This window comes from Tachypleus tridentatus, chromosome 13 (genome assembly GCF_004210375.1).
Source record: "Tachypleus tridentatus isolate NWPU-2018 chromosome 13, ASM421037v1, whole genome shotgun sequence".
In the NCBI taxonomy this organism is placed as follows: Eukaryota; Metazoa; Arthropoda; class Merostomata; order Xiphosura; family Limulidae; genus Tachypleus; species Tachypleus tridentatus.
The window spans coordinates 61,080,859-61,147,415 of NC_134837.1; the positions used below are offsets into that span (position 1 = coordinate 61,080,859).

At 34.2% G+C, this 66,557-nt stretch overlaps 1 protein-coding gene across 2 annotated transcripts; it reads left to right on the forward strand.

Annotated features, from left to right (window-relative positions):
- Positions 1-6,391: 6,391 nt before the first annotated feature.
- On the forward strand, positions 6,392-54,504 carry LOC143240409 (uncharacterized). 2 transcript variants are annotated; one of them, XM_076482800.1, is made up of 20 exons: positions 6,392-6,859; positions 11,446-11,517; positions 30,044-30,115; positions 32,092-32,163; positions 34,643-34,780; positions 37,898-38,041; positions 38,395-38,538; positions 39,231-39,302; positions 40,238-40,309; positions 40,660-40,803; positions 41,250-41,474; positions 41,814-41,977; positions 42,473-42,609; positions 43,272-43,449; positions 44,042-44,326; positions 45,169-45,444; positions 46,678-46,947; positions 48,233-48,361; positions 48,757-49,227; positions 49,436-54,504. In XM_076482800.1, the coding sequence occupies exons 1-20, from the start codon at positions 6,645-6,647 to the stop codon at positions 49,618-49,620; spliced, it is 3,465 nt and encodes a 1,154-aa protein (XP_076338915.1). In that variant the 5' UTR covers positions 6,392-6,644; the 3' UTR covers positions 49,621-54,504. The 2 variants fall into 2 exon arrangements, with proteins under 2 accessions (XP_076338915.1, XP_076338917.1); XM_076482802.1 differs by lacking the exons at positions 6,392-6,859; positions 11,446-11,517 and adding an exon at positions 23,169-23,272.
- The last annotated feature ends 12,053 nt before the right edge of the window (positions 54,505-66,557 follow it).

Consider the following 66,557-nt stretch of genomic DNA (forward strand, 5'->3'; position numbering starts at 1 on the left):
AGTCCTCGTGTAGCTTTGCGTGAAATGTCTAAAAACAAACAAACAAATAATAGCCAAATGGAGCACTTACAACCACGAATTAGCCTGCACAAAGTATTTAAATATTATTAAGAATGTTTGGGCATACATTGAAACTAGAATATCACACTGCAACCAAATAACCAAAACAAACTGAGGAAGGTAGTACAAAACATTAAAAAATCACATTCATTTATGTTAACATAAAAAACAAAGTGTACTGCTCTATTTTAAACAAATACAAAACACCAGGTAATTTACTCATTCTTATATTGTTTTTTTCTGTAATAATTTGTTGTACTAATGCTTGATTGTCCGTTTAGTTGGAGTTTCTCATTGTTTGTGGTTCATGTATGTGTATCACTTGTGTGTTTCTATAATTGTTTCCAATACTATATAATAAGCACAGTTGTCTATTTGTGCGGTGTCATTACAGTACAAATTCTTGTGAGGAAGTGACTGAACTAATTTCATTGTAATGTGGTACAAGAAACTAGGTGGAGCTGCAAAAACGGAGTCTGCATGGAAAAGCAATGAAATCAAATTTGAACAGGTTCATATATATGTTAAACCTGTGAAACTGACGCCGAATGAAAGCGACATTTAATCCATGCGTAGAAAAAGGTGCCTATTATGATGAAGAACACAACTGGTTGCATTATGTTTCTGATTTGGAATTAAACGAAAGACTAGCCAAGATAGACCAAGATGAAGATTTGGGAAGTTGTGAGATATAAAAGATGTAATAAGCAAATTCTCTTCATAACATATCATTGCAGTTTAATATTAAACCTAGCCTTGAATTAAGTTACTTTCAACCTATTTGTCACACGCGCAACAATTGACCTTAGACCTGTCAAGTGTTATATCTGGCTGACTTAGTTTTTAATCGTTTAAGCAGGTGTAAATGTGTTGTTGGCTAGTTAATTAAGTGCGGAGAAACAGATATGGAAAGGCTATTTTATCTGGTTTTTGTTGTAGGTTTTATAGGTAGGTAAGTTTGTTTGTTTTGAATTGGGCGCAAAGCTAGACGAGGGCTATTGCGCTAGCCGTCCCTAATTTAGCAGTGTAAGATAAGAGGGAAGGCAGCTAGTCATCACCACCCACCGTCAACTCTTGATCAACTTTATTACCAACGAATAGTGGGATTGACCGCCATGTTATAATGTCCCCACGGCTGAAAGGGCGAGCATGTTTGGTGTGATGGGGATTCGAACTTGCGACCCTCAGATTGTGAGTCAAGCGCCCGAAGGTATAAGAACGTGAATGACAAGGTGTTACTACGAGTACTATAGTAATCTTTAATATTTTGTGATATAACCTTAAGCAAAACTATAACGTTAGGGCATATTGATTTTGGTATTCATGCGACATTGCAACATTTGCTTTTGTGCTCTGTTTGAAGATACCTTGCGTGGTGTCTTCACTTATTATTAGATTCAATCATAACTACAGTTCCATCAAACAAATATCTCGTAAATATGGCTTAAAGGCTTGTTTATTGGTTATATTTATAAGTTATTTAAGTAATTAAAAAGTCCGATGCATTGCTGGACTTTTGACAACACAGTTTAATACTGACACAATGTTGATTGAAACCTATGCAGACTACCATCTATTACCATGCCTAAGAATCTTCCAGTCCGTGTTATCACTTAACAGAACACAGCTCAAGGTGAACATAAACTGTAAACATTTTAAACATCAACAAACTTGAAGCGTCCACAAAATATTTATTATTAGCTTCTAGCTATTTAGATTAGATCAATGAGTACATACACGTGCCATAGTAGCTATTTGGATTAGACCAATAAGTACATACACGTGCCATAGTAGCTATTTAGATTAGACCAATAAGTACATACACGTGCCATAGTTTTTCAAAATGAAACTGTTAAACTTGTTCACATATGTTACTATAAACATGTTTAATATACATATTCATTTTCAACTGAGAAGAGACTTTTACCATATGTTACTTGTTCGACAACATTATTTAAGTATTTATAAACGTTTAAAAGCTCAGTTATACTAGTTTCAAATTCAAAACTGTAAATGTCATTTAGTCGATCTTTTACAACAACAAAGTTTTAACTGACAACCTAGATGTTAGAAAACATCGACTGCATAAGTATTAGGCGTTTTGAGGGAAGTAAAGGACTTGATAGAATACTCTTTCGAATCAATCTTTCGTACAATTTCTCAGAGATGAAAAGTACAGTTCTCACCACTTTTCTTTACAACGGTTTCATCCTGTGAGTAGTTTACCTCTGCAACATCCTTGATCAGCAAAACTTAACGTAAAGCGCAAGACAGTGACTTCTGAAATCCACTTATTACTTTATTTTCCATTCAGAATGTTTAAAGTAATAATGAACGTGTATATCTCAATATAAGTTGAACACATAAAACTATGTAATTGCGAGTAATATTGCTTAACCTTCATTCTCTGGAGCAGTAGTGGTCCCCAGTGGCACAGCGGCATGTCTGCGGACTTGCAACGCTAGAAGCCAGGTTTAGATACCTATGGTGGCCAAAGCACAGACAGCACATTATGTAGCTTTGTGCTTAACTTCCAAACAAACTAGAGCAGTAGTTTTCAGTTGTGTTCTATAGAACATCTGGGGTCACGCGAACAATCATCGGAGGGAGGCTACTCACAAAGGTAACGGTGGTTTTTGTTAGTCATTGAGTGTTAACCTATCAGGGACAAAACTTGTTTTAAAAATCACGAATCAGGGTTTGGTTTGTTTTGAATTTCGCGCAAAGTTACACGAGGGCTATCTGCGCTAGCCGTCCTTAATTTAGCAGTGTAAGACTAGAAGGAAGGCAGCTAGTTATCACCACCCACCGTCAACTGTTGGGCTACTCTTTTACCAATGAATAGTGGGATTGATAGTAACATTATAACGCCCCCACGACTGAAAAGACGAGTATGTTTGGTGCGACCGGGACTAGAATCCGCGACCCACAGATTACGAGTCGCACGCCTTAACACGCTTGGCCATGCCGGGCCTTAAAGGTAGGGTTTCGTGACGGAAAAATTAAGCGTTGTAAAGCTTGAAAACCACCGATCCTAAAGTCTCAGTGGTGTAATTCACGTAACTAATACTTTGTTATAGCACCGAAAGGTTGAAAACAAATTACTCAAGTAATTTGTTCTTTAGCTCCCGTTTTTTTTCCTTCGGTGACACTGTTTATTTTTTTTTGTGGTCAGCATCGTATTATTTACTGAACCTTAGCTTGACGTAGGCAACTTTACAATGCAAAAATCAAAACCTTTGTATTTTTTCAGAAACTCAATGGGTAATAAATTATGTTTAAATTTTATATATATTACATACGCATTCCTATATACGAACATGGTACTTCAAAATAATTGGCTCAGCGACTGTTGAATGGATGTTAAGGAAAAAGGAAGCGCTCTAATCTGAAGTATGATACCAAGGCTAAACAACCAGCTAACAGTACCATTGCATCACAGACTGTGCTTACCCTATCACGGCTGAAAAAAGCAAAGAATGAAAACTTTGTAACCTTCGTGGAACAATCGAACGTCGCTCTCTCCAGTAGCATAGCGGTATGCCCACGGACTTACAATGCTGGAAACCGGGGTTCAATACCTGTGATGGGCAGAGCATAGATAGCCCTTTGTGTTGCTTTGTTTTTAATTACAACCAACCACTCAAACGTCAATAATTATCTCAAATACATCTAAGTCTGTGATTCATGTGTCAATGTCTGAAGGTGATCAACGTGATATAAGGCTTGAAGGTTATGACCTATGCTGGACTTTCGAGGTTTGAGGTCTATAGTTTTTGTTTTCAAGGGGTACTGTAAGTGAATTATTTGTTATGTGTAGCCATTTACATCGTCGTTTATATTACATACTAGTAAAAGTCACTTTTAAATTCAGAGTTTGAGTCCCCTCGGTAGACTCAGCAGATAGCCCGATGTGGCTTTGCGATAAGGAAAACACGCACACTTTTAAATTCTGTATTAAACTCACTTTACTACAATTTTAGAAGTTATTAAAATGTTCATTGCTAATAATAAATGTACAAATTAATGTACATTACTAAAAACAAAAGAAATATCGTTTACCCGATAAGGAAGAAGAAAAATTAATAAAGTCCTATTTTTTTTTAAATTTTAGCGACGGTCTATCTTATTACATTTTTCTTCATTTTGGTGCGTTATAAATTTTTTATTAATTTATTTGTTAAATAAAATGGGCATATACATTACATATATGTGTTTTTAAATAAGAGATCTAATTGTAGTGAATTTTTGTTCCGAAGAAGCACGCGAATCGTCGTTGAAATCTGGTTTTTTGTTTTAAATTTCGCGCAAAGCTACTCGAGGGCTATCTGCTCTAGCCGTCCCTAATTTTACACTGTAAGACTTCAGGGAAGACAGTTAGTCATCACCACTCACCGTCAACTGTTGGGCTACATTTTTACCAACGAATAGTGGGATTGACCGTTACATTATAATGCCCTCACGACTTAAAGGGCGAGCGTGTTTGGTGTGACAGGGATTCGAACCCGCGACCCTCAGATTACGAGTCGAATGTTTAACCACCTGGCCATGCCGGGCTCGTTTAAATATGACCTAAACTATGGAAGGAGATTTACAGGCGACGGACATTAGCTTCTGATATATATATTAATGTGTATTATTTTGATTAACATATAGCTTTATTTACGTGTTACATATCATATCGTTTTATGTTTCTTGTCAATCTTTAATTTTTGATATACAAAAATATCACTAAATCGTTGAAAACCGAAATACTTTGAATATATGTGTAAATTATAGCTGAAATATCGAATATTCTTAAAACTTATATTTATCACTGACGTCACGGTAAATTGTTTTGGTATCTACATATTAAAATTATATAGGTATGCTGGAAAAGCATATATAGAATAAAAATAATTTATTACACATCGAGTTTCTGAAAGAATAGAAAGCTTTTGATTTATGTTCAAACTTTTTGGCATTTTAAAATTTCTAATAGAACTCAGCGTTCAGTGAACCTGGAAAAACAAAAACAAACAAAGAGTTACTTGTCAAGAGGTTAGAACTTGTCACTCGAAAACCTAGGTAACCGTCAGATTGTTAATTATCTGACCCAATACGGGCCTCTTTCTAGTAGTTGGTTATCAAATATTAATTTGAAAATATAAAGAAACTGTAATAGTGCAGTTGTAAAACTGGGTCTCTTGCCGCTGTGATGATGACAATGTTACGCAAAGAGCCTACATAAGTCTACAGACCAGTAAAAGGAAATGTACGTGTACTACATACAGTATCTAACTATGTGTTATGCACTTAAATATATATATATATTTGGGATCAATTTAATAAGAGCTGTTGTTTTCTAATATGTGTACATGACGTGGGTTTGCGGGTATTTTTCGCAGCGTGTGCTGGACTCCATTTTCTCTATGTTTGAAAACGTATACACACATACATATTTACGTACAAGCGCATATCCAATAATATTGTTGATGAGCCTCTCACACCTTAACGCTGTTTTCCTTTTTTATAACTATGTGACACATTTTACGCGTTTTCTAAACAGGAAGGAAACACATTGACATGTATCTCTATTAACAAAGAATGATTAAATTACATCACATCAATCCTAAACTAATGTGTCTTGCTATGGCATTTCGTGAACCCATAAGTTTTTTATACACCCAACTCGTTTTGTGTGAGGGTTTGATACAACGGGATTACCCAGTAGGTATAATTAGCTCATTGCTCTTGTACCATTACGGACTTTCGATTGCGCTTTTAACCAAGATTTTGAAATAATAGTTTTGCATTACCGTTTAAAAGTTTCAAATCTGACCAGTGATTCCCAAGAAAACGAAGGTTATTAAAATACCTATTGAACAGTTAATAGAAAACTGGGACAAGCTAATGCCTTAAGAAAATTACTTTTAGATTTATATAGCCTAGTGATGGTGTGTAATGACTGGAGTACTACGTCTTGTAAGAAACTCCGCCTAGCGTAAAAAAAAAATATTGTAACAAGATAATAATTCGCAAATATTCGAGGCCTGATAAACACGTTTAAATGATATCGAAGTACTTATGTTATATATACTGAGATGATTTCGAAAAACCGTCCCAAAACTTTCACTTTTATTTGTTAGGATTATTTTTCTATACATTTGTGATATTCCTAATTTCCAAACTAACGGGTGATAGGTAAATGATTGGAATTTGCCCAGTTTTCGCGGTTTACGCCTGCAACGTGATGATCTTAAGAGGAAATGCTTCCTGAGAAACAAACAAATCTGCTTGGCCTGAAAGTTATCTACGTAGCAATCACGTGAACCAATCGAAAAACAGTGTAAGGGCAACCATGTAGACGTATATAATGTGGGTGTCAAACGCTTGGTTGCAGTAAATAGCATGAAGACTTCAGAAACGTTCAAGATAACAAATTGAAAGTTCATGTGTTTAGTTCTGGTCAACTGACGTATTTAAGCACATGATGCAGGTTATAAGTTGTATAGAATGGTAAAGGTTATGCACGTTCGAAAAGACTTCGAAGAAGGTAGGCCTACGAAGGTGAACGAGGTGTAGCAGCTTCTTTGCTAACCATCATGGCGGTCTACAGACCTGAGTTGCTCTCGAATGCATCTCGGACGGTTTCGTATAACCTCCTGACTGCTTTAAGCCTAATTTTACTCATCAGAGTAAGTGGAGCACAAAATAACATGTGTCCTTCCAGTTGTTCATGCTTGGGAAATTTTGTGGACTGCAGCAGACGTGGTCTTATTGAAATACCTAAAGATCTACCCGTTTGGGTGGAATACTTGTAAGTTTATGTGAATGTATGCTAGACATAGCTTATCAATGCACTTTGCAGATTTTGTAATTTCTAAACATCCATTATATTGGTACTTTGTCATTTTTTGTGTTAACATGTCGTTTTACTTTATAGCAGTAGTATTATTACTAAGTTCGACCTTTGTAATACTATAACTAACTATACGAGTGTTACACAGTTTTACTCTGTCACAGTTAGTGCCACTGTTAATGCCATTGTTACTGTTAATATTAATGATGCATAAATATTGTGCATCACTTTTTATTACATCTTTAAGTAAAAAATATGTTATTATTGTTGGTTATAAACATATCACGATAAATACCAAGTTAAAGTGTTCTAGCATTAACAATATTCATTGATTGTTTGTTTGTTTGTATTTGAATTTCGCACAAAGCTACTCGAGGGCTATCTGTGCTAGCCGTCCCTAATTTAGCAGTGTAAGACTAGAGGGAAGGCAGCTAGTCATCACCGCCAACTCTTGGGCTACTCTTTTACCAACGAATAGTGGGATTGATCGTTACATTATAACACCCCCACGGCTGAAAGGGCGAGCATGTTTGGCGCGACAGGGATGCGAACCCACGACCCTCAGATTACGATTCCCACGCCTTAACACGCTTGGCCATGCCGGGCCCAATATTCATTGAAAGCACAGTCTTTGTTGTTCATGTTTCCACGTTATGTTAATAGTATTTATGTTTGAACGGTTTTAAATCTTGCTATAAAAATATATTGCATTACAATTTGACGATTAAGAGCTTTATATTAGAATTTTCTGATTTTACTTTTCCAAATAAACTACACCTCCTTACGGATGGCTCAGAGATAAGCGTGAAGGCTTATACTGTTAAAATTCGAGGTTCAATTTCTGGAGTGAGAACAGTGCAGATAAGTTATTATGCACTTTGCACTACGTAAACCAGTAAATGTAAATAAAACCTATTTGATGTACACAGTAAACTAATATTTGAAGTAATATGAGTAAAGGACAAAAGTTGATTAGCACCGATATAAATACTTGTAAGTTGTATATAATTATTGCCATTAGTATGAAAGTGTAATTTGAGCTAGTGTACGATATAACTATTGTATTAAATCAGTATAGCTGTATACAAAACATTATGTATTTACATAGAAAAAAAAACATTTCATGGGGTAAAAGAAAATCAAACGTACTTGTAATCGGACAGTACAATACTTGACGAATTTTTGGGGAAAAAAACGGAACAGTCAGGCACAACATTAGTGAACTTAATTATGTGTGTTTCACGAAATATAAATTATTTTTAACAACTATAGATTAAGAGCGTTAATGTAAGCAAAGGTTAGTGAATATTCCTGATAGATTCCAACATTCATTTGTAATATATCAGAGATATGTTTTGATTATTAATTTCCGACTTTATATTCAGCGTTAGGATTTAGTTGTGGGATGCCATACTAGTAGGTATTTATCATAAATGTTTGTTCTGTTGTAATTTTATTTTATTTTCCAAATATTATACGAACAGCTCTTTAGTCTGTCATTCCACGACAAAAGGTTTCGGATTGTTCCTAGTTGAAGGTAGGAATGAGATATATTTTACTACAATCTGAGTGTGAATAGTTTGTATCGACTTTATCAGAAACTCACGTGGCTTATGTATGATAGTTTCCAAGCAGCAGTCGATACTTATTTAAGTAATCAAATTTCTATGCAGTATATCACGGATAATAAAGGATATTAAATGGAACCTTTGTTATTCATGTTTGAAAAAGAGACACAATATTTAATTTTAGGCGACCATCAATTTAACGTTACTTCTAAAATTCTCCAAGTTGTTTCTTTATTTTTTCAACAATACAACTTTCTTCAGGTTAGCCTTTCATACTTTCAATACCATGTATTGTGTTTTTCCAAAAACAAGGCCCGGCATGGCCAAGCGTGTTAAGGCGTGCGACTCGTAAACTGAGGGTCGCGGGTTCGCATTCCCGTCGCGCCAAACATGTTCGCCCTTTCAGCCATGGGGGCGTTATAATGTAACGGTCAATCCCACTATTCGTTGGTAAAAGAGTAACCCAAGCGTTGACGGTGGGTGGTGATGACTAGCTGCCTTCCCTCTAGTCTTACACCGCTAAATTAGGGACGGCTAGTGCAGATAGCCTTCGAGTAGCTTTGTGCGAAATTCAAAATAAACAAACATCCAAAAACAAGGAAATATTTGTATTTTAAATCTTTTTTGTTCTGATGACATTCCGAAAGAAACTTGTTCGATTCGGTCTGAAAAATCGTTCTTAAAGTCGTTTATCATATAACCAAACATGCTCGCCCTTTCAGCCGTGTGGCATTATAATTTTTCGGTCAATCCCATTAGTCGTTGGTAAAAGAGCAGCCAAGAGTTGGCGGTAGGTGATGATGACTAGCTGCCTTCCCTCAAGTCTTATACTGCAAACTTAGGAACGGCTAGCGCAGATAGCCTTCGTGTAGGTTTGCGTGAAATTCAGAACTAAACCAAATCATGTAGCTGTAGGAAATAGAAATAACGAGCATACAAAGTGTGTCCGTACGGTTAGAAAATCGTGAAATTCAGCTAAAAGAAAAGTTTTACTAAGCATTGGTCCTTGTCGGCATTTAAAATTCCATGTTGTGGTGTTAAACATCCGTGCTTATAAGGAGAAAGAACTTGATAAGCCTAAGAATGTTGAAGAAATCAAACTTGCCAGTTTATTTAAATCGTTTGTTATATTTGTTACAAAATGTTATTATGTTCTCAATTCCGACAATTTAATAAGGTGTTACTGGATTAACAGAAAAGTTTAATTTTTAATAATGGTTTGAAATATTGCACACGAGAAATGCACCTCTTATTAATAATCTGTGAACTTGTAAATAAATGCAGTAGAAGTCTATGTCGTTCCAAACTGTGGATTATTTGGGTGTCGGAAGAGAAAATCCTAGCTTGGATAGGGCTTTTTTAAAGAGCAGGTAATTAAACAGTTAAGTCTGAGAACGTTTTTGTCGAGACGAAGGATGGGCCTTCGTCCGTTCATCTGGTTTCTCAATTAGTCGAAAGGCTCCTTTTAGTAGCCGAAAAACAAATGTTACTTCCAGATGTTAACTGCTCACTAAAACAGACGTGATGTGGCATTTATCTTTACTACGTGACTAAAATGAATCGTTTTCTTCTACTATTTGCCTTGTGAATAGAATAAAACATTTTTCTTAAAACAAAACAAAAACAAACAGAATATACACCTTAGTTAAAACGTGCGGGTGTCTGTCATGTGCCATTTAGTTAAAAGCTGTACAACCTACTCTAAAGATATGAAGGTCACAGGTGTGGGAAGTCATTGCATCCGTGATGCACGTGCGAGTTACAGTAAGGCAACGATTTGTCACGTTTATGTTGTGTTTAAGATATATGAGGAGGTTGAGCTGAGGGCGACGCGACTGTCCCACACCTGCGTAGCTGCTGTTTTATACCACGTGAAGATTATGGTTTTCTCAGTATATTGGAAGTATATTTTCGCGAAATGACAAGAAAAAATGGAATATCAGTAACCGAACTGTATACAGCATATTTTTTCCATGTAACAAAAAAGAAAGTGCAGTTTCGCGTGAAATTACTTCACATGAAGAATTAAGATTTGAAGTTCTAATGTTTGTGATTATGTTGCTATCAAGTGTCAAATTTGTACTTTTTTGGTGACCAAGACATCAGTTTAACTGAGAAATTCTACGCACGACAACAGCTTACGAAACGTTTCTTCTGTGAACTGTGCTATTGAACTTTTTAAGTTCTTGTTGGGCTGTAAACAGCGCCCCCTCCTCTCTCGTCTGTAGCTGGAAACTGAGACAGAAGTAGAAGGGATCCCGTGGGGAGGAGTCCGTTTGAAAAGGCTTTGTTGAGTGAAATAGTTTTTCACTACAAGGATTCTAGCTTTTGTGTACGGAATTTTATTGTGAAGGTTTTCACAAAACTATAAGCGCTCGAGACGTATCGGCGTCTCCTGTCGCTTGGGCCCACTTGGCCTACATCCCAGATATTGTTGTGGACCTGAAAAAGCGTCAACACATAATTGGTGATGGCTTTAGGGAATATGTTTTGTTGGTGACTTTTTTTTTTTTAAGAAAACTTCCCCTTCCTGCGCTATTTATAAGGCGCTGTATTCACCAAACAATCCCATCCATCTGACTTGAAAAATCTTTGTATGTTTGTAACGCGAATTGTATTTCGTAAGCGTAACACCTGGCTATTATGTACGTGTCTAGAAATACGTTTATTTTATAATGTTTCGAGGTTTTGTGAAGCTAGTAACGTGAGATAAGTGAGCCTATTGAAAGTGAATTATCAGTAGCAGTTATACCTTTGCGGTCTTACCAGATAACGATAAGAGGTTAGACGATTTAATAATAATAAAAAGGTGTGATTTGATTTTACTGCAAAATCAATCTTTTTTACCGCACATCTGATAACACAGATACATTGAATAACACACATGAATATCGTTTATTTTCAATACATCTATTTAATATAAAGTAAACTAAATGAAATATTTTAGTGTTTTTAAAAGTGCTATGTTTTTTACAGGGAATTACAGTACAACGACTTGACAAATATTGAAGAAAATGCTTTTGAGGGAATACCAAAGCTTACAAGTTTGTAAGTATACTTTTTATGTGTATACGTTGATAAACTATACAATCCAATATTTTTATGCCATATTTTGTTTCCTTCCAAATGTAGAATGGAAACATTATTCAAGCTCAAAGCTACGTACTGGAGTATCTTGTGCTTTGATCACCAGGGGTATTGAAACGCAGTTTGTAGGGTGGGATCAGTAAGAGAATTCCATTTTGGCAAATGAGAAGGGTGTTTTGTTTGCTTTAATTAACACGTTTGTTTTTAGCCCTTACGATCTCCGAGCTTCAGTGTAGTTTCAACAAATGTATGAAAAGCCAAACACACGTTAAAGACCTTAATTTAATAAGATTATTTTTGACGCAAATATGAAGAATTATTTTAGAATAGACATTGAAACCTTTAGGGACCGACATTTATTCATGCTAAATTATATTTTGATTCAACAGTTATTCCACGCTACATTGGGTTTTACCAGGGGACGCTTATTTAGTTGGGGTTTTGGGTACGGGCTTCGTGAGTTAATCTACCCCTAATCATTCTACTTCAGAGGATGTGAGCACTATTGGTATGTAAAACTACGGTGATATATGCCGACCGAATATCAGGGAAACCGGGGGCCTAATGTTCGTGATGAAAATCACGCTAGATTGTGTGTAGATGTGAAAAGAACGTGTTTGGCTTAGCGCGATTTTGACTTACATTATGTAGTGTCTGCAGGCTCTATGGTGGCTCCACGGTAAGCCTAAGAGCTTACAACTTTAAGAAAATCGGGTTTCGATACCATTAGTGACTTGTACAGGTAACCTGTTGTGTGTTATTGTGCTTAAACTGACAGAATCTTGTGAAACGTAAAAAATGTTAATAGAAAAAAATAATTATTTTTTTTTGTTACTGTCAGAGTTGCAACTAAATCTTTGGATAATTGTATAATATGCATATATATTTGTATTTTAGGTTTCAAGTAGAACCTGCGAGTACATCATATTCTACAGTGATATATTTGCTTGTATAGCATTGTGCATGTGTGTTTGTATGTACATATAACATGAAATACACAGAAATATGTTTGGTTGAAATAAATTTGCAGTTTCCTGTCTGTCAATCAAGTCACAACTGTGAAGTTGGTATGAAAAGCCAGTGTTTTCATAAAGCAATTTTAGACTTATTGTGGCAAGCACATAACGTCCAATGTTTATGTATTCTTTCCATATCTTGTATGTAATTGGCCAATGTTTAGAATGATAATTAGTACGAGGTCAAGCCGATATATAAAGTATAAGCCTTTTTTACTTTAGAACCAAGAAATTGAACTGAACATTCAAATGTATAAAATGTACTAATTACTTACATTAAGTTAATTAATAACAAAATACATTATTTAACAGGTCCGTACGTATACTGTTTGAAAGAGGGTTTCTAATTTGTGAAATTAAAAGCCAACAAATATTGTGCTGAGCACAAATCAGCATGCAAAGTATACAGATGCTAAGGTGGGTCTGGGAGCATGCATGGCACCCAGAATATTAAAAAAAAAAACAGTACTGTGAGATTAAATCCGGAAGCAATTTCTCATGAAATGTAGTTTAAATAATTGCATGACTGTTCACATAAATCCACAAACCTTCATTCTGTTGTAACACTGAATGGGGATTGAGACAAATTAACATAAATATATATGTTTTATTATAGTACTGTACTATCTATATACAGTAGTTATTAATTGTTAAATTATATCACTAATGTAAACAACTTTGTACAGCAATAGTTTATTGGCTATTTCAATCACTAGCTGTAATAATATGTAAGTATATGTGCTAATGAAATAACGTTACAGTGCTTCATTTTTCTGAGATGCATTTTCATAAATAACTTGCATTAAGTTTCAGTGTTGATTACGTATTAAATCTAGAGAACTCAGTCTTTTTTCTGTTTGTGTACACTTCAGGTAAAGGTAATTAATTATTCAACCAGTGGAGAGCAGAAGGCTTAACGGCCTTGTGCACATTAACTTAGTAGCAATATTTTTTCGCATAATAAAAAATACGGATTTCAACGAACCAATCTCCACCCTACGTACGTGTGTGTAAAAGGAATGGGTTATTTATATTTCATAGTTATTACTATTTTTATTTGTTTTAAATTTTAAACCATTTTCATTGTCTTTATCATTTTATTAATTAAGTCAGTATTATTATATAAGTGTTGAATAAGAAGAGAAATTTTGGGCCACACCAATTTGTGTTTATCAAAGACCGTTCATTTCTCTGAACGGTTTTTCATAGTTTTTTCGTAGCTCATTACTTCAAAGATTTGAACCAGACTTGTGGTCTTACCGCTGGAACTTCTAATAGAAGCCGTACGATACGGGCTAGAGTCGCACTGGGAATTGAAACTTTTGGCACACCAGCGTGGAGGAGTGGGGGGTATTATGATAGATCAGAGGGGCTAAGCTGGGACTGCTTTTTCTTTTTACTTCTCCAGGCATCCCGACGACCGGCGCCTCTCGTCATAAATTTCGCAGACTTGACAGCATTTATGCCTTCATATTAGTAGAATACATAGAGTAGAAAAGTTATTTCATGTTTTTTTAAAGTTTTATATTTAGCAGTGGAAGTTGTAGGAATCGGTTCGTAGATTTTGGCTAAATGCTGTTAAGAATTTGCAATTTGTAAAAAAATTATTAGCTGAATCGATAACAGATGTGTACGGGTTGAAAGCACGTTTTTATAGTTTTAATATCCTTTTGCGTTTGAGAAGGTTTATGTTAAAGTGATTTATTAATATGAACTATGATTGTTACTAAAACTGCGTGGTCGGATCTGAAACACGTGCATTTGAAAAGTGTGGTTTAAAATAGTTAAGTGGTTTAGTCGCATCCATTGTAATTTTGAATTGTGAGGTCAGCCACTCTTATGTCTCTTTCTTTTTTTCCCTCATTAAATACCTTTAATTTATTATGCTTAATTATCGTTAATGGTCTGCATTCGTCATCAGGAACTCCCTAATTTACTTTACATTGCGCACCAGCGTTATTATAAGCTCCGGATGAAGATTATTTTAATCCGGTCTCTGCTGTTTTTAGATACCATCCTCAATGACGATAATATAAATTAGGAGTCTAGCCGAGTCGCACCAACGGCCCCAGGTCGTTTCGCTTGGGTACAAAACCACGCAGTATGATGTCTCTTCTAATAAGGAATACGTTTGAGTGTGGAACTGGCCCTGAAAATGCGTGCTCTTGTCAATTTAGACGCCTGCCTCTGCCTAGTTAAGAACTCTACTAACACGAAGAGGTTTAGCCTTCGATTTCTTGCTGGAGGGAACCGCGTGTTTGTGCCAGGGTTTACAAATTACCGTTTCATTGTTTATAAATTATTTCTACAATTTGTAATCTAATTTTCTCACTGTGGAAAATTTTCATTGCTTTTGTCTCTCGATTTGCTTGTCTGGATTTTTTTTTTTTAGCTCGTAGTACAGCCAATAGTAACTACGCTTATCATAATTCCAATTTGGCCATGGATAGTGATTGACATAACTTATTAACTTTACAAACATTAAAAGGTTTTCAGATGGGAGTATAGACACTTTTGTATGTTGTTTTTTCCCGCAAAATTTCGTTAGCTTGATCGTTGTAGAAACGAACTATGACAATATTTTATATTAAATCATCTAAACTTATAATTAACCGAAGAAGTAAGGATTTATACTTTGAGACGTTTCTTAGTGTGTAAGATTAGTATATAGTAACACTCACGTTTGTTATTCGAGTCTGAGGGTATGAATGTTGGTCAAATTATAAGTGAGAACTGTGTTTACAAACACTTAATACGGCAAGTTTACAAAGTCTGGTAAAATACTTCAGAAATATGTTAGTATAGTACGGTAAAATGGAGTTCGCATCTAACAAATATTGTACGTAGGTATTTTTTTGGCCCTGCATGGCCAGGTGGTTAACACTCCTACGAAAAGACGTTTCTAGTCCTGATTTCTTCAAGCCCGTTCCCCTGGCTGTGGTTTCGCTAGATAGTAGATAGGGACAGTGGAAATCTCGTTAATCCATTCATTAATGGATTTAAATGGCAATTTCATTTAAATACAAAATTATTAGCCTAATATTAATAACCTTTCAAGTTGCTCTGGGGCCTATTAGGCCCCACTATTCGTAGGAGTGTTAAGGCACTCGACTCGTAATGAAGACTCGTGGTGATGACTAGCTGCCTTCCGTCTAGTCTTACACTGCAAAATTAGGGACGGTTAGTGCAGATAGCCCTCGTGTAACTTTGCGCGAAGTTCAAAAACAAGCAACCTTTTTGTTTGTTGTAAAGTTATCCGATGGACTATCTGTGCTGTGCTAATCACAGCTATTGAAACCTGGTTTTTAGCGTTATAATAATTCAAACTTTTCGCTCAGCCACGTTTGTTCGGCACCGAGTTTTTAGATCGTTGATGACCTGGGAGGGTCAGGTACATTTTCGACCTCTTCTTCCTGTCGCTGATCCATTAGAGTTGGCCTGTGTACCTTCAAGAGTGGAAATTACGACGTAATTTTTACACATAACTAATAGTAACGCTTTCTTGGAGGACTTTTCACATTCTTAATTCGAAATACAAATGTATTTCAGAATTTTATACAGTTTTGTTTATTGGTGGTGTGAAGAGATTTAGTTGGTTCCAGAAACGAAAAAAAAAAAAAGGCAAAACAAATTATAGAACATTAGCAGTCACAGAACATAAAATTCAATAACCAGTAAAGGGGTTGTAGGTTAAGCATGACAATCGATGAGGGCTGGTTATGGTCTTGCGAACCCGTAGGTTCGATAGTAAAGATAATAGCATACTCGCACGCATCACGTGGAGGCACAGTTCACTTAATGTTCGAAGTGCCTCCACGTTATGTGTGCGAATATTATAAGAAAATGTAGAGCGTCGAAATTTCTTTATAAACCCAATAATAAAATATAGAGATATTTCTTTATTTGTTGGATTCACAGATGTTCTCAACTAAATGGATACTGACTATCATAAGTTATTACTAAATATGTATTTTTCTTATTACTTGTTTTGTGGTTGTTAGATTTTTGAATAAAACTGGTATTTGCATCGAGTCGTGATAATAAAATTCGTAAAACGTGGCTAGAATTTATACACTTTGCCACTGATAGATAACGCATTAATGTAAGCGATATTTTCAGTGTCTTAATTTAGATGTTAGCTGTAGCGCATGATGTTAATATAAAAAAATTATAAAAATAGGCCTAGAATACCTAGAAAGTTCAAATAACGTAGTAACTTTTAGACTTAAGTATTTAATATGTGGATGATAAAGTTATTCAACGGTATTTAGTGCTTCTGTTAGCTAATTAGTAAGTTGTATTTGTTATCAGTTAACGATAATTTATTTGTGTGTTAGGCCTACAATATCTTCTGAGTAAGCGTTGAAAAGTTTGTGGACTTAAGCCTATAGCTTTCATCCAAATGGGTGTATTCTGTATGTAACATTATATGAAGAAGTAAGTTAATTTATTATCGCTACGTGAACTGGACTTCGCATTAATTATTTAACCAGATAAACCAAAAAGAACGTACTCAACGTTAGAACATGTTATAACAGTAATGGCTTCTAATCAGATATTGTTAGGTAGGTTTCTTTGGATGATTAAGTACAGAAGAAAATAATGCAAAGTACAATGCAGTTAATTTTAACAAAGAACATTTTAAATTATTCATCTGACCACAAATTGTACAATTTTAATAGTTTTAAGTGGCTAACAATAGCCCTAGCTTCCTGAATAAGGGTAAATGTCCTGCTTTCTTTGTCTTGCTACGTATAATACTTGTATATCTGGTACTTTGTTGAAACAAAATGTACAGCTGTGAAGTGATTAAAAATTATATTACCTAATAAATACAATGGTTAATCTTTCATAACTGACATTAAAGCATCTTTGAGAAGTAACTTTGTTACTCATAAATAAAGACATTACAATCGCTGCTAAAATTTGTGACATAAAGTACAATGAAACATTTAACTAGCAAAAATATTTTCATTATTTACTCGTTTAGAGCCCTTAAATTGTTCAAGGCATTTTGATATTTTTTCTTTTCTGTGGCTTATGGTACGAGAATGTGATGATCTCTTATCTTTTATCATCATTGGCCAATTTGTCGCTAGGGGAGGTCTTTTCAGGTAGATGGTTTTGGGAATCTACTAGTGGTTCGTTCTTGATACACTGAAAGTAATCTCTGCTTTTTTATTGGATTGTCTTGCCTATCGTGATCTCCTACTTGAATCAACCAGTTAACTCTTTTCTTCCCGATATACTTCCAAAGATAATTATAGTGGACGAACTTGTACTGATTGTTGTCTTTAAATAATCTGTAAGCCATGCCAATGCCATTGGTTCTTTTTGCCACAACATATGTCCTTCCCAAATCTACTTAGATTTGTAGGTAGTTCTCTTTTGCGGCTTATACTGTATAATCATACCATGTCAACACATTGAAATGTAGTCTTATCAACATATGCATCTTAGAAAGTTTGCATCTTATCACTAGCTAATTAAAGTCTTTCTTGCATAAAGTGATATATGGTATCAGTAGTGTTCCTGAGTCTCTCTGCATACTGTATAAGACTGACGACTGATGGTCCCTAGGATGTGTTTGTTTGTTTGTTTGTTTTGGAATTTCGCACAAAGCTACTCGAGGCCTATCTGTGCTAGCCATCCCTAATTTAGCAGTGTAAGACTAGAGGGAAGGCAGCTAGTTATCACCACCCACCGCCAACTCTTGGGCTACTCTTTTACCAACGAATAGTGGGATTGACCGTAACATTATACGCCCCCACGTGGGAGGGCGAGCATGTTTAGCCGCGACCCTCGGATTACGAGTCGCACGCCTTACGCGCTTGGCCATGCCAGGCCCCCTAGGATGTGAGTACAGAAAGTACAATGGCACTTTCAGTATCCTATAAAACACCAGTGGCGCTAGTGTGTCTGCTGTATCTCCGTATGTTGTTGCTCGATAAGTTATTAATACGATTAGAAACGCTTGATCCTGTGTTCATTGATTTCATTCACGTAAATATCAAATTGACTTAAAAGTGTTTGTTGCTTTCACCTTGTCATTGCCTCAGGATGATTCGAATGTTGTTTTTTTAATTTCGCGCAAAGCTGCTGATTCAAATCAAGTTCCATAGTCCACACATCTGGAAATAAATTCACTAACAATTTCTTTGCTGGAGTTTCTGCTTCCTCATTAGGAACAGTGTAGGTTCCTCGCCATTCGCTGTAATAGTCTATCCTATTGCTATTGCTGTTCTGCAGTAAGTACGTGGTATATCAACAACAAATCCTTCTAGTGGTGTTCCAGTACTGCTGTAGTTGCCTGTGTTATTTCTTTCATGGACTTTTTTCGCCCACTGTACAGTTCACATGATTAACACCAGGCTTCTGGCGTACAGTCTTATCATTTCACAAGGATTGTCGGGAGAAGATAATTGAACGTCTTTCAACATCCTCAGTAAATTCAACTACGGTCTCATCCATCCTCTTAACCCTGTTCATGATTTGGTTTTAAATACTTCTTTCTGATATCACTCTTCAAACCTATGTGAAAATTGTGCGTTGTAGCTGTTATGGCTATGTTAGAAGATTACTTAATGCCTTTAAAGCTGGTCCTTTTCAATTTACAGCAGAACTAATAGCTTGTTGTCACCATTCCCTCCATCCACCTTCAGAAATTATTTCGGTTTCAAACTGTGTATGATATGCCTCCCATAGTACTTTCTACCACAATTTAGTTTTTCGAATGGGTGAAGTTCTTCAACTGAAAAGCTAAATTCCGTAACTTTGTGAAGTAGTGAAATAGCTGAAATTATCCAGGACGGTCCTACAACCATAGTTGACACAACAGCAGTAGTTCTTAAATGAGTGTTGTTCGCAAGACGTAAGAAGAAAGTCAGTGTAAACCAGAACGAATGCAGAGAGCAGTATGTCTGGTGTGGTCCGTCTAACATTTCCGTTTCAAAGTATATTATCTTCGAATTTCATTTGTATTTCGCCGATTTCTGTTATAATTCTCTTGTACATTACCTAGGATTTCTTAATCCTGTTTTACCTTTCTGTATTTCTTTGATAATCTTTTGTACTTTTTGAATTTTACTACCACTATTCTTATTTACAGTTCCTAAGGCTTTTCCAGTATTCGTATTTTCTATAAAGTTTTCCATCAAACTGCTTGGATTCGTAATTCTCTTGTAAACATATATTTTCGTATAATTGTTCTCTTTATTTCTGTTTCTTTCTATTAGTTATTTCTTTCGATTTATTTAACCCTTGATCTATTTTTCTTGATTTTTCTCTTTCTTCATGAATATTTTTAACTTTATATTTCTTCATCATGTTCATTTTAAAACTTTTATTGTAATGTTTAAAATCATTAATCTCTCCTCATCTTGAAGATCATTGTTGATATTTTATTGCACTTTTAATAAAAAAAATCTCACTCGTGACACTAGCATTGTTACGTCTCCAATTGTTTTATTTTTTAACTATTCTAATAATAACAAATAATTGTATTACTTTGACTGCCAGTTGTATAGTCTGCACTGTATATTTTAAGTATTTAACGATAAATAGTTACTCGTTAATTTTCTTGTATTTGCACACTTTTTACATTTTTTAGTTCTTTGATGAAACACAAACTCAAAATTTAAATAATTAAACTAATGATCAGTAACAGATTAAACACACAAACGTAATAATCAATCCAGCCTTTGTTAAAGTACTCGTTAATGGATCGATAGCCCAAATCTCGAAAAAGTAGGGTTTTATATGTCATTCAGTTCGCTTCCAAAACATTCAAAAGAGGATTTTGGCCAAGTACTAATTACATCATACCAGACACCCTCGCTAGACAAGTAATAGTGCATTAACAACGTTTAATATATGTTTCACAGTTATCAGTGACTTCGTGGTTATTTTTTTTTTTCAAATATATAGGAGTTCAATGGATCTGTTATCCATGTGACGTCATTTGACGCCTGTTGGTTATTATTATATTGCGAAACTTTGTGTTAAATGTTTTTTTGTTGTACGTCCTTTAGTAACATACATCTTAAAATTGTTACTTTATTTATTTTTAATAAATGTGTTAAATCTTAGCAGATGTGCACATACTGAAGCGAACGATCCTTTAAAGGATAGAAAACTATTAACCCTTTTCTCAAGACTAGGCCATTATCTGTGTGTGGCTTGACCTATATTCGTACGTTTTGTAGCGCCACCTAACCTCGGGTGACCTATTTCAACTAAATGTCATGAGAGGTGTGTTTTTGTCCTGTCCTTATTGATATAAAAAAAGGCTACATATAATTTATTATCCAGCTCTAAGGATTTATGGACGTATAAACAATGATTTCTTTAAAAGCCATTGAAGTTCTGTTCATGTAGGCTGTTCGTACTGTCTGTAAATAAAGTAATAAATAATGCTAATAGTATTAAAATGCAGTATTAGAATATTCTAACAGCAGTTTTATCCGGGATCTAAGTCCATTCCAATTAGTAAAAACTAGTTGTATAGATAGATAAAAACGAATATAAGATTTGGAAAATATAGGTGCAAAAGCTGAGAATTAAAATATGTTAATTTATGTCCCATAGTCTTTGGAATAAAACCAAGTTTCCATTCCTGAAACGACTCGACTGGGCACAACTCTGAAAAGGGCAGAATTGCTAGATGTACTTCCTTCCCTACTGTAGTATCTTAGTTTGTACAGTATTCATGCAAAGTACACTTTATTGACGTAGGGTATGGGCAGGTTGGACTAATGATGATTTAGCACCTGCGGGGACAGGGTGTCTTCCCATCTCAAGGCCACATCACCTCAAAGAGTTTATTACAGTCATACGAACAGCAGGATTTCGCACCATAAATGAATGTATTTCAGCAGCCTACTGAGAGAAAGAGAGATTCGTTGTCATGGTAACTCTAGTTGCCGTGGTTTTGATTTATGTCATATCAGTTTTCTCAACGGGTGGTCGCTGTTTTTTTTTCCTGTATTGTTTGATTCAGAATCCAAATGAGTTTATACATGTTTTTACTATTCACCTCGATTTATAAATTAGGTATGAGACATTGGAAGATACCTTGGACAGTTAGGTCGTTCAGTTAACAGTAATGTTGCATTTACACGAACTGAACGTGTTTGTTTTTAAGGGTCTGTTTGTAATTAATATCTCACTTCTTTGACAGGTGGATATTTTGTAAAATGGCACCAGGATGTCAGAGCACCTGTTACTGTGGACCTCTTTTGTTGTTTTTCTTGTCACATCGAAAATATGAAACCACTGAGCTACTTATGGTTAAGTGTGTTTAGTTTTATCTGTGCACCTGCGGTGGCTTAGCTTCAAGAACCCCCATTCCAACATGGCCACATAGCGTTATTTGGCTGACCTCAACCAATCCGGTTGTGGCGAAGGTGCGAAGATTAGCGAGTTATCAAGCTGATATCTTTACCATAGATTGTTACAGCTCCTTTTCGTTGTCGGGCCTCTTCACACCAACCCATGTTACATGTTTGTACAGAGGTCGTAAAGATCTGTCGTATACGTTTTCTTCTTTAGCTGGTTCGTTTGTTGAATGATAAGACGAATGTGTAAACTGGAGATAACTTTGCGACTACCGCCGACCTTATAGTAAACATGAGCTGATCAATAATGTATTTGTCCAAAGCATTAAAATCGAATATTAGTAAAACTATCGATTATATTGTGTTTTATAATAGACAAAATGAAAAACAAATATTAAACATTGTATATAAATGTATCGATTAAAAATTGACTGGTATAAAAGTAAAATAAAGAAATTATAGTGAAAATAACCACAAGTTATGTTCCACATTCTAAAATTCGGGGTTCGATTCTCCGCAGTGGATCCAGCCGATAGCCCAGTGTGGCTTTGTTCTGAAAGAAAGAACCAAACAAATAAAGACTTGCAGGAGTGTAAGAATAAATAAATCAAGATGGGCTTAACAACACGAGAAACTAGGCTTCGATACCCGTGGTTTGCAGAGCACAGATAGCCCGTTATGTAGCTTTGTATCTAACTTCAAACAAACAAAATTAAATCATTTACAAATTTTCCGCCACGTTTTTGTAATTAGAAGTAATAATTTATGGCTTCGGTCGAGATTTATAAATGTTTACGTTCTCTGATTATCTCTTTCAATGTAATTGGTTTTTATGAATGAGTATTTTCTTGTATACGGATCCACAGTTTTTGGTGTGTTTTGTTTTTTAATTCCATAGAACAGAACACACGAACGTTCGATACTGATATAGATTATGAAAAACTTGTTTCTTGCTGTTCGCTCGCAGCCACCGTTAATCCACTGATCGCCATGTGGTTTTCTGTTCTTTACTTCCCACACTATTCAGTCGTGTGGGCAGGATCAGGGCACGAGAGCTGTACATTTTGCTAAGGTTGTTGCTATGTTAAAACAAGTGGAATCTTAATGCATCACATTGTATCGGATCTCGGCAGCTCAAGACCTAAATTAGCCACTTGTCGCGGTTTTCCGCTACCAGTAAATTGCTAGGTTGGTTTTGTAAGAAAAATAATGCTAAAAAGAAACACGAAAAGACCTTGAACCCGGAAAGCCTCCAGTTGTTGAAATTACAGTGATAATGGCTATTGTGCTGTTTTTTTTTATTAAGTTTTCGTACTTCTATCTTAATGCATACCAATTCCCGCTCCGAAGAAGTAATTGCGATAGGTGGGCATTTTATAAGTAGTAAGTAGTTGATTAATATAGGGTAGCTAACATGGTGCTTCGTACAGAGTGTTCGGAAAGTCACTGCAGTTTTGTAATCATATGTCTATTCATTCTATTTCAAGCTAGCAACTGATAGCGGTGTTTAGAAACAAAATAAGAAGGATCCAAGCCTGTATTGATGTCAATGGGAGTCACTTTTAACATTGTTTATAATTGTCATTCATTTTTACCTCCTGTATTTTATATTGAAACATGTCTGTTAATAAATATATAAGTGCACAGTGACTTTCCGAACACCCTATATAAGTAGTCATCGATGAATACGTTTTTCTGATGTTATATATTAATTAATTTGCTTTATAATGTTTTAACTTTAAGACGCTCCAGCTTAGTAAAGTTGGACCAACACTGAATTCTCTTCAGACATTTTAACATTCTCTGAATCAATACTACAGTCAAAGTTCTCTTTGTCACGAAGAAATAGGAATCTTTACTGTTATCAATCACTTCAAAGCATATTTTTATAAAGGAAAAAAACTCGTTTTAATCTGACGTTTCGAAACTGGAAAATTCGTTTGTGCCCACAGTGATCTCAAACCTGAATCCTAGAGGGGGTCCACGCAGGCCTTAGTACGTATACGAATATTGTCTTTGTTCTGACGACAACGGACAAAGTAATATTTTCAGCGAGAACTGTATTTATTGCAATGAGTATGACTGCACGGTTTTGTTTATGAGCTTGAGAGTTTTTCAAAGAACAAATCCCCAATGGCACAGCGGACTCCCACCGCTAGAAACCGGGTTTTAATACCCGTGGTGAGCAGAGCGAAAGTAGTTCATTGTGTAGCTTTGTTCTTAATTGCAAAGAAAGAACAAATTACAATGAAAGAAAAGTATGCCAGAGTGTCTATTAGGTAAAATTTTTATTTAACATTAGGTGAGGGTGGGGGAGGGTGGTTGGCCACAATGCTCAAGATCTACTCTTTAAGGTAAAAAGTTTGGGACCAGTGCATGGATTAACTAAGAATGGGTCCCCGACCTCAACATATATTTTTAAAATTTGTACTTTTATTGACGATAAAATTCGTGAGAAAACTCACCTATGTGAAAGTCAGTATGTTGATAAACAACATACTAGTTCAGGAGCTTCTAACACCCCCCCCCCGAAAAATCGTTTTTATTTATTTTCAAATTAAATGAAAACACGAGGTAATGAGAGCTGCAGTACATGTAACCCCTATTTAAATAATTGGACAGTAATAGGGCTAAAAAGCCGCAATGTTGCTCACCCCTGCTCTAGGCCTGTACATTTTTTAATTATCTGATGTGAGGCCTATTGAAATTGACTAAAATAATAATAATAGAAAGGTAGATAATTTTACATTAAACCAAAATAATTACAATTTATCACAGTGTACATCACGTAAAACTATAAGTATTATACTTTTTAATGCCTACAAATAGATTGTTACTTAATTCAGAAAATAAACTTTTATTAAAAACATTTGCCCAAGAATATAAACAACATGTTTCGAATTTTTTCTGGGCTCCCTTAGGACATGGGATCCAGGGCGCAGGCCCAGTGTTTGATTCGGTTGCCAGGATAGATGTACTAAATAGATATATGGTTTATTGTCTGATATAAAATATCTGTATGTTGTTACCATTTCAGCGGTATGATAAGTCTTCATAAAATCATAAGTAGAATGGCAAATATTTGAAGTAATATAACTGTGTAAGTATTAGTTTTTTTTTTACAGGCTTTTACTTAAAGTCGTGAAATTAGTGTTTATTATGTTACTACTAGCTTCACCGGAAGTGGAATTTTGTACACATGTGTCAGTTTCGTTCAGCACCGAAAATAGTCGTGCTGAAGAAATTCGATGAGATTTTTACAACTGTTATATAGCTTTAATAATTTTCCCCAGCTGTTAGATGAGATTTGCTTTACACATATCCGCATGCGCATATGTAACCAGTCTCAAGTAATTCAATGTACTTGCAAGGCCTGGAATTGTATTCGGTTCGAGGTAAATACCCTGTTATGAGTTTCGCACAGACTGTTAAGATTTACGTTTACATTGTAAGTAGGTGCCTCACAGGGAAGTTTTCAATATATATATATAATAAGGGCATTTTGTTGTCCTGGTATACTACATTGTTTAGAGGAGTAGACCAGTGAGCGTTATTTTTATGTCGATTGTGAAAGGATTGTTGCATTGTATTTCTTTAGTTTGTTATATGTACCAATAATAACGTGTACTACGGTCAGTCTTATATTATTGAATGACCAAGTACACTATAATTCATGTTGTATAGTACGTTATATAGAAGTTTAAATGAATACTGAAGAGGTGTATAATTGAACAAATCAAATGTAACTGTGATGATGACATGTACTTATGCTTATATTATGTATAATTTATAAGTTTATTTTGAAATTAACTATCAATGAAGGTTTAGATAAAATGGTGCAATGGAACTTAACCAAGGTTTGTGTGTTATATTTTAAGAACTGTTAATACAGCTGAAAGCACAGTATATTTTGGTCACACGTTATTTTTCGTATACAAAATCATGTATAAACTGTAGTTACCATACGGTATTTAAGCTAATAATTTGCCTCTTGAGTATCCATGTATGTTTATCATATTTCAAGATATAATAATTATATATGTTTATAACGAAATGACCATTAAACCCCATAGTAGTGTGTAGGAGGCCAAGGTTTTCTGAACACCTACAACGTTAATCTTTATCAAGTACTTTTATATATTGTATATGTTTACAGTATTTATTGCCACAGCCTGATTGGCACTTATCTTTAAAAGGATGACATTGCAACATAAGTAAACCTGTAAACTGTACTGCACTTTCTTCCTGTTTCTGACCTTTCATAAACATCTATTTGTTACCCCATGACTTTCACCTTTTTTGAATCAGCATTAGTCATTGTTTTACATTTTTTCTCTTGAGATTCAGGCAAACTATAGAAGTATGCGTCAAATGTTGTCTCGTGTAAACGAATGTATAGAAGAACCTTCTGGACTACCCCGATTCTATAAGATACTTAGAGAAAGGTTTACCACAGTTTTGGGATATTTTAGAGATGTTAGTATACAATCCATATTTGATAATATATAAGTATTTGAAGAAGCTCGTGCTCGCAGTGTATACTCTACAACACAATTTTTGTACTGCAGTATATGTTTTTAGCAAAGCTACATGGCAGCCAATCTACGCTCTGTTCACCACGAAGTTTTGTTTGTTTGTTTTGGAATTTCGCACAAAGCTACTCGAGGGCTATCTGTGCTAGCCGTCCCTAATTTAGCAGTGTAAGACTAGAGGGAAGGCAGCTAGTCATCACCACCCACCGCCAACTCTTGGGCTACTCTTTTACCAACGAATAGTGGGATTGACCGTTATATTATAACGCCCCCACGGCTGGGAGGGCGAGCATGTTTGGCGCGACTCGGACGCGAACCCGCGACCCTCAGATTACGAAGAGCACGCCTTAACGCGCTAGGCCATGCCAGGCCTCACCACGAAGTAACGAACCTCGGATTTTACCGTTGTATGTCCATAAACTAACCACTGACATGAGGGACGTTGTTAAATGAACGAAAAGATGGCATACTTTTTAATCGAAATTCTCGATACTTCCGAGGAAACTTAAAACTAGTTACCTACCCTTTTGTAAATATATTTTCGAGTGCTATCTCTGGTTAATATTTAGAAAATGTATCATTACTTATAAATACTTTAAAACTGTACATTAATTACGTGTCTTGAGGAGAAAGGCGTGGTCAACATTACGAATAATGTACGTATTGATATAATTATCCACCTCTCGTTGATATGTTGACTCGTATTGGAACAGAGTTGCAAAATATCCATTCTGGCAAGTGCCCAATGTTTAGTTAAATGTAGACGCAAAGGCACTGTTTGTATATTTTCTCTATCAGCTCCCCTGGCCTTTTGTTTATACCCATGAACGCTTTCTCCAGGAAATTTTTAAGTGTTTAAACTGAAGTCGAAGCTGTCAGGTGAGACTCCTTGTCCTTTTGTAGAAAGGCGTTTATTTGGTGGCGTGGTCTGTGAACTCAACCATCATCATGAACCCATATGAAAATTTTGAATGTTTTTTTTTTATGTGGGCGTCCTCTCATTAAAAACTTCCTATGTGCTACGTTGAAAGATTAAAGCGGAACTGCGTACTTGTGATGTGTTAATCTCCACTTCATGCGACGATTCTTTGTTCTCACCTGGAAATATACCCTGACTGGAAACGTAAAAAATCAAACAAATTCATTTTTAGTTTTATCTTACCTTCTTCCATTTCGAAGGCTGTTGCCACTTGAGATGAGTGCTCGGTACGTTTATCAACATTCACTAAAAGATGACGCCATATGTCTAGAGCAAGTTGCACACACACTTTTGCCATTTAAATTAGGGATCTCACATACGAGTTCTGTTGACATTTTTATTGTTTGTTTGTCTTATACTACTACAGTTATTCATTACTCCTCGACGCTTTGTTTCTAATCAACCGATAATATTTTAAATTCAGGGAACGTTTGGTGCTAAAGCGAGCTACCAGGTATTTTATGTTGATAGACCAAATACTGTGTATTGCAATTACATCTTTGAACTTAAACATCACACTAATTTCTGCATGTAGCGTTTTTGGAAGCTCGTGGACAATAAATAGTCTTTTAAGATATCACTTTGGCTGTCTGTTTTTGTAGATGAAAGGAGGTGGTATTATAGAGTATTTAGGCCATAATTTAAAGACCACCGTCACAGGACGTCCAGGTGTTCTAATCACCTATTGATTGCGCAGCTTATGATTGGGAATTAAGTGCAACCTATTGAAGAATTCCGATACAGATGTTCTTAATTAGTTGGGTCAACAAGCGGGATTTGGAACATGTAAACAGAAGAGTGGTATCATTATATTACATCAATACTTGTAAACTTGAACAATTTGTTTTCAGTTTAAAATCCATAGATCATAGTATTTATATTTTTTATAATAATTTCAGTAATATTTTATAATTTGGTTTTGTTTGTTTCGAATTTTGCGCAAAGCTACACGAGGGCTATCTGTGCTAGCCTAGCCGTCCCTAATTTAGCAGTATAAGACTACAGGGAAGGCAGCTAGTCATCACCACCCACCTCCAACTCTTGGGCTACTTTTTTACCAACGAATAGTGGGATTGACCGCACATTATTACGCTTTCACGGCTGAAAGGGCGAGCGTTTGTTTTGAGGGGGATTCAAACCCGCGACCCTCGGATTACGAGTCGAGTACCTTAACCACCTGGCCATGACGAGCCAATATAAATCGATTGCAGATCGTGTAAGTGGTTTTAAAAATGTTGGAATTTAATTAATTTTTATCAGACTTATTTACCCCTATATGGTAATTAAAATTTATAAAAACTGAAACGACTTGAGAAGGTTAATGCAATAAAAAACTGTAGAAACCTTTCTAATCTTTTGCAACCACAAAACCAGTGGTGCTAACTGCTGTTGTTTCAACCATTGTGTTAATGTTTTTTTGAGGTATTATTTTGAAAAATATTTAATACGGATATAATCTAAATTATCGTCTAACGAAGAACATGTACCTTAACTTTTGAAAACAATAAGCGAATAGTTACTAAGTGACTTTTTAATCACTAGCAAATTTAGGACTGATATTAACAACGACACTATTCTCAAAAATAATTATTTATTATTTCAGTTACTAAATGTTAATAAATATCTATATATCTCCCATTTATAATTATAAATATTCAGTACCATTTTTTTCTGAGTCAATTTCGAACGTTAAAACTCACTTTAACTGTATGTAAAAATACTGTTCGTAGATTAAATATTTCACAAAAGTTAAACGATGTTCAGTTTGGATGGAAACTGATTGCTGTAGGTCATGAGAGCCGGAATCGAATCGGCAAAGTCTGCAACGCCCCACTGCTGATTACCACCTTATAATTGAAAACATTTTACTTTTTGTATGCCGAAAGCTATAGAAACATTTTAATCCAATAGTTCTGACGCTTGAGTTAATAATGAACAAATAAAGACGAATGCGGGAAAAACATATGAAGTTTATGTGATTTTTATTGTATTATTATACCTCCAGTAAAGTTAATACTTTGGTAAAGCATTTCTAACAACACCTGACAAAACTACACTGCAAAGACTTGAGGGTGCGAATTTAGTCGGTTGGTCCACTTTCATAATAGAATATAGGACGTGTTGACCTGTTTTAACGTTTTGTTTTGCTTGTTTGTTTGGAGTCGAGCACAAAGCTACACTATGGGCTGTCTGCGCTCTTTCCGCCACGGTTATCGAAACCGGCTTCTAGCAATGTGAGTCCGTAGACACTCCGCTGTGCCACTGGGTAGGGTTGTTTTGAATATTATTGTTCAACACACATTTCTGCGTTATATCGTAGAGTTGATAGATATCAGTTTGTTATGTCTAATTTTGATAGTTCTTTATTAAAGAATTAATGATCGACTCAATACACTGTCCTGAAATGGTAGCAACACAGAATTTATTACCTTATCTCTATGAAGCAATAAACGCTTTCCTTTTATGTTCTTTAATGTTGATCTATTGGTTTTTAGTTATGAGAAAACAAAAACAAAAAATACATTGTTTTGCAGTAATCGGTAAGTAATGCCATTACCCGTCTAGCAAAGAGTGCCGACGTTTCATAGGCTTAATTCATATTTCATTTTGTTCTTGTTTTTCCAGGGACCTCAGCCACAATCAAATAAGACTGATAAATTCCTCAACGTTTGGAAAACTTCAGTATCTCGAAGAACTGTAAGTTCAATACGTGTTATAATAAATACTGATGAGTGTTATGTAGGTGCTTAAAACGTGAAATATTTCCTCCCTGGTGTTCTTTTAAATGTAGAGTATGGTGAATGTTGTCAGGTTGGCGGTAATGTAAAATACGTGTGTGCCGCATAAATTGTTGGTGTTTAGTATTGAATACAAAGCTACACAAAGGGTTCTCTCTGCTCTGCTCCCCAAGAGTATCGGAACCCGATATGTCCACAGACATATCGCTATGCCACTGGAGAATCAGCTGTAAGTCTACATAGTTATAACACTAAGATAAGGAGTTCGATTCTTCATGATGGATAGAACACAGAGAGCGTATTGTGTAACAACGTTTAAAATAAAAAGTTGTACTGATCTGGAACTTTTAAGATATTTTCACGGGTAAAAATGTTATCTCTTATTTAGTAAATATCGTAAAAACAACACAAACGCATTTAATTATTTAAGGAATATATATTTAAATAAAGCCATCACGTGACTCGCTAGAAAGCATTGTAGTTATTTTTGTAGTAATGGTGTAAAATTGAAATATACACCAAAAGAATTGTTGTGTTTTATATTCATCTAATGTGGTGTTTTTTTCAGTAGTTAGTGTTTGAAAAAAAGAAATGTGAAGCAGTGTATAAAGATATAGTGAAGTAATATATCTCACGACTGTTGTTCATTGTAATGGTCGTCCACCAGTGAGATAGCGATAAGTCTGGGGACTTACAGTGCTAAAATTAGAGGTTCGATTCTCCTCGGTGACAAGTAGTTAGTTTCGATGTGGCTTTCCAATAAAAACACATACATGCACGTTTTTTCAGAAGTTCATGATAAAAATATTAGAATTTTCGCACAAACTTGTACAAATGCTATCTGCGAACAACTGTCCCTAATTTTGAGGATAAATTAAGGATAGCTATACAGCAGCTTCCACTGTTAGCTCATGGACTAACTCTTCACTGATTACACAGTGGGATTTCACCGTTTCATATAGTGCATCCATAGGTCAAAAGTGCGTAATTCGATTTTAGCGGCAATGGAACGTAAACGTAAATATTTGCGAACTGCTTTCTTTTTATTGCCAGAGAGTTTTAAGACAATTTCCGTTGGCAACTAAAAACACTTATTAGTGTATGTTTGGAGTTTTAAGCCCAAGAAAACTAAAGGTGATATGAGCGCATTTGAATGTGATATTTACCAGTTAAACTGAGAACGTGCAAAATGATTCGAAAATCGCCAACAGCTTTTCAATAATCAACACATGTTTAACTGAAGTTTACTTGTTTTTCTTTTAGTAACTTTGTAATCAATTGTCAGAGCATCCCTATCAAACCCCTGTGAAGTGTTTTTACAACAATAATTTCATTGCTCTAAGATTATCCCGTACTCTACGTGTCCATTACTTCTTGTAAAGTGTATTATATCGAATATTATAGTACTAACTGAGTGTTTTGAGGCATGATTTTTTACCTAAACCATGCCTTAAATCTTATGTTGAATATTATAGTTGTAGCTTGAGAATTCTCAAGCCGTTTTTTACCTAAACCGTGCCTTAAATCTTTAATAAACATGTCATTACTATGTGTGTGTCGTTTGAATATTAAATTGATTACTGTTAGTTCAGTTTTTTGTTTCTTTACCTCTAAAGACTTATTTTGATATGTAGAAATTAATTTGTTACAGGATTAATCAGTATATCTGTTACTATTAAACTAATCATGATTAACAGTGTTTATGGTCTGTGTTTACCTCTCTTCTCAGTATTTTTCAGTTATGATTCCACGCGTGCGACAAATTTTTTTTTGCAATTGTGTAATAAATGTTAAAAGCCAGAAGTGAGTTCATTATTATAGCTTGTCATGGTGGGAAAAAAAAAAGTTGACAGTTGTATAGATACAGGTGTTTTTATTTGATGTTTTAAACAGTATACATTGATATATAAGGAATAATTCATTTTACTCTCACAGGAAAGTCATACATAACCATTTGAGTGACATACCAGATCTAGGAGAACAGCAGAGATTGAAGACACTTAATCTGTAAGTGTTTCTAACCACTGTTTTGTTACTGAAGTAAATGACTGTCTAATTTCAGTGGAAAAAATGTGTTCTGCTACTATTCCGTAAGTTACTGTATTAAAAGAAGTATACATAGTCTTTCTGTTGTATTTAGTGTCACACATATGCTAAAGATTGGATTATGAAATTATATATAACTTGAATTTCAGAGAGTAGAGGTGTATGCTGACTGAGGAAGTGTAATGACATTCTGTAGCCTTATACAGACTTAACTGTGTGAGACATGACAATATCTAAAGTATTGACATACGTCTAAAGTTAAATTGACCATCCACATATCGGACCACAGGAACCTTTAACACTCATGGAATTCTGACTCTGTTGAATGTACAAATGAATCTTTACTACGAACTCGCAACGTCATCATGGACAGGATTAGTAACGGTTTGATTGGTGGAATTTTTTTTTTATGTTGATAAGGAATTGATTTTTTTCAGTGGAAAACAAGTGTACATGTTGATGAACCTTGAATTAATCGACTTATTATGGCATGATACGTGTGTGATATTCAGTATCACGTGTACCAGTCGGTGCTGTTGTGTGTACAGCTGTGATGAATCTTCTAATTCATAACGAGCAATGTATAATAAACGTGGCCTAACCGATCATTCAACAAAAATTACAAGTGTGTGCTAGGCATGTGGTCTGATCGGAAACCGCCATATGTTGTAGCAAAACTGTGGTTGCCGTTATGGTGATATATACATTATGTGGGTTTTGGTGAGCAGGAACAATTACTCTCCATTAACTTCCCATAAAGAACATTGTGATTCATTCATGTTCCAGTAGGGATCCTGGAATTAACTAGCCAGGGAAAACATGCTAAACCCAAGAGGCAGGGAAAGCGTTGTTGTAGCAGATATTATTTCTCTCTAAATAATTTATTGAGCAGGGTAATAATAGTACTTAGAGAATTGGGTATTAGCTGGGCAATTCAAGGGTCATCATATAAATGCTCGCCCCCATTGTGTAGATTGTCGTGTTTCAATCTTTGAACTGGTATGTGAATTTGATTCGGCCAATTGACGAGAGGAGGGGCTAAAGTAACGCGAGAAGTGGAGGAGAGGAACCCAAAAGGATGTAATAATGATTAGTAGGTGGGAAATGTCACGTATAGGAACTGAATAAATTGTTAGAAGTACCAGATGGCCAATCCTTTGTGAAATCTGTTTATTTTGTTACGTTGTTTAATGTGATTCGTTTAGTGTAAAGTCATGGCTTTGAAGACCTAACAAGGTTTTCCTCATTAACCAGCTATACAACCGTTTTAAGTAAGGCTTAACTAACCATTGCTTCAAGAACTAAACAACACGTCGAGGAATGTATAAATGGAGTGTATAAGCACGTATATATGTGTGTGTGTGTGTGTGTTAGTAACGCACTTTTCATTGATTCATGCAATATCACTTGTTGCTAAAAACTAAAATGTGTACTTCCTTTAAACAGTGAGCTTTATTACGTAATTCGTCACAAGGAAATAAAAAAGGCATAACGCTACAACAACTTTGAACAATCTGCATATTTGATAGTTATGAGATATTAAATAATGAACAGTAGGCCACATTCTTCTGTCACATGCCATATCTACAGTGGAATTCAATGTAAACCTTCTCAACACCCTTACTTTTCACTCGATTCACGTGACCAACGCTGCACCTGTCAAAACATATCCTTTTTCCGACTGATGACGTTAACTATAGATTACTGTTTGTTTGTTTTTTTTCTGAGAATAAACTATTACTTTTACATACTGTTGTAAATTTCTTGCACATGTTAATTTTTCGACAGTGGAATGGAGAAAATATTATATGCACACTGAAAATATATACAGCTTTTAACAGAAACCGTTTCCTTTGTAATATTTTGGTAGCCTGCAAGCCATTTGAAGATGAGTGCCAGGATGTATGTGTTTTACGTATAACACATCACTGCTTAAGATAAACCTTGTTTGTTAGTTTAATTGATGGACTAGAGGAAGGAAAGCTAGTCAGCTCCATCCACCGCCAACTCTTGGGCTACTTTTTGTCAAGAGATTGTCACATTATAATACCCTCCATAGTTAAAAGGGCAAACATGTTCATGACAGGATTCGAGCCCTCATTGTTAGATTGCGGGTTTGAGTGTCTTAACTACCAGGCCGCTTCCCTAGTGAGACATGGTATATCTGTAGACTCGCATCGCTAGGAACCGGGTTTCGATACCCGTGGTGGGCAGAGCAAAGATAACTGTGATTCTAAACAAGCAAAACAAACTACCAGCCCATCCGACACTTGATTGATTGATTTTGGTAATACAGTTTTTCTTCTGTGAAATATATGTGTGTGTATATACATATAAAAGATTTAGAGATAAAAGCCATACATACCTCTTCTGAACTTAGTTTAGTAAAAAGTAATCGTCTTAAAAATTTATAAATATATGTATAACTTGTTTGTTTTAGAAACCATAACGAGATATATACCATAACTGTAGCAGTTTTGGAGAAATATAAAAGCCTGGAGGTGCTAGATCTTGACCATAACAAGATAGTGGACATCCCTGTTGGTTCATTTCCTAAGAAATCAAAGCTTCTTCATTTGTAAGTATAAGAAAAAGTCCGTATGTTGCTGTCTGATATGTTTTGTTTTTAAACTTTTTTTAATGGACCCTAAATAATCAATGGTTAACAGTTTTTTTTTCTTTTACTGAGTGGGTAAAGAAAAAAAAAAATTTATAATAGACCAGTACTTTCATTGGCTGAGCTCAGTAAAGGTTAAAGACATGGAAAACAATCCGATGTCTGTCGCTATATGATGTAAGCTGTATCTACTGTGACCGTGCCAAACGTTTAGTGACTTATAGTATCATTTATACTAGGCATAGCGCAGGTAAACATTACAAAGCAGCTACGGGCTATGTTCTTTAATGTTGATAAAAACGTGCGATCACTTTTAGAATTGATGGTGTTTGGAAACCTGCTTTCAGTTTCACTTAGAAGAAAGAACTTTTTAGTATTAGTTGTAATGGATGCTATAAAAGACGTGTATTGAATTCTCTATTTCTCTGAGCGTGCTTGGTAATGGAATAAAGATGTAGTAATTTTGAACAAGGAGGATATTTTTCACACACACATGGTCAGTCTAAAACATCATAATGGACGTAGAAATGTTAAAGGTCGGTGTTCCGTTGATTAGACGTCCGCATAGTAACACATCATTAATTGTATTATATTGAAGAGTAGGCCCTGTCATGTAATATTTAGCAGAAGGGGACAACTAGGTGGTTGTTTAGCATTTTACTTTTAATAATATATATTTTTATTTTGTCGTTAAGTTTTATTGAAGCACTGGTTGCTACTGGTGGATGGGTTTACACAAACTTTTGTTGTGAGGAAAATTGTAATGATACTTTAGAGTGGTAGGAGCAGAATTGTACAAAATAAACAGATTATTTCCATGGATGACATATCGTCAGTGGTGTTACAAACGTAGGTAGGTCAACACTAGATCTTTCCCGACAGAAGTTGTTGAAATCTATTAGAAAATACATTGCAACTTCATTAATTCACTCGAAGTACAGCGAATCATTGCTAATGTGCAGATTGAAACTGTTACATAGATTTTTGTTGTTGCACTTTTTGAAGTAAGTTTTGTTTCGTAGTTTTTTATAGCTGGTTTATTGTTAAGGTTAATTTATGTTTATTGTGTATGGAAGTATTCTTCGGACATGCATTGCTGTACCAACATACAGTTTTATTACATGATTATTTGAACGTCATATCAATCCGTGCTATTGCAGAAGTAAAAAAAAAAAAATCCATTCACATTTTGTTAGCTTCACAGTTGCTGTGGGGAGGTTAAGCCATACATCAGCAGTGGTCAGTGGTTATAGTAGGGTGGCGCAAAAAAACAACAAACAGTCAAGTGGTTCTATTGGTTATACAGTATTAGTTCTTGAATGTTTTGCATTCTGTGTTTTTATACTAAACGGCCTTGTGAAAAAATGTGATTAAAATATACCACCTTGAAGGTATCCATAGAAACGGTTTTATCTAAAAATTGTAAAATAACTACAAAACAAAATCATCTGGGAAATCAAAGATGTGAGTTTTCATTGCGTTTCTTAGGTTTAAAAGGTTTCTACATTTGCCGGTTTAGGCAGTGAATACTATACAGTATTTAATGAACCAGCTAAGGAATTGTACCAAGAGCAGAAAAGTTGTTTACGAAACATGTGTGTGTTTAAAATTGAAGGATGTGTCTGAATCCTTTCGTGATATTGACATAGGTTTGTATAATGGTTTGGTTTGAATTTCGCGCAAAGCTACACGAGAGCTACATGTGCTAGCCATCCCTAATTTAGCAGTGAAATATTAGAGGAAGGTAGCTAGTCATCGTCACCCACCGCCAACTCTTGGGCCACTGTTTTATTAACGAATAGTGGGATGACCGTCACATTATAACATTGCCACGGCTGAAAGGGCGAGCATGTTCGGTGTGAGGGGGATTCTAACCCGCGACCCTGTGATTGCGAGCCAAGTGCCCTAACTACCTGATTTGTGTAATCAACTAAAAATGTGTCGCCCTGTGAAACATGTCAGGCTTGTTGAACTGTTTCTGTTTGCTATAATCAGATACATAATCCTAACTGAAAAATGCTTTCGACTTTACAAGAACTTAGGCAGAATATAAAGAAACAGAGATCACGGGAGGTGATCAATATATAATGTTAATTTCTACTCTTGTACACCAAATATATGTAGTTAATTTGTCACAAAATACCGTTGTCCCGCTTTCGATGATACTTTAAAAAAGTAGTGTATGTAAGGACGAAATGGTGGTGAAGTCGAGTATTGATTCGTTATTTCTAAATACTTTATTCAAAGCGTTTCATAACAAAAAACATGTTTAGACAGTGACGCTTGTCTGACTCGAATGTGCCAAGCTTACAGATACAGTTGTCACATAACACTAACGACTTTGTCACAATTCCAAGTAGCAAATTCCTGTGTGACAGTACAGATGAGTCTTGAGGCTCGTGCAACAGATCAGTTTCGCTGGCAGTGTCGTGGCGCAGGTGGCCTAGTTGCTTCTGTGAGTTTAGGTTTAGTAACTGTACTAGGAGAGTATGGTGACAGCCTGCCAAGAGATGAAGAAACTAAACATCGGTTTCACGTACCCCCAATCTGTTTCGATCAAGCTAATCTCGCTAAGGCATGTGTGCCTATATCTGTAAAGTGTGTTTATATACGTGATCGTAAGTGACATAACAGGATTCTGAGAAACATAAAGTTTAGTATTTTATGTTTTCATTGGCTTGTAAGATAAGTTTTTTGAAAGTGCATAGGATTCATTATTTTATTTTTCCATCACCCAAAACTTCCAGTTGAAGTGAAAACGGCTAACTGATTTTCTAAAAATGTCCAGTTAAGTAAGATACCCTGTCAAATTTAAGACTATGTATATCTGTAATTGGGGAAATTGAATTAAAATCAGTATCAGTCAGAGTGTGTTTAGAAGAAAAAGGAATACATCAAATTTGTATGTATATCTTTGTGGTTGAATGTAAAGAAAGTTCTGTAATAAACATACTTTATTTCTGACAGGAACTACATATCAACAGTCAGTGATGTTGAGAACAACAGTAACCAAACCATTTCAAAGTTAATTATATCTGGCTATGTGTGTACATTTATTTTACTTTTTCCTTTCTTCAGGAACCTCAATAACAACCGGATAGTTAATATTGAAGAAGGTGCATTTGATAGCCTTACCTCATTGGAGACACTGAAGCTGAACAAAAACAGACTCTCTACCATTCCAAAGAATCTGTTTAAAAGATTACATACTCTGAAGCATCTGTAAGTTATGTATTTTCAGATCATAGTTTGATATCTCTTCAACTGTATATCGTAATATATTGTGGTCAATGTTTTTGCTTTCAGATTGTGGCTAGTGATATATAGTAAAAACCTATATTTGTTCACCAGTTTCTCAAGGGTTTACATTACTGAATTTAATGAATATAAATTTGTTAGTCCCTAGAAGTTTCTATGAAACTTATTACTGACCATTTTATATATGTCTCATATATATATTTTTGTTTTACTGTATGTTATGAGGAAGTCCTGGTCAAAATAGTTGTTTGTTTTTCAGTTGTTTTGTGTAAAAAATGGCAAAAATATACCTGAATTTATATTGTTTTTTCCAATAGCGAGCTTAATAAGAATCGCATTCAGAAGATTGAAGGGCTAAGTTTCCATGGCTTGGAGTCTCTACAGGTTTTAAAACTGAGAAGAAATGGAATAGAACAGCTTTTAGATGGAGCCTTTTGGGGACTTCATAACATTCATCACTTGTAAGGATTGTATTTACATTAATCCAATAGTTAAAACATTCTTTACAAAGAAGTGAGTTAATCAGACATCTGGTACTTTTGTAAGTTCTTTGTTGATGAAAACTATGATATTTTTTCTAAGTAAGAACATTTAGTTAACCATTTATAGAAAGGAGTGAGGCATCTAGTAATTTTTAAGTTCCTTATTGATAAAGAACATTCTGTATGTTAGATGTGTATGATCATGTGTTAATAAATTTGTGTGAATATTCTTCCTTGTTTTTGAGAACATAGTGAAACGTGTGTAGTCATCACTGTTGAAAATGTGCACAAAAAGTGGTGAAGTGTAGTATCATATGTTCTGTGTTTTGCCCACAAAATAAGGAGGACAGATCTAGGTCCCTAACCAATTTCCTGTTATGTTGGTAATATAAGTTATGAAAACAGTTGAATTTTTAATATTTTGAGGAAATAGTCTTTTCTATATTTTTTGACACTATTATTTGTTTCAGTGATATAATATTGTAAAATTTGGAAGGATATATTAAGTTTTACAAAAACGAAAATAGATTTTCAGGAAAAATTTTCATTACAATAACCTGCTTCCTTCTAAGTACCTAGCATTTTAGTTATATAGTAATTAACAAGAAAGCTTCAACTGTGGGTTTTGTTAGCTCATAGACTGTTGAATCTCATGTTTTTTTTTATTACAGACATCTGGACTATAACAGTATCAGACATGTGAAAAAAGCCTGGCTATACAAGTTATCTTCACTTAAGTCACTGTAAGTAGTAATATTCACATTTTTGTTTTACATCTCTAAAAAATTTCTTGCACATTTGTGAATTTATGTGCTCCATTACCATCAATCTAATAAATTTTTTATACAGCGTGTATTTGTAGTTTTTGCATGTATAAGAAATCAAATATATTAGTTTTAAGATCAAGAGAAGAGGAATATGTAGAAAGTAAACAGAGGGGAAAGATAAGTAAATTCTGCAAAGGTTAAAAATGCAGTTTAATAAAACTGACATATTGAAACAAGGAAAACTGAAGGGAACTGAGGTTATTATTCAGACTGGATTTTTTACCTAATCCTGTACATTCATAGGTCATCTGTAAATACACTTGTAGTGAGTGTAAAGTTATCTATATTGGCAATAGTATAACACAAATTAAAATAAGTATCTGTAAACCTACAGGAGTTCCAAGCAGAAACACTCAACCACTCCTGAGTTCATTTGTTTCTCTTATTGCACATGTTATCAAGTTATAAAACATCCTTTATCTATTGGTAACTTGAACATTCTAACATCTAAATCATCATAATGTCAGTTCTTTTGATATATTCATTTCATTAAATTGTATTTGTAAACTTTGTTAAATATACTTATTTCTTCTCTTGTTTTATGTACATGTGTGTTTATGACACGTAGGTGTATCGTTTGAAAACATTTTAGATCAATAATGGTGTTATATGTAAATACCCAAAATCTAATGGACTAAGCATGTTGTTTTGTTTTATCATGGTGATCCAGTTTTACATTAGACTCAAGTTTCTGCCTAATGAATCTATAATTCTGATACTTGTGCTAGCTACGTGTAAAGCTGCTTTAGCTGTAATTGCTAACATTAGTTCTTACCCATGCATTATTTATAGTAGAAGTAATGTAAAGCAGGTTAATATAATAACTAAACTGAATACGTTATTTAACATAGATCGCTGACACACAATAAAATATCTGAAGTAGAAGAAGAAGGATGGGTGTTCTGTGATCATTTGAAAGACCTGTAAGTCTGAATATGTTTATTTTAGTTTGGATATTATCCACTCTGTTTAAGTTTATGCTACAATGTTAGATAAGAAGTAAATGAAACAGTTCTAAAACATGTAGCTGCACCAGTGCAGTGACATGTAGTAAAACACTCCAAAACATGTAGCTGCACCAGTGCAGTGACATGTAATAAAACACTCCAAAACATGTAGCTGCACCAGTTCTGTGACATGCAGTTTCCTGCTGTTGTTCTTAAAATTCACTTGTGATAATTTAATATTTTTAAACAAAAGTGTTAAAGTGCATTAGTGACAGTCATAAATACTGTTGTTAGTTTTGTTTCAGTCCTTCCTACTTACACTTTAGGAACTTGAAGTACAATCAGCTGAAGACTATTACAAAGGACACATTCTCCAAATTGTTCAAGCTTCATATACTGGATCTTGAATATAACAACATATCTTATATTGAGGACAGAGCCTTTGAGCATCTGACTTTTCTACAAGTCTTGTAAGAGTTTTTGTATTCTATGTATATGTACTACATAAGTTTTTTTGTGGGGAGGGAATATTACTGGTAATAATGTCTTTTCTTATTCCTTGTTATACAAAAGTAGCTCACCCTAAAAGTTTTTGTCTTAAAGTGCTTTAAAACGTAAATAAAATTTTGTTGTATATATAACATTGAAGGAAATATGTTTGTTTGTAAACCCTGAAGTTACAACCTGAGATCTTGGTTGTTAGTTTTACTGTGTGAAAAAAACCATTATCACAAGAGGCAGCACTTAATGTTCAAAGTATGTCTGTATTTAATACAAATCTCATTGACAGAATTAAAAAAAAATTAGCACTGAGATAACTTATTTTACTTACTTCACAGAGATATAATTGAATGTTAATCTAAACATTCAAAACTAAAAATAGCATGGCTCTGAAAAACATTTTCATTCACAATAGAAAGTTAAGCAACAATGAGATTTCTTGGACCATTGAAGACACAGATGGTGCCTTTTCTAACCTGACTAGTTTGATGGAATTGGGGCTAGCTAACAATAGGATTAAGTCCATTGCTAAGAAAGCATTTGTTGGACTACACAGCTTACACTCATTGGATCTGACTGGAAATCCTATTACAGCAATTCAGGAAAATTCTTTTCAAAGTCTACAGAATCTACAGGAATTGTAAGTTATATTTGAAAGTAATGATATTTTGATGAAAAACAAGCTTGAATTAATTATATAAATGGGCAGTTAATTGTGTAATAATAATAATAATGTACATTATGTGATGAAATTTGGAAAATGTATACCAACGTTGCTTATTTTGACAAGGTACACTTTTGCAAGAAATCTTTAGTATATGTGTCAGTATAATAGCTAAAGTATTTCATGTTGGTATTTATTAAAAAATATACTTAATTTTCTGTATTTTTGCAATACTTGTAGTAGATAGTCACATGTGAATTAATGTATTAGTTATGCTGAAAATTAAAATAAAATGATTTTTTGTTCTTTTTACAGGAAATTCAACACTACTTGTCTGCTTTGTGATTGTTCCTTAAAATGGCTTTCCAAATGGTTAATAATTTCAGGGTTTAGTCACAGTGTCATTGCCTACTGTGGTCATCCTGAGTCACTAAAGAACCAAAGCATCTTTACAGCTAACCCTGAAAACTTTACATGTGGTATGTATGACTTGGTTACATTGTGTGTTTCTGAAGTTAATTTAACATTCATAACTAAAATTTCTCTCACTAAAAATCACTAAAAAACTAAATATTTGTAAAGATGATCCCAAAATCTTTTCATATAGTATCTGTGAGCCATTTACATTCTGCATTGATAAAAGTTCAAACAAGATATTATAAAACAGATGTAAAATATATTTTATTATTGCACATGTCTGTAAAATAGAATTCTTATGTTAGAAAGATACATAGGTTTAGTTCAGTGATATAGGCGACTTTCTTGTTTGAAAATTGTGCTTGATATACTAGTTGCAGGTGAATAGAGAAATACTGGTATGTTTTATCACCTTAAACACATTGTATTGCCTAAATATAGTTATCACTTTAGAAACAACTGTGTTCACAAATAACCTGTGTTCATTTATGTAACCTAGAGGTTTTTAATTTCCTAACTATTTCTGTGGTTTTGATTTTTCCAACTATTTGCTCTAGATGATTCCCCTAAACCATACATCACTGAGAATCCTCAGACACTGACAGCTCTTCAGGGTGAAAACACCACACTTGTGTGTAAGGCAGCCAGCTCTAAAGATACCCCTGCTGTTTTCCAGTGGAGAAAGAACAACAAGGTTATTGTGCTTGGAGTGCCTCATGTGGCAATTTATAGTAAAATCCAATACCTGTATTATAGTGTAGGGGGCAAATCAGTTTGGTTGGTAAATGTTTTAACATGCACATAAGGTTTATTACTCATTGTTTTAAAGTATTTGAGGGTGTATATCAGCTGTTAGTTAAATTTCACAATATTTATGTTAATTACTGGCACTTGTTCTATTTAATAGTTTAAAAATGCTCTTTGTGTACTACTTGCTTAAACATAATAGAAGAATGTAGGAAAAGAATAATGTGTGAAGTTGCTTCTTATACAAAGTAAACAGGTAATAGTGTGAATACCAAATTACATGTAAAAATTCAGTAGGATAGTTTTAGATGTGTACAAGAGTGTTAGTGTAATTTAGCTTTTAGATTATGCTGTTTACCAAAAGTAAATTTTTCACTCTCTTATTCTGAAGACACTGAACATTTCAGTAACTGGATGTTGTAATGTATAAGACACGAGTTAAAAAATGTGCTATATCTATATTTAAAGGTTGAATTCAAATTCACTATAAATAAGATCGTGTGTTTTCTATAAAGTATAAAATGTTAAATGTTTGAAGACTTACGTTATCAGCTGTTGAACACACACTTTATAACATGATAGTTTTAACATAATTAATGTTTCTTTTAGTTGCTTCTTGAAGCAGAAATGGAAAATTTTAACAAGACTGGAGATGATGGCGTCACCAAACATGCCAGCCTTTTACACATCCGCAACATCAGTGATGACGACGAAGGGAGATACCAATGTGTTATCTCTAATCAGTATGGTACTGCATATTCTGACAAGGCACATATTACTGTTCATGGTGTGTACCAAATATTTATTTATTATATTCATAAATAAAAATTTAATCTTATGGATTACAATTGAGAGTTATCATTTAATAGCACAACTTTAGTATCAGTTGTTAATGTGAACACTTGCACATTCCTCAGAAGTTAAAAACTGACAAGACTGGTTCTGTGTGTGAACTTCAAGTCTTTTTCCAGTGACAAAAGTAATTAACAATACAAGATTTGGCTTTAAAGGATTCAGAGAGCTTTATTCAACTATTTTTTGAGAGCAAAATGTTTGGTTTTCTTTGAAACAAGATATTTTCAATAGCACCTATATTTTACAGTTAATTAAAGGTAGCTTTTAGGTTTATACTGAACATGCAAATTAATCTATGTAACTTTTACTAATGTATCTCTCTCTCTCTCTTTTCTTTTTACAGCTACTTGTTACTGTATACTTTAAACTTTAGTTGTTCCAGTATGATTTCTGATTTTTTTGTCTTGCCTTACTGACATACAAATATTAACAAGAATCTTGTATGAAAAGTGATCTGTTTTACCTTTCATGTGTTTCTGGTGTCAGAAAAATTATGGAAAACCAGTATGTTTCTTTCAATACAGTGTTCCCAGTGTTCACAAAAACACCAGTCGATGTCACAGTGAAAGCTGGCAGCACTGCCAGACTGGAGTGTGCTGCAGTAGGGTATCCCTTGCCAGAGATTGCTTGGCAGAAAGACGGAGGAGATGATGACTTTCCTGCAGCTCGGGAACGTAGAATGCACGTGATGCCTTCAGATGATGTCTTCTTTATTGTTAAAGTAAAAACTAGCGACATGGGCACATACAGCTGTACAGCCAAAAATGATGCAGGAGTGATCATGGCAAATGCTACATTAACTGTTCTAGGTAAGTATATGAGGAACTTTCAGATGCATTGGTAAATTTAAGTGTGTTTGTTGTCTCTTGAAAATTATGGTAATTCTGCCTTAAGAAGTTTTGTCCATCACTGTGACACGTAGAAATGCCACCCAATGGGAGGCTGTTTATGCTAATAATTACTAATGGTAACCGTACCTCACTGAAACAAAAAAAGGGAATATTTTGTGAGAAACAATTTTTTTTCTAGGAGACTTTGTACAAGAAGTGTTTGGGTTGTGTTAGTATAAACTGTAGTGTTTCATATATTAAAAGTGCTACTATTTATTGCAAAAATAAATTTTTTAAGAAATCTATTTTAAGTGCTACACTCACTAATTAGTTCACTGAAGATATAATTAAACCCTCACGTACAGTCCATATGAAAGTTGTGAAGAGTGTGCTTTTATTTAAAAGTGTAAGTTCTATGATAAAGAAAAGGTTGTTGTACATACTGTAATTTTTTTCTAATTCAATCTTTAATACCCAAAGTGTAAAATATACTGTAGTTTTTTCTAATTCAATCTTTAATGATTTTAGATTTTTTTTAAAAGAGTACAAATAAAGGATCTTAAATATTTTAAACAGTTTTTTCTGGTTTATTTTTATGGTCAGTAATTATAATGTATTTTTTTGTTATATCTGAGAATTTGAGCAAGCAGTTTCAGTTAACTTTTACAGTAATAATTATATCTTATTTTTCTAAAATTCAGTAATTGAATAAAGGCTACTTGATTTTTTTCAGACAGAAAATACAAGTTTTTTTTTGTCAGATCCTAACTTTGAGGTTATAAATCTTGATAAATTACCATAATTGTTTTTGTTTGTTACAGAGACTCCAACTTTTGTAAAACCTATGGGCAATAAAGAAACACGAGTAGGTGAAACAGCAGTCTTGGAATGTATGGCTGCTGGTAGTCCTAAACCCAGTTTGGCATGGCTGAAGGATGATGCTCCTCTGGTTCCTACTGAGAGGTATTTTTTTACAGCTGACAGCCAGTTGTTGATTATTGTCCAAACTAAATTGTCTGATAGTGGCAAATATGTCTGCAACATGTCGAACACAATGGGATCAAAGTCAGATTCTTCGTATTTAACAGTCTTACCAGGTAAGTTTTTCACTTTACTTTAACCACATAATTAATAAAAACATTATAATATCAGACAGGTACTGAGATTTTTTTTATGTGGATATTTGCTATAATTTTTGTATGATTTCAAAGAATAAACTGTTTGTAAATTTAGCTCAGCTGGACTTCAACTAGAAAAATAACTCTCTTAGCCACTGTGGCTAAGTAATTTTCTTTTAGCCACAGTAACAGTTGTTTAACCACAATTTTAAGTTGCCAAAACTGCATGGTGTGTGACTTTTATTATGCATCAATTACATCCAGTAAAAAATAATTGTAATTATGTGAAAATCTACAAGACTTTAAGTTTTGTACTATTTTTTATTCCCCAGTAATCTTCCCTACCAAAACAAACAAAATAAAATAAACATGATAAAGAGGAAAATAAAGAGATACATTTTTCAGAATAACACAGAAACAAAAAAAATGACTTAAAACAAGAATACAGTAGCAATACTAGTAAGTAGATAAATTCAATGGCAGCACTTCATGTTCTTCATGTAATCCTGGCATTGTTGTAACTTCAGTCATACTTGAGCTGTGCAAAATTTATTTTGAAACAGCTGAATTTTTTACACATGGCAGTGTATCCAGTTTTATGGTATTTTTCCATCCAAAAATTGGTTTTGAAATTTTTAGTTTTTTTCTGAGAAAAAAAACAACATGATTTTGGTTGGGTTTCTGACTGTCCAAGATCATAAAAGAAGTGTAATACGTTTCTGTTTGGAAGACTGACTATTTGATGTTCATGTACAACTTGAAGTGAATAAAGCTACGTATGTTACTGTAATATTATATTGAAGTCCATAACATAAAATATTTATTTTTTATCTTTATATTTGCCACAATCAAATCTAAAGCAGGTAGACTACAGAAACCAAGTATCATATTAACATCTAATGCATTGATAAGCCATGTTTGAAGCATCAAAACTATGTAAGTGTGTTTAAAGAAATTACCCTTATTAGTTTTTTGAGCATTCAATATTGTCTTTCATTCTGTTTTCATAATACAAGGTGCAAGTCTACAAACAGCTAGGATTTATTACCTTCTGTGCAGAGTTTATTGCATGAGAATCTATTTTTGGCTCTGTGATATGTTTCACACTCACTGTATAAATATTTAATACAAATGTTGTGAATATGAGGAATGTTTAGGAATTTATTTTACATGGATTATTAATTAATGTTAGATTACAAAAAATAATTTTAGCAACAAGAAGAGCAGCAGTTGGCTCCGAAGATGATAACACTACCACAGGGATTATCATCATATCAGTTGTGTGTTGTGTTGTTGGAACTTCTCTTGTATGGGTAATAATCATCTACAAGACTAGGAAGAGGGGAGACGATTACCCTCCAACCAAAACGGACGAGACTACCTTGCCTTGCGATATGATACCCTCATTTAATCCATATCCCCATAGCACCGTTGAAGAATACAAGAATTCAACTGCTCACCTGTTTTTAGACAATAATTCTGGTTAGTATACTGCATTAAATGCAGATTTGTAAAATTTATTCAGGAAGGGTGTTTAATAGTAATCCATCTCTCTTATAATTGTCATTTGCAAAAGTACTGAAACCAAAATATATTTAGTTAGTGTGAAAGAATATTGGTATTGAAAGCAATACCCCAGAGTTTGTTGGGAAAAAAGAAATATTGAGAAAACCCACTGATGTTATTTGTACAGTTATGGGTAGGTGCTTTGGCTATGTAACAGTTTTTAGAAGATTCAATGAACTCACATTATATTTGTGACATTCATGATGTTCCATGCTTTTGTGAATGAATGACCACTCATGAGCTGTGTAGATACTGAAATTCTTTATGAATGACAATTCTCAGTGTATGTTAAATGTTGTTATTAATTGTGTTTTATTGTACATACCTATTGCAGAACCTGTGCTCTGCTTGTGACTATAGAATATGACTGATATGTATAATAAATATTATCTTAAAAAAACACCTCCCACACCAGCAAGTCCAGCATCTTTTAGTACTGAGCCCAGGAGGGGGATCCTTCTTGAAACTGGTCATTTAATGGTCATTTCAATAGATCTTGATGAATGATGTTTGGTACAACTACTAAAGCAGACAGAAACAAGAAAGTATTGATGACAGTATGGCATGATGAAATCTATGTAGATTATACTGTGGTGGTACCATACTAGGTATTACACCATTTTTATTTTTATTATATTTACATTTAAATATGGTATTTTTTATTTAAGAATTGTTGAAAAATCATCTTGTATTCAAGTGCATCTGCTTTAACTTCAATACTGCATATTGGGCTTTACTGTGCTGTTAGTTTCATGCAGTATTAAAACTAATGATTTCTTATATATGATTCCAGTCCCCACTTTTGAGCGTAAGTGTACTATTGTTCCCATTGTTTTATGTTTCACAGTCAGTGTAGTAATCAGTTGATGAATTTCCAATTCAGCTTGCATGTTGTATCAATTCTTTCCTCATCTGGTTTGTTCCTATGGTTTAACTTTTTTGCCACATTTAAATCAGCACACTCATAACCACATCTAGAACATTTCAGACTTGTTTCATTGCTACATCATTTTACTTTACAAGCTTGCTTATCCATGTTGGCTCTAGTGGTCTTTGGTTGGGTCATGGGTTTAGTCCAGTGACATAGACCTGGAATGACTTGTTGATTCACATCAGGATGTTGGGCTCTGTGTGGCAGTTGTTAATAAAGTATTGTGGAAAGTTGTATCTAAAGTAAAAATAATTTAATTTTAACTTGTAGAGCATTCAAGTCGTGACAGTGGAACTGGTGACAGTTCTAAACAGAGCAGTGACGAGTTTCTTCCTTTAGATGAGAATTCTGGCCAGGTCTTATTGCTTCCCCATAAAAGAACCACCATACCACACTTTGGTAAGTTGTTTTTCTTTGTTTACATTTCTAACAGAGAGATACCTTACAGCTTTGGTGCTTTTCATTTGTCACTGAATATTGTGACAAGAATGGCTAAATGGGAGAAAATAAACTTCTTGTAAGTGTATTTGTGCTTGGTCTGTCATATATGTAATTTGTAGGCCATAACGAGTTCTGTGTAATATTTGATCAGAGAGATATAAAGTGTCTGTATTTCCTGTGATATCTAGTGTGACTTATATATGTGGAGTGATTGATTTGAAATCCTAAGTTTATTCTTTAATTTTTAGTGTGACCATTTGCAAGGTCCCTTAAGGTCTAGTGTTGGAAATATAGCTAGAACAAGTAAGGCTATACTTTTGTATTTTGTCTTATTTGATATTTTTCTGTTGTAGGATCAAGTGTGGCTAGTATGTTAGGTCAGCAGAGCAATATATCTGTAGACACAGTGCAAAGTTCTTCAAGCACAAGGACAAGTAGCAGGCAACAGAGGGCACCACTTTTACATACATTCCACACCCATCCTAAGGGGGACAAGTTATGGAGAGGCCATCCTATCTCTGCTACGAACCAGGCCATGGATGAGGAAGATGGATTACACAGGCCACCAAGTAATCAATATTGCTGGCCTGTCAAAGAAACCAAACGTTCTTTTTCAGTTGGTCATCTTGCAGTAAACCCAGAGTATCATTCCATTCCAAATTCCAGTCGCAGCTGCAGAAGTATTTATCAGAAGTACCAAGAACTGTCTGAAAGTGAGGTGACAGACGGGAAACTGGGCTTTGAAATTTTACATCGCAATGGTGAACCAAGTTCTGCAGACAGTTGGAGCACATGCTCCTTAAAGCACAGCAAGGTTTCAAAAGGTAAGTTTATAATCAGTTCTTGCAAAATTTCAAGATACAATCTTACGAAAAAAATTCCTCAAAATTAGTTGTCTTATACTTAATGTTTTAAACTTTGCTTTTTGTCTTATCTATTCACATTTTGAACTCATTTCAATAATAAAATCTTTTTTTTTAACTTTACTGTGTGCATGCTTATTATTTTTTTCATCTGATTATTGACTTTTAGAGAGACAGAAAGACAGTGGCAGTTTTTCACTGGACAGTGAAGATCAACATCTAGTTTGCCAGTCACTTCTACATAGTCAAGGAACAAGTAGTTTCATACATGAGCCAGTAGCTGCCCAGACTGTCTCATCTTTATCTCAGGTTCAAGCGACTCATAGCCCTACCTCTCGAGTGGGAGTCGCGTAGCACTTGATAAGGTTTACTAGTTACTGCAGCTGTGTTTCCGAGTGATTTGAAACAAGTTCTTTATGACAGATGTGCCATAAAGAAAGTATGTATATAAACTGGTGTGTAATTTTATCACTATAAGAGTATAAATTAATGACAACCTAAGTGCACAGAGTGTTATAAGAATGCCAAGGCTTGTGGCTCTTTATTAATCAGTGTGTACTTGTACAGGAGAATAAATTTTGCCAAATGTACTGATGGAGGAAGCCACATGTATGTATGTTGTGTAAATAATCACTGTACAGCATTTTAAATCCTTTATAATATTCAAATATAGACTTTGAACTAAATATATGTATACTGTTAACTAGAGCATGATAGTAATTATTTAGCTATCCCTGCAGATAGTGTTATATCTTAAAATTTGTTTTGTATTTCAAGAAATCTCCACTAGGGGAATATATCACATTATTATTTTTTATTTTACCATCCTAAGTCAAGAAGTTATGTGCCAAACCAGGTTTGTTTGTTGTTTTACTGTTCATAGAAGAAAAACAAATTCCATCACAAATGTTTAGACACCTGTATACTTTTTCCACATAACAACTTATATTGCCTATTTAAAATTTATAACTGAATGAAGAATGAATGTCTCATTAAGTTACATAATTAGAAATGCCCTAGAAGGGCATTATAAGATGTTAAATCAAAATAGCAAATTCTGGTTGTGTGTGTATGTTTTCCTCTTGCTCATGTAAAGATAGATGTTTTACCTTAAGGCTCCAAATGATTACTGTAATAACTAGTTTTGTTTCCATTTAAAATCCAACTTACTTGGACAATTTATAATATACCTCAGTGTAAACTGTGACTGTCATTAAATGTTTTAACATGTCTTTAGTGAAAAACGTTTACAGTTGTTAGATGTAGTAGTAGTATGTTTGTTTGTCTTAATCTCATTTTGCCTGTTTTTTCTTTTTAAAACGTGTGTCTCCGAGATGTGTCATTTTGCCACAAACTGAAGATGAGCTTATAAAGTGTGGTTTGCACAGAATATTAAACAGAATATATTTATTGTGGATTACATGGATTGTGGTTCACTCTTTAAGATGTGTAAAAGTGCTAATTGATTCAAAATACTAGCAAATTTCCTACATAATTAATAACTCAACAATCAATAGTAAATTAAGTCGAGCAACAGCTGCCAGTAAATTCTGCTTAAGCCCATGTGGTATTGTCCTCTACTTACTGACTGACCATAGCTGTCAGTAAATTCTTTTACTCAGTACAGAGTATCAGATATAGTATTTACTGACAATCTGTGTAATTCTTCTACTTGACACAAAATATAAAACATAGTGTTTATTGAAAAGACAGAATATAGAAAGTAATCTTTTACTGACATCCCAGTTAGTTTTTCTACTTAACATGCTACAGATAAAGTAGTTACTACTAAGAGAGAGAACAACTGCTAGTAAATGGTCCTACTTAGTGTTATACTGTATATAAACTAGCTGCTGTTAAGTGGCAACAATGACTGGTAGATTTTTTTACTTAATGCATTTTATAAAAACTGTTTAACTGCAAATTGAAAACAGCTGCAAGTAAAAGTTTCTGCTTAATGAAGTATATTAAAACTGGTTTACAGCTAAGGCACAACAGCTTTCAGTAACTTGTTCTTGATACATTGTACAGAAACCAGTCACTGCTAAGGGTTAACAGCTACCAGTAAATAATTCTACTTAATACCCATTGTACAGAAACCAGTCACTGCTAAGGGTTAACAGCTACCAGTAAATGATTCTACTTAATACCCATTGTACAGAAACCAGTCACTGCTAAGGGGCTAACAGCTACCAGTAATTGATTCTATTTAATACCCATTGAACAGAAACCAGTCACTCCTAAGGGACAACAGCTACCAGTAAATGATTCTACTTAATTTACATTGTACAGAAACCAGTCACTCCTAAGGGACAACAGCTACCAGTAAATGATTCTACTTAATTTACATTGTACAGAAACCAGTCACTCCTAAGGGACAACAGCTACCAGTAAATGATTCTACTTAATTTACATTGTACAGAAACCAGTCACTGCTAAGGGACAACAGCTACCAGTAAATAATTTTACTTGATTTACACTGTAGGGAAAGTAGGAACTAATGACAATAATTAAGACAACTAGATGACACTTTCACCAACTGATCTTACCAATCATATTCTAAATATTGCCAGTCGTTTAAGATGTTTCAATTATTTGTGTGATACTGAACACTTATGAAGGATTGTAGGTGTAGCAACATTGTAAATATTTGAGTGATAAGAACTTTTCTGCTTAGCTTTAAAAATCAAGAAACACTACTGCATTCCTAATTACTAGCCAAAAAGTGTGTAGATAATTTATTATTTTTCTTCATAAACAAAAACAGTCACAGCTATTTAATTTGTTATGAACCCTAATAGTTTTTGGAAAATATGATTACCAGGCAGTGTTTTGTAATTGTAATCTCTAGCTTATAAGTGAATTAGCAGTAATTCAGCTGCACTGAACTTGGTTATTAGTGCTACGACCTGATATTTTCAGTAGCATTGCAAGAACTTATTAAATCCTGGTCAGCGAGGAGTCCATCCTTGGAGCTGCCATGTGCACTTTTTAAAAAAGTATCAGGAATAAATGGGAAAATTGTGCAGTGCAAAATAATCTTAAAAAGGCAGGAGTAACTTTCAGAATTTAAAAATCCTTTCTGAGTACAGATAAATAAAGCATCAATGGTTGGCTACCTCTGACTTCCCAAAAAATCCAAGGATGTTATTAGTCAATTTCAATACATAATTAATGAGAATAAACATGTTTTTAGTGTTTTTCTAATACATCTTTTAATCCTGTTGTTCAAATCTTGTAACAAAACACACATTTACATAAGAACATCTTACTCTATTTTCTTTAACTGGATTTTGGATATTTTCCACTACTCCACATCTATTAAGGAGGGTAACACAACAAGGTTTGGTTGTATGTTAACTGGACAGTCACAAATATAAACACATTTCACAGCTTTTGCTGTTGCCTTTATATTTAAGATATTCACGTGGTCCAATTCTTCATGAAACTGTGGTTAGATTTGCACCATGCAAAAATAGAAACCCAATTTTGAAACAGGTAATTATTTTTTACATACAACAATGTTATGCAATTTGTATAGCATTTATACGTGCATTCCCCCATTTTTATTTTTTTCCCAGCATAATAAATATAATTTTGGATGGGCTTCTGACTGACTAGAAATGCATAATATATCAGTTTTTGTCTTTATAAATTACTATCAAGATCAAACATAATTATTAGTTGGTCTGTAAGTTCAGTTATTATAATTTAGTACCAATTGATAATGAATCACTCAGGACCAGATATTGTTAACTATTCCAATTTAAATGTATTGTTACTATATCTAGTACTAATTCACAACAAAATCTCAGGATTTCCTATTCTCAACAATTTCTCTGTTAATTTAGTCACTATATTGTAGTATTAACCTATAACTAGCTACTCAGGACTTCATTGTCAGCATCTTAACTAGAAAAGAAGTCAGTACGCATTAGTACAAAGTTTTAATTATTAGCTAATTCACTATAATCTTTCATTCTCAATAATTATGTCACTTGCTAAGTTTTGTAAAGTTCCTCATTGATATATTTTAAAAAGTGTATAGTATTAAAGTAGGCTTAGTGTGAATAATAAGTGCATTTTTCTGAAAGATACAAAATACTGTACATAGTATATATATATATATTGTTTGTTCTGAGTGTAAGCTTATATTATAAATAAACACAATAAATACCCAAATTATTAAATCTGACTTGAAAATTAAGTCTATATGCCTCTAAAGGAAAGCTGTTTCTGAACTTACGGAGTGTTAAAGTAAAGACACCTTAAGGTGTAAGGCTTGAGAGTTCCTCTACGGTTTATGGTAATTTTCTTGTGCTAAATGGAAGTACTTGATTTTATCAGGATACTGAGAATGAAACACTAGGTTTCAGTTGTGTAAGTGTACAAATTATGTAGATATTTAAAAAAAATGAATACGTTTTGTGATTATTTAATAATTGTATTGAAGTAAAACACAAGATGAGAGTGGTGTATATTTGTATTTTATTTCACTTAGCTCGTTTTCATGGTGTGATGCTGGGTAAAATGATCCATGATTGATAAGCACGTGTTTGTTTAAACGAACGCAGAACTAGATTATTTTTAATCTGATTCACTCTTATACAGATTTTGTGATAGTAAACACCAACTTGCTGCTGATATGTATAGTAGATCATTAGCGGATGTATTTGAAATCTTTATGTATTCAGAGTTGATTGTAAGAAGTGTTTATTAACAAGTAAACGGGAATTAGTTAGGACTGTATTACAGTAAAATTAAGTCCTTCCCTGATATCATTCGATATGTGTGGATATAACATCTATTTGTAAATGAATTTAATTTATTGTATGATTGTGGTTATCATGAATCTTAAAATATTTCTGAAAGTTAATCTAAAAATTCAAGCTATGTGAATGCTATGTTACTCTCATGATGAACCCCTTTAGCTCATTCTTTCAAATAATATTATTAGTCCTAAAAGCATAATGGATTCATGTTGTAAACTTTGATGTTATTATCTTGATGTATGTATATTTAGAACTATAATATTGTACAAGTTTGGAGAACAAGACAGTGATGGAATATGAAGGTTATGTGATTGTTAAGACTTGTTTTGTAAATTCTAATATGAACACCAAGTTCTCCAATACTTATTATACCCTTGAACAACTTATTAATTAATATCCCGAGCATCATATCCATGTGAACTCACTGTCATGAACAATGGTGAAATAAACTTATATCACAGTAAAAGAGATGTCATTCGCTATCTGCACACATTTAAGCTGAATTAAACAAGATAGGTTTTTATTATATCGCATATCATATCCGTTGGAAATGTTTTAGAAGAAAGGAAATCAACATTGAAAACGTAGTTGAAAGTGTTTAAGAAAGAGTAGAAAAATTTGTAGGGAAAAGGGATAGAAATCGGATGTTAAAGTATTACTGTGATGATAAAGTGAAGTAAATTTGGATACTGAATACGGTTTATCTTCAATCTGAATGACACTTTATATGGCCAGATTAGAAACTTCAGTGCTCGGTTTTTCCTAATTTTAAACTGCTCACCACAGGGAAAATAACAACTCCAGCAATATTTGCTATATACGCTGTAGAATTAAAAGTCATTCTAACCAAGTGTCTTGATTCATTATGTTACTTACGCTATGTCTTATGATTTCAAATAACCTAAAATTTTAAATTTGAATTTAGAGGTTAATTGAACGTCCATATGTATCAAGTTTTTGATATTTTTCAACAAGATTCATACAGTTTTTTATAACACAAATAACAATACAATTTATAATAACGGTTATTACAAATAATGATTTATATACAAGTTTTACAAACAATACTAAGCCTTCTCTATCTGGTATGGAATTGAATATTTTATTGACGACTCACGGAGAGCGAATTAATTCTAATTTATATTGAAAAGTTTTATAAACAATATTAAATCCTCTATCTCGTGTGGAACTGAATACTTTATCGACGGTTCGTAAGTCACAAATTACTTTTGTGTTGATAAACAGATACACTTCGCTTGACGGGAATGCTAGCTAGCTCTATTTTTCACATGCGAGTTTTTTGTTGTTGCTTTTTCCGACGACATTGTATAATGTAGAAATACTAACGTCCAAAGTAATTTACTGATATTAGTAGTGTTCCAAATATGCAAACGTTCCTGATCAAATATCTACTTTTCTTGCTAATAAACGTTTGTCACAATTATAGCTTCCGAGGCTTACAGTGAAAAAACAATATACTAAAACTTAGCGCGAAGTTCTAGAAAGTTAGTTGCCCCTAAGATATTTGAAGAAACGCTTGTGCTTTCTCAAAACAGATTGATGATTCTTACTTTCGAGAATCTTCTACAAATTTCGAGAACAGTCGGGACTTGCGCAATAGAGATTTAACGATATAAGTTACATTTCTAAATATATATTAAACTGAAACAAACAGATATTAAAATAACTTCGTTAGAGGTAGAAAAATCGTATTGAAAGAAACGTACGTGGATATACTTCGATAGATTGTTCAGGCAGAGTACAGAGTAGGAATAATCAAACTTGTGGAAAGGACAGCAAATGCCTGTTGTAGAAACAAGTGTAGATGACGACTTTTCTAAAGTATTTCGCCTTATTATAAAGTTATTTATTTATTTTATGAAAGTTATTCTGTCTTGTAGCAACCTAAGTATCCCAGTGGGAAATGTTCGTTTGTTTGTTTCAAATTTCGAGCAAAACTATACGAGGTACATCTGCGCTAGTCGTCCCTAATTTAGCAGTGTAAGACTAAGAGGCATCTAGTCATCACCACCCACCGCCAACTCTTAGGCTACTCTTTCACCAATGAATAGTGGGATTGGCCGTCACGTTATAATGCCTCTATGACTGAAAGGGCGAGGATGTTTGCGACAAGGATTCGACGACCCTTGGATTATGAGTCGAGCGCCTTAAACACCTGCCTATGCTAAAACATACAAAAAACTGGACTGTGTATGTTTGAAAAAAGGTACTACGGACGGATGAGTTGAAATATTTGGTTCAAAGTGTAGGCTGTATGTCCAACGGAAGAAAAATGAAAAATACCTCAAAGCACAGCACTTACCATGAAGCATTGGAGAGGCAGTGTGATGGTTTAGGGGTGTTTTTTCTCTGTTGAGGCGACAGGAGATATTTCCAAAATAAATGGAATAATGGACCAGTGCAAGTACCATCAGATACTGATCCGTCATAGTATACCCTGTGATTTGTATATTATTGGTGACAATGACCCCAAACATTCATCTAACCTATGCAGAAATTATTTAACTAAGATGATAAACTGCTGAAGTCATTCGTATGATGCAATGGATCACACAGAGCTCTGATCTCAACCCAATTGAACAGATCTGGGATTTTATAGATCGAAAACTAGACAAATCAAAGGTTACTTTCAAAGAAATTTATGAGAATGTATCAAAGACGTTTGGAGTAAAATCTTACAGGACGCTTTGGATAAATATGTTGCAGCAATGCATAAAAGACTGTCTAAAGTTATTAAAGTAAAAAGGAAACAAATAAAATATTAACTATTTGATTAATTCAAACATCTTCACTTTGTTTCTGTTATACTAAATATGAATATTAAAAAAATGGATGTTTAACCTATGATTTACCTTCCATCGTTCTTTGAAAGTTGCCTGAAATCTAATTTTTGACTTTGTCCTAAACATTTTGCACAGTACTGTACATATTTCTTGTTCTAAGTAGTGAATTAAAGAATGTACACATTTTCTGTTTCAAGTAATGATTTTAAGAATGTACACATTTTCTATATTTCAAATGATTACGTTAAGAATGTCCGCTTTTCGGAATACGTGTTCGACGAGCCATACACGTTCTTCAGTTGTTAAAACCATATTGGGATCAAAATCTGAAATATAATAAAATATGATTACAAAACTGCACAGTGACTTTCCGAACACCCTGTAGTGTAATAATACTCAACAGTATACGTTGTCCCTTATCAACAAAACTACTGTGGGATGTTATAGAACAGTGTTAAGTATTATGGGATGTTATAGAGCAGTTTCAACTATTATAAAATTTTGTAGAGTGGTGTTTAATTATTATGGGATGTTATATTGCCGAGAAGGCTTTCCTGCTTCCTTTTCGGTAATAATCAAAAATATACATTGTCGCTTAGCAATAAAATTATTATGGGATGTTATAAAGTTTTCTAACTGTTACGGGTTGTTGTTACACAGTAGTTCTTAATTGTTATGGAATGTTATGAGGTAGTTTGAACTATTATGGGATGTTATAAATATGTTATGTATAGATTTCTAAACTGTTACGGGTTGTTATAGAGTGATGTTTTAAACTATTATATGATGTTATAAGAGTAGTTTTAACTATTATAGGGTCTTACAGAGTAGTTTTAACTATTATGAGGATGTTATCGATTGATTTTTTAACTTATGGATTGTTATTGATTGACTTTTTAAACTATTATTTGATAGTATAGGTGATTTAAAAACTATTACGAAATGTTGTAGAGTGACTTATAAATAATTATGGGATGTTATACAGTACCAATTTTACAGTTAACTGAAATAAATATATTTTGCAAAATCCAGCTTCACCAACAAAGAGGTAGAGAAGTTCAGTCGAGGCAGTCAAACGTCAGTAAATTCTTTTGTGAACCAATCAAAATTTAAAACTTAAATTGTTTCTGACGTAAGCTATTTTCTGTTATATCACCACATTTTAAATTAAAAACAAACAAACTTAACCTCTAAATTAAGAAATCAAATATATTTACAGTTTTGTTATCTATATATATTTCATTTTATACTCTCAGTACATCACAGATTAACAACAATATTAACAATATGACATAAATGCCATTGTTGGAACATAGTGTTACCAAAACGCGCTACCTTTTATATATACTAAAAGCTGTTTTCTAATTGATTTTACCAATAGTTATGCTATGAATAATCCACGAATTCATTTCATTAACGATCTTATTTTTGATTGGCTCGCAAAGGAATTTACCAATGTTTGACTGCCTCGACTGAACTTTTCTGTCATTTCATTGGTGAAGACTGAGTTTGAAAAAAATTATTTATTTCAGTTAAGAAACTCTGAGGTTAGGATCTAGTATGGGATGAAGTTGGTAGTACGTGACCATCATTTTTGAGGGGCCATACGCTGGTGTTGAATAAATATGACTGGTCACGTAGTAATGCTAATTACTGTAGGAAATTTCGATGTTTTTTCTCTAAGTAAAAAACATTAGATTTAATACACCGGACCTCCAATGAGTTTTATGATGAGAAGATTCTGAAACAAAACAACAACAAAACATACTAGTAGCAGCGACATCTAGCGGTTTAATGTTTATTGTACATGTTGTCCAATTCATATATTTCTTAGCTTAAACTCAGAACAAATAGTTAAATTCATATGTTTTTCGTAGTTTATCCTTCCATTATAATGCGGGCATATATAATATCCACAGTGGAAGTTAATTTAACCTGAGAATATAACACAAATGATTTACTTATCTTCCAAATTTTGGTTTATAGCAGTAACACTTTTTGATATTAAAATGTATAAATATCTTCTTGTATGATTATAGAAATCAGCAGCACCGTATATACTGTTTGTTCGGAATCTACAAGTAATTTTTGTCAGTCTTTTTGCCCAGGAGCACAGATTAGTGTATCTAAACATTATTGTCCCTTGGTGGCACAGCGATATGCTTGCTGACTTAAAACGCTGAAACCGTGTTTCAGTACCAGTGGTGGTCAGAACACAGCCCACTGTGTAGCTTTGTACTTAACTTTAAACAAACTAAATTAAACATTATTACGTGTAACATTACTTTTATATAGCAAATTATGAGTCTAACAGAGAACATCTTGATCCTAAACTAAACCTAATTTCTTATGAAATTTTTAGTTAATAGGTGTAATTTGCAAGGCTTGCTTCGTCACTTTTACTGTGTAACTTGCTAGAGTACTCATCTGTTGTACAGAGGAAATAAAAATTCGTTTGTAACAGATAATAGGAACTTGTGTTGTCTATTTTTTCCTTAACATAATATAATAAACATTCAAACTGCAATGAAAATACATAAAGGTACCAACAGTGAAAAGAAAGACCGTTTTCAATAATTCTACCAGTATGAAATGAGATGGGGAGTCCAACCTACCCTTATGTCAGGTTGTGCTGATTTGGTAGCTATTTCGAAATTAAATGGCGAAGGGTACACAATCCCATGACCTTCCTCATGTAATCCTATATCACTCTGTCAAGTTTGGTGCTAATTGATTAAACTATGTAAAACTATAAGGAACGGATACACAGACATACTGACGTTTATTTATATTAGTATAAACGCCGCCATACGGGCTGCTGATTAAGCTGGTAATTACTTATCGTATTATTCATATCTCTTTGAAAAAAAATTTAAAAAGTGAACAAGGATTTCTCAAAAAGGTATTGAAGGGAAAAGCATTTGAATTGTACTGATATAAACTATAAAATTTTTATGTATTAAAAGTGGTAATCTTTACTGAAAAAAATAACTCCATTTTCTTAATATTACATTTATAAATAACATAGATAAAGATATAATCAAACCCTCTCGTACAGTCATAGTGAAAATTGTGTTCTTGTTGTGAAGAAAGTATTTTATTTAAAATTATATTCTGTTATAAAGAAATAGTTGTTGCACATTCCTTAGTCATTTTTCTAAGTGTCTGAATCTTGAATACCCAATGTGTAAATTTTTTTTAGATTTTTGATTGTGGTATCATTTTATAGATGGCGCTACAGTGTATTTATTATTTCGATCACATACATACATAGTAATGTTCACGTTACCTCAATTATAGTGAAATAGATTACATACAAATTCCAAATAAAGTAATATTTTTATCACACATGTGTTACTTAGATCACAGAAGCATTTAAAAGAAAAATTGAATTGTCGCAATAACTCAAAAATGAAACGAAAACACACCTGTTGCAGATGAAATTTATAGAAGCGAGTGTAATGCTAAGAAAATATTGTACAAAAAGCAATATAAATGTTTTTTATATAGTTTTATACTTTTTTTAGAGTTCACTAACAGGTACTTAAGAAATTATCTATTGTTGAAGAATGGGGGACATTGAGAAGGTTAGACATATTAATTTAGTTGATAGCTGTGGCTCGGCATGGCCAGATGGGTTAAGGCGTTCGATTCGTAATCCGAGGATCCCGTCGCACCCAACATGCTCGTTTTTCAGTAGTAGGGGCGTTATAATGTTACTGTCAATCCCATTATTCATTGGTAAAAGAGTAGCCCAAGAGTTGGCGGTGGGTGGTGATGACTAGTTGCCTTCCCTCTAGTCTTACACTGCTAAATTAAGGACGGCTAGCGCAGATAGCCCTAGAGTAGCTTTGCGCGAAATTCAAAACAAACAAACATCCTCAGGTGGCTAGGTTCTTGTACTGACTTTTAAACAAGTTTTGTCCCTGATAGGTTAACACTCAATGACTAACAAACACCACCGTTACCTTTGTGAGTAGCCTCCCTCCGATGATTGTTCGCGTAACCCCAAAAGTTATATAGAACACAACTGAAAACTGCTGCTCTAGTTTGTTTGGAAGTTAAGCACAAAGTTACATAATGTGCTGTCTGTGCTCTGGCCACCACGGGTATCTAAGCCCAGTTTCTAGCGTTGCAAGTACGCAGACATGCCGCTGTGCCACTGGGGACCACTACTGGTCCAGAGAATGAAGGTTAAGCAAAATCACTCGCAATTACATAGTTTTATGTGTTCAACTTATATTGAGATATACACGTTCATTATTACTTTAAACATTTTGAATGGAAAATAAAGTAATAAGTGGATTTCAGAAGTCACTGTCTTGCGCTTTACATTAAGTTTTGCCGATCAAGGATGTTGCAAAAGTAAACAAACAACAACAAACAAACAAAACAAATTTACTTGGTAGAGGCTTGCGTGCCCCCAATGGCACAGCGGGAAGTCTGTGGACTTATAACACTAGCAATCGGGTTTGAATTCCCTTGGTAGGAAGAGCACAGGTAGCCCATTGTGTAACTTTGTGCTTAATATTAAACAAACAAACAAGAGGCTTGTGTATAGGTTACAAAGCAACGAGGGGTCGGACGTTATTGTAACACAAAAATAGTGTGGTTCCCTTCATCTTGAACTCTGAAACAGAAACTAAATATTTGGATGCCATATATGATTTTGAAACTTAAGGGTGAAAGTAAAAAGGTATATATAACAATGTGTCAACCACACTATACCTGCCACAGCCTGTGTCTACGAGATTTTCCTCTGATACCGAGACTCATTAGGTCGGATTGGATAAGTATAGTATTTATATTATCAAATTATATAAGCAATCATTTATATGACATATTTTCCCACGTAGAACAGCGGTAAATCTATGGATTTTCAATGCTAAAATTAGGGATTCGATTTCCCGCGGTGGACACATTAAATAAACCAGTGTGGCTTTGTACTCTAAAAAAAACTCTCTGGTACGAAACGGATTCGTTTATTGTTGTTTAAACTAAACTAAACTAAACTACCGTGGCAGGGGTTCAGTTTAGAGAGAGAGAAATCAGAAGAGTTCTCTCTCCAACTGGGGTGTTCAGGAACTTTGTAGTTCCTCTTCGTCCCCTTTCGTGGATTGTTATTAAGATTAAGTGGTGGTTTTTTTTTAAATTATTATTTTAATAAATTAATTATCGTTATTATTCTTGACTTTTTGGGTGGAGAATGTCTCACTAGATGTTCTTTTGGGTGGAGGCAAAGGCAGCAGTGGAAAGAAAGGCCGGGACCTGTCCCGAAAGGAAAAAGTTGGGCAGATGTGAACATGAATGTAATTCATTCAAATTCAGATCAAATCAAACGGCCCGATTCTGGGTCTGGCAAAAAGGTTGCCTAGGCTGGGATCTAGAAATCCAATGCCTGAAGATTTTGATGTGGGGAAACAGGAGTGCCCCGAGAAAACCACTTTCACGACAGGCGCCGAAAGTTTTGCCTGTCGTGTGCCCTGTACCTGAAAAAAAGGAATTCATGTTAATAACATAGATTTTATTTATTTAGATTCTTTGTTGAGTGGATTGTGATTCTTGAAATATGTTGTAAGGTGATATGTATTTTGTTGGTGCACTTGATAATTTGTGTAGTGATGCCGTTAGTTTGTTTCTATTTTCTGCTTTTAGATAATATTTGAGAGAAAGTTCTGTTATTCTATCTCTTATAGTTGGTAAATTACTAATTTGGTGTAGATAATTTGTTGGCGTAAAAGATGGTAAACTGAATGCGGATTTTAATATTTTGTTTTGTTGCACTTGGATTTTCTGGAGTGTGTTGTTTGACATATTGTATATTACTTGACATCCGTACTCTATTAGTGGACGGATGTAAGCCTTGTATATTTGTATAATGGTGTTCGGTGCGCATTTCGATTGTTTACCAGTTATAGTCTTTAGATATGAAATCCTTTTCTGATTGATGAGTGTATATTGTTTATGTGTTTTTCCATGTTAGTTTTGTGTCGAAAGTAACGCCAAGGAATGTGATGTTTTTGCTCATGTTAATGGTTGTGTTTCCAAGTGATAGTTTTATTTTTTCTAGATTTTTTCTTTGCTTCTTTAGTTTTCTATAGAAGGTGATTGCTTGTGTTTTTGTCGGATTTAACACGACTCTCCACTTGTTGCTCCATGTTGAGACGTTGTTTAGTGATTCTTGTACGCGAGACATGGCCATTACTGGGTTTCTGGAGGTGCTCCAGATTGCGATGTCGTCTGCGTATTGTGAATTGTGTGTATATGTTAGATTTGGAAAAGGTATGTCACTGACGAAAATTATGTATAGAAGTGGAGAGAGGACTGATCCTTGGGGCACTCCTGCCGTTATATTAAATAATTTGGATATGGTTTTATTGACTTTTACTTGTGCTGTTCTATTGTAGTTTAATTTTACCATTGTTATATAAATCACAAGTCAGGTTAAGGTTTGTGCAAGTATTTTAGAGCAAAGCCACTCTTGGGTGTCGGATTTGTACACCGTAGGGATCCGAACATAGAAATTTAGAGTTGTAAACTCACAGACTTACTTGCTGTTCCATCGCGGGACCAGAGTAAGGTAAGTAACAATAATGTTTGATTACTAGAGGTCAAGGTAAAAACTAGACAAACACACGTAATTTCTTTTTTCTTTCTTTGCACAATTTTTAATCGAGTAATCGAAAATATTTATTTGTCACTGTACTACAATGTCCTGTCCTTTCTGATGTTAGAATTATCTTTTAGGACTCCGTTTAAAAACTAAGGAAAAGTTATTTATTTGTCATGTACTACAATGTCCTGTCCTTTCTCTGCCCCCTCCCCGCTAGTACAGCGGTAAGTCTACCGATTTAAAACTCTAAAATCAGGGATTTGAGCCCCCTCGGTGGGCTCAGCAGATTGCCTGATGTGGCTTTGGTGTAAGAAAAGCACACAAACACACATCTTTCTGTGGCTATAATTATCTTCTGGGACTCAGCTTAAAAACTAAGGAAAAGTTATTGCCTTAAGGTGTTAACAACTAAACACAACAGTTTGAATATTAAATTCACTTTTGGATTAGCAATTTGTGACCAAATTTGAGTTTTTCATTGCCTTATGTTAAATTCAGTGAAAAAAGATATCATATTTAACTCTTTTTTTCTTTTAATCTCTGTCTCCGAAAGTGATAGAGGTTAGGTTTCTATCCCTGTGTTTGCGATTCTCAGCAATTTTTTCAAAAAACGGCTAAGTGGATTAGGACAAAGGCTAGTTATACAATTGAACTACGACCCAGCTTACAAATAAGGTTACGATAAAATTCCCAATCTGTTAATAGAGGGGACCGATTTCTAATACTATTTTTTTCTCTATATGTCAGTCAAAAATGATCGAATTTTGATGAAACTTGGAGAACATAGGTAAAATATTATTCCTCGTTGTCCTGCCAAAAATGGTCAGTCTCTGTTTCATTATCAGAGTTGTGCGTACCACCGTTATAAATATCGCGAGCTAACTTGGTGACTCTATTTCAAGGAGCGATTAATGGATGAATGCTACATTTCAGAATTCTAGGTTATTACCGGAAGCGTTATTCCATTTTTCGTCTGTGCAGAAGGGCTACTCGCTACACTCTTGATATAAATTATCATCATAAGTATGTTGTACATAATTATATTTTGTATAACTGAATATACAGTTTTGTATATATGTGATTATTATTTATATTGTTTATGACTTAATTAGACTCACCTGACCTATTCAGCTTATTCAATCTGTAGCGATGGCTCGTCGGTTTACCGTGACGTAATACCACGTAATATATACGTAAAGCGTTTGTTTATAACATTGTTGTGGCTCAGCGGTATGTGTGCCGACTCGCTAAACACCGGGTTTCGACACCCGTAGTAGGCAGAGCACAGACAGTCCATTGTATAATTTTGTGCTTAATTTAAAACAACATATAACGTTATTATATTCAATATTTACTGTTTATATGTTCATTTTAATATAGTACTAAATTAGATGGCTTATTAATTTGTTATCATGTAAAAACAATCTACTTAGAAGTACTGTTAAGCGCTTTATTACATTCTAGGAGAAGATAACACGTTTTATTTAATTATGCACGACATTCATATGAACCAACTAAATTACATATCATATCCGATAATTAGTTAAGTAAATCTCAGATATATATATTACAGTATTCTAATAATTTTGTGTTTTGTATAATATATTGCACATAATTAGAGTTACATGAAAAACAAATGTGTTGTGTGATGTAGTTACTGTCGTTAACTTATTAACTCATTTATTATAACTGTCACCAAATTTATTTATTTTTTGACTTTGTGTTAAGTCTGTGTTTTCTTATAACAAGGCCACAAAGGGCTATCTGCTGGGTCCACCGAGGGTAACTGAACCCCTGATGTTAACATTGTAAATCTGTAGATTTACCGCTGTACTAAAGGGAGACGTCGTGTTAAGTGTTGTAATTAAATGTATTGAACAATTTTTCGCCTGCTTTCGTTTCATCAGTTACAAACATAGATAGGTGAGAGAAGTCTGATTTATGTTATTGTAACAATAAAGTGTTACCATTTACCAGTAACTTTGCGTTATTCGTTCTTATATTATGTGCTGAAAAAACAAATTATTATAAAAAATGTCAGTTTCAAAGGTAGCCGTATCGGTAACACCATACATTTATAAACATATAGCAACAACAATGGCACTGTTTTACTTTACTTAATGTTGTGGTAGCGACAGAGGTGCTCCGCTGAAGAGGTACGAGCACAGCTGTGCTAATTATCGATTTTCCCTTTTATAAATCATTAACCTTACTTTTCCCATGTCTGTAACATCTACCAAGTTTCTCACGCCCTTTCGTATCCCAGTAACACAAGAAAGCTACGAAACTTGCTAATCAAGAGATACAGAATGACAGTTGGATTTTAACGTGATAAAACGTACGTCACCAGTAGTTTCGAGATATTTTAACACTAGTCTTTCGTTCTTGGTATTACATACTGAGTGTTTCGTACTTGGTTGTTTGTTTTTTAGTAATGTAATTTAATTGTAACGATTGTGCGTGTATAGAAAGCGTTTTAAACTTTATTAAATTGTGGGAGAATGAAAATAGAAATAAGGAAGTACACACAACGTCACCATATGCGTAAGGGAATGCGAGCTAGCTGTAGATAATATTACACATTGTGAATGGAAGTGTTCGAGGAAAGGATCTGTCGTCACTCAGATTCCCCTCTCAGGCAGTAGTGTTTACGTGTTAATTTCTTCATTTATTTATAGATACTAAATGTAACGGTACTGCCACCTGTTGGGTAGGAACCCAAGAATTAATTATTGTTCCGGTTATCCAGTTTTTGAAAGTGACGCCAGATCTGGGGTTCTTTTTAGATAAGTTGATAGGTTTGTTGATCGACCATTCGGCTCAAGATGTATTTTGTGTTTGGTGGGTATCACCTGTTGTGGAACAGGTTTAACCTCGCAGTAATTCGAGACGTCTCGCACGGCCGTCGAATTCGTTCAGACCTTTACATACCTAACTAACTCCGTACGTGAACATTCTGACTAGATCACTTAACTGTGTTAATTAGTTTAAATAACCAGCACTGTCATTACATCTCGTAGACTCTGTGCATTTAGAGACGAAATACCACCAGCAGAAAAACGTTTTGTTAGCGAAGCACAAGATTTTCACTTGTCTACTGAA

Coding starts and splice junctions, on each gene's coding strand:
- LOC143240409 (XM_076482800.1), top strand. CDS start 6,645: ATGGCGGTCTACAGACCTGAGTTGCTCTCGAATGCATCTCGGACGGTT. Junction 40,804..41,249: donor CTGACTTTTCTACAAGTCTT/GTAAGAGTTTTT, acceptor CATTCACAATAG/AAAGTTAAGCAACAATGAGA. Junction 41,475..41,813: donor CTACAGAATCTACAGGAATT/GTAAGTTATATT, acceptor TTCTTTTTACAG/GAAATTCAACACTACTTGTC.